The sequence below is a fragment of the Lycium ferocissimum genome, chromosome 12 (assembly GCF_029784015.1).
Source record: "Lycium ferocissimum isolate CSIRO_LF1 chromosome 12, AGI_CSIRO_Lferr_CH_V1, whole genome shotgun sequence".
Classification (NCBI taxonomy): Eukaryota; Viridiplantae; Streptophyta; class Magnoliopsida; order Solanales; family Solanaceae; genus Lycium; species Lycium ferocissimum.
In genome coordinates, this window is record NC_081353.1 from 26,011,973 (window position 1) to 26,084,061 (window position 72,089).

The 72,089-nt window shown below is 32.0% G+C and overlaps 4 protein-coding genes and 1 long non-coding RNA gene across 5 annotated transcripts; 3 read left to right on the plus strand and 2 right to left on the minus strand.

Annotated features, from left to right (window-relative positions):
* Positions 1 to 7,347: 7,347 nt before the first annotated feature.
* Positions 7,348 to 9,918, plus strand: LOC132040369 (blue copper protein-like). The gene is made up of 3 exons (XM_059431000.1): positions 7,348 to 7,641; positions 8,469 to 8,948; positions 9,414 to 9,918. The coding sequence occupies exons 1-3, from the start codon at positions 7,455 to 7,457 to the stop codon at positions 9,797 to 9,799; spliced, it is 1,053 nt and encodes a 350-aa protein (XP_059286983.1). The 5' UTR covers positions 7,348 to 7,454; the 3' UTR covers positions 9,800 to 9,918.
* A 4,670-nt stretch (positions 9,919 to 14,588) lies between these two features.
* LOC132039752 (blue copper protein-like) lies at positions 14,589 to 17,396 on the plus strand. Its single transcript, XM_059430273.1, has 3 exons — positions 14,589 to 14,878; positions 15,805 to 16,266; positions 16,759 to 17,396. The coding sequence occupies exons 1-3, from the start codon at positions 14,698 to 14,700 to the stop codon at positions 17,139 to 17,141; spliced, it is 1,026 nt and encodes a 341-aa protein (XP_059286256.1). The 5' UTR covers positions 14,589 to 14,697; the 3' UTR covers positions 17,142 to 17,396.
* A 13,958-nt stretch (positions 17,397 to 31,354) lies between these two features.
* Positions 31,355 to 35,520, plus strand: LOC132040225 (umecyanin-like). The gene is made up of 2 exons (XM_059430854.1): positions 31,355 to 31,719; positions 35,078 to 35,520. The coding sequence occupies exons 1-2, from the start codon at positions 31,545 to 31,547 to the stop codon at positions 35,350 to 35,352; spliced, it is 450 nt and encodes a 149-aa protein (XP_059286837.1). The 5' UTR covers positions 31,355 to 31,544; the 3' UTR covers positions 35,353 to 35,520.
* On the minus strand, positions 31,563 to 31,947 carry LOC132040226 (uncharacterized). The gene is made up of 2 exons (XR_009410636.1): positions 31,839 to 31,947; positions 31,563 to 31,753 (listed from the first exon to the last, which is right to left on the minus strand). It is a non-coding gene; the product is annotated as an uncharacterized LOC132040226 (long non-coding RNA).
* A 14,027-nt stretch (positions 35,521 to 49,547) lies between the features above and the next one.
* LOC132039988 (uncharacterized) lies at positions 49,548 to 52,268 on the minus strand. The gene is made up of 4 exons (XM_059430583.1): positions 51,889 to 52,268; positions 51,687 to 51,801; positions 51,483 to 51,594; positions 49,548 to 51,135 (listed from the first exon to the last, which is right to left on the minus strand). Exons 1-4 carry the CDS (start codon positions 51,987 to 51,989, stop codon positions 50,123 to 50,125), a joined length of 1,341 nt encoding a protein of 446 aa, XP_059286566.1. The 5' UTR covers positions 51,990 to 52,268; the 3' UTR covers positions 49,548 to 50,122.
* Between the last annotated feature and the right edge of the window lie 19,821 nt (positions 52,269 to 72,089).

A 72,089-nucleotide genomic window follows, 5' to 3' on the forward strand; every position in this document is an offset into this window, starting at 1 on the left:
TATTCCTTTCAAGCTCAGTAGTGAGATTCATTTTGATTTTGTTAAGTTCACTTTCAAGCTCAAGCTGAATCTTACTAGCTTCTCCCTTTCCTCTAGAAGGTGTATCCATCTATTTTTTAATTTGACTTTTTAAAAAAAAAGCTTTCTCTAGACACTTCTTCAACCAAATTTATGATAGTGTCTACCATGCTATCCCTCTCTTGTTTTACATCCTTTTCTTTATGAGACCATGATAAGCATCAATTAACACATTTGCTAATGACATTAATTCTTTATGAGAGTAATTTTTAAGTTTTTCTAAACATGAAGAAAATTTATCTCAGCTTGTTCATTGTCATCATCAGCATCAAATTTAGCCACAAGTGCAAAGATCGACTCATATTCTGATGGTCCATCATCAACAGCCATCATAGATGCATCTCCTTAATCATATTTATCTTCAGATTCACTGGAAGTGTCTCCCCTGGCAGCCAAAGCTTGCTTTACCAAGTTGTCAGCTGCATCTCTTATTTTTAATTTTTTGTAAGGAACCTGATTCCTTTTTGCTGCTTTTTCAAAGTTGTTCTTCTAATAGTCCTGCTTGTGGGGAGGACATTCTTTGATGAAATGCCCAAGTTTCCACATTTGTGACAGCAGCCATTACCTTTGGGGTTCTTGCTAGAGCTTCCCTTTTTTGGGAACCTACCATTTTTTCGGACCATCTTTTGGAATCTTCGAGGTGAGGTGAGGTAAGCCATGTCAAACTCATCATCACTAGAGTCACTTTTAGCAGCATCTTTAAGAACCTGGTTCTTTTCTCTCTTTCGCTCCCTCCTTTCCAGATCTTGTTTTTTTAGCTCATAGGTTTTAAGGTTTCCAATGAGCTCATCAATGGTCAATATATGCAAGTCCTTGACTTCAGAGATAGCATTAACTTTTCTTTCCCAAGAACTAGGTAGTACACTGAGTATTTTACGCACCAAATTATTGGTTGGAATGATTTCCCCAAGGGAATGAAGTTTATTGATTATAGAGGTGAACCTGGTATGCATGTCCTGAATGGACTCACCATCCTTCATCTTAAAGAGTACATACTTTGTGGTAAGCATGTCTATGTTGGACTGTTTCACTTGACTCGTTCCCTGCGAGCGGTTTGAAGAGCTTCCCATATCTCCTTTGCAGCTTCACATGATGAGATACGATTGTACTCATCTATTCCAATACCACAGACATGAATTTTCTTTCCTTTGAAATTTTTTTCCACAACCTTTCGGTCAGCCTCATTATAATCCGTCCTTGTTTTTGGAGCTATTACAAAGCCAGCCTAATCAGTCTTCATAGGAACATAAGGACCATCACAAATGATGTCCCACAGCTCAGAGTCCTCAGCCATGATAAAGTCATGCATTCTTGCCTTCCACCACCCATAATACTTTCCATTGAATCTTGGTGGTCTTGTGATATTTGATCGTCCTTCCTCTAGGTTTGGTAGAAAGCGGCCATGAGAGATTCATTAACTTTCTAGGTATTAACCTTTTAGAAAAAACCTGCTCTGATACCAATTGATAGAATATATGAGCCCATCAAACAATATAGAGAACCAAGTTCTTAATATGTCCCCTTAAGTCAGACAGAAAGTAAATAACACAAGATATTTACGTGGAAACCTCCATGCATGCTCAAGGGAGTAAAACCACGACCCACTGTAGTAGGATTTTGCTCAAACTTCACTATAAACAAGCAAACTTCATATTACAAACTATTGCAACCTAGGAATTAAACTCTTAATCCCTCCCCCTTACAATAACTCTATTGCAAGACCTTTACAATAACTCTATTGCAAAGACACTCCTTGACTAACTCTAGCCAAGTGAACAACTCAAAATAGTTGAGAAAACGTCCAACTATGACACTTCTTGAAAGCAGTGTAGGAATACAAGATAAAGAACAAAAGACAAAGACTCAACAAATCTCGAGACTTAAGACATCTTCCGTGATTGGGAACTGGTCTTTCTGTTTGTTGTAGCTTTGTTCTTGAGAGCACTTTGAGAGACGGTGGCTTGCACTTTAGATATGAAATGTTTTCAGATTTGCAAGTTAGGTTTTCACTTGTAATATGTTGTTCATATAGGTGGAGCAAGTTGGTTGATATGAAAGTGACATTTCATTCTGTTTTGGCCACTAGCAAACTGCAAATTTCGCACTTGCTATGCTACCGTGCCGGACAGTCGCCGATGTCGCTTTACAATTGGGAAATAGTCGACCTTAAACGCCTAGAACCTGATCCCATCTGGTTCCTCTAAAAACACATCTGGTTTTTCGAATTAGTTTGTCAAATCATCAAAACACAGAAAAGCATAACTTATCATTTATCTTATTCAACTTTTAATGTGAGATTTTTTTGCAAATCCAATCAAAAAAGGGCTAGAAAGACTATGAGCAAGACTTCAAGGTAGTCACTATTAGGTAATTTATTGGTGTCTTCAGTATTAGTATAATGGGTTAATGTTAATCGACATAAAATTCGATTTGCCGTATACATTTTCTCCGAGCCTAATATTGATATATAGTTGGGATATAAATACGTGTTTGTGCTGATTTTTTTTTCTTTTGTTGTAAAATTAATTAATGTTGCTGCTGACAAATGTTTTAATTTAGACCAATACGTGCTAGATGCAGGGCAAGGGTCGTTAAGCTAGTGAAGTCGCTGATAACAGGGATACTTCATTAGCACTATGCAGGTAACCCAACCTAACATCTTCCAGTTATAAAATAGTATATAAAACAATAAAAAAACAAAATTATAAATAATTACTGTATTGTTTTTGTTAAAATTCACTTTCACTTTTAGCCTTTTGTAATTTAGTTATAACTAACGGATACAACTACTCCAACTTCCTCTCAGGGAAATATAATATACTTGGAACTCAACAAACATGAAAACGTCAATTGACTGTGTCAACTTCATAATTCATTTGAAAAGCTAATTTTGGTAAAAGGTAGAAAGATTAGGTCAATGATCAGTAGCTATCAAGTGTTCGTTCTAAGTTTTAATTCAGTGTGTACGAAATATGATTTTATGATGAAAAGAAAGATCATTTGATTAGCGAATCGAGTATCCACATATAGATATTCAAATTACAGCGATAAATAGAGACAAAACGTCTAATTTTTTTTTAAAACTTTAGACCTTTGGCTCTAAAAACCTATATTAGACTTAGGTATTTTCAATCGATAGGGGTCGCTTTAATGGATAAAGTGCTCTTTACGAGAGAGTTTGGTTCTGAAAACCCAAATTAATTGGGATCTCTTATTAAAGACGGATATATTTAATAACTATCCGGCAATCACCCTTTGAAGGTATCTAATGATTTATTGTTTGTGTATTTGGTAAATTTGGACATGCAAGTTTAACAAGCATCATTAGAATCTAGAAGTGTGCATTTGATATAATGCTCATTTTATGTGCTCCCGTTTGGCCACGAGAATTATTCACTTTTTTTTTCGGAGTTTTCTTTCACTTTATTTGAAAATCAGTGTTTGGTCATAAAAATTTTAAATACAACCTAAAGTTGTATCTGGAATTTGGAAAATACTTAAAACTTTGTTTAACTTTTTTTCATTTTCAGTACACCCAAACAATCAAATATCCTTTGTAAAAAGTATAACCAAACACAACTCCATCTTTAATTCCAACTTTAAAAATTCCAAATAAAGTGGAAAATATTTGATTTCAATGACCGAACGCCTACTAATACTCTGTTTCTATCTCTACCTCTATCTATCTTTATATGTACATTAAAGTAAGATATATGTGGTACATTAGGATCAGGGGTGGATCACAATGGTGACGAGTTCACCTGAATTTAATAATTTATAATATATTAAAAATCATTAAACTTATATTATTTTATGACATTAAATATTTTTAAAAGACAAAGTCAAAAAGTGAAAACTAAACACTATTTCTATTCCACTTCTTTTCGCTTTCCGACCTGAGGAGTAATATAAGTTTTAAGAAAATAATAATATATCAAGCCACCCAATTGGACAAACATGCTCCAATAGATGCTTCCGTTTATTTACCACAAAAACAATTAATTGACACGATCCAAAAGAAAAAAAAAATAACAAACAAAAGACCCAAAAACTAGTACTCCTTCCGTCCCAATTTTAGTAGGCGTTTGGCCATGAAAATCAAATATTTTTCACTTTATTTGGAATTTTGAAGTTAGAGTTGTGTTTGGTTATAGTTTTTGTGATGAATATTTAGTTGTTTGAATGTACTGAAAGTAAAAAAAAGTGAAAACATGTTTTTAGGAGTTTTTCAAATTGCAAATACAACTTCAAGTTGTATTTGGAATTTTCATGGCCGAACATTGATTTTCAAATAAAGTGAAAACATTTTCCGGAAAAAGTGAAAAATTCCTTTTTGGTTTGTCCCAAAATAAGTGTCTCTTTCTATATTTAGTAAGTTTTGCAATTTCAAATTTCTACATGACAAGTTTAAGGCCATAAGATTACTAGTCAATAATTGGTGCGGAAAATTCCAAAGCGAGGTGGGTGAGCTTTCCATGGCGGCACGGCGGCAGCCCAAAAAAGCTACAGTCAACTTCTCGATGATCCATCTCCAGAACATTTCACATTTAACGGGTCAACTTCTTGACCTAAAAAACATATAAAATACTCACCTATGTTTCATGTGGTATCCTCTAATTGGTTAAAAGCTGGTCAAAGTCAAATATCAAAAGAAAGTGTTTTGCTCGAAATCGAAATTGTAATCTAGTCTTTTAAAAACTTTACAATACTTAAATGTAATAAAGTTATTCATAATTCATGTACCAAAAAAGAAATACATAATTCAACAGAAATCAACTAATCAAACTGAACCGACGATGAATATACTTAAATGTAAGGTTACAATTGTCTCACGCAGTGGCGAACCTAGGATTTTCATTAGATAGATTCGAAATATAAAATAGTAAACACATAAAATATGTGAATTAAACACATATACAAACAAAAATAATTGACCTACTTTATGGAGTGTTAATTGACTCTTCTTGGATAAGAGTAGCTCCCGATTGGATCTCATGAGATATTCAATATCACTTCCAGTGGCGAATTCAGAGTAGGCGATTGGCCATGAAAACTAAATATTTTTTACTTTATTTGAAATTTTGAAATTGGAGTTGAAGATGGAGTTGTGTTTGGTTATAGTTTTTGCAAAGAATATTTGGTTATTTGAATATATTGAAAGTAAAAAAAATGAAAACAAGGTTTTTGTTGTTTTTCAAATTCCAAATACAACTTGTATTTGGAATTTGCATGTGTAAATGTTGATTTCCAAATAAAGTGAAATAATTTTCCGAAAAAAAAGTGAAAAATTCTCATGGCCAAACGAGTAGTTAATAGATTCAGTTAAATCAAATATTTAAATATGGATATGTGAAAAATCACTAAAATTTCAAAATATTAAATTTTAACCCATAACATCAGAAGTATAATGAATTCAAATTATTAGAACCTAAAAGTTAAACCCGTCAAATATAAATTCTAATCCTTATAAACCTCAAGTTAATATAATAGCATGTTTGACCAAGCTTCTAAAATCAGCTTATTTTAAAAAGTGCTTTCAAAAAAGTACTTTAGGTGAAAAACAGTTTGTGTTTGGCCAATTAATTTAAAAAACACTTTTGATTAAACAAAAAAGTGCTTCTAAGTATATTTTCTCAAAAGTGTTTCTCAAAAAAGTGCTTTTGGCAAAAGTTTTTTTTTTTTAAGCTTCTGGAAAACTGTTTCTGCTGCTCCCTAAAAGCACTTATTTTCTCCCAAAAGCTTGGCCAAACACCTCACTTTTTAAAAATAAACACTTATTGCAAAAAATAAGTATTTTGGGGAAAAATAAGCTTGGCCAAACAGGCGTTAAAATAGGTTGAACTGTTTTCTATACTTAATTATTATTCTCTTCATTTAGAGCCTGTTTGGAAAGCCACCAGGTAATTGGAATTGGTGTAATTACTACCCTAGTAATTACATGGATTGCAATTACCACGACTTTGTATTTGTCACAATGTAATTACGGTGTAATTACAATCGTGTTGTTTGGTTGCACAAGTGTAATTACAGTTTAATTTTAAACTAAAATTTAATTATAAAAAATTTAAAATTAATATTTAAAAAATATGTGCCTTTATAAATGATATTAAATTAGTTAATAATACATTGTTTCTTGAAAATATGTTAATTAATAATCATATATTTGTAACTAATATTGTAAAAAATAATTGATATATAATTTCAAATTAATAATATTTTAATTTTAATTGATTATAAAAATTAAAAGCATACCTTTTTTGTGAGAACATCATGGGATTGGATGTTTGAAAAAAGAATATTTATAATATAATGCCATACCACTATTCAAATGTTTGACAATAATTCTATCAACTGTAAGTGAAAAATAAACAACATGTAATGTGAAATAACAAGTCAATAGTACTAAAGCAAATATTTTTAAAATCGAAAATATAACCTAAATTCAAAATCCGAAATAATATTTTTAACATAATATTCTTATGTCAAATTTTAACATTACATAAGTAAGTTTCAACGTAACATAAGTAAATACTCCTATAATTCAAAAGAAAGGGAAAATATAAGTCAATAACCTCATTCACAACGAAATTTACTTTAATAACGTACTTTTTATATGTCAATTTTGCTAATGACTCATTCTTTCCAATATTAAGAGATGTAGTTTCAAAAATTAGAATATTAACATGGTTATGCTAAATGAATAAAATAAAAAAATAAAAAAAATACGAGCAATTGCATGGAACCACAAGCAGTCAAGGTTGGGCATGAGAAGAAAGGAAATGAAATATAAATTCTATAAAAAGAAAAATATATTTTTAAAAATACAAATGATTAAAAAGTAAAAATAAAAAAGAAATTAAATAATAGAAATAAAAATAAATTAGAAAAGAAAAGAAATTAAAATAAAATAAAAAATAAATTAAATAATAGAAATAAAAATAAATTAAAAAGGTAAGATGTTAAAATAAAATTTAAAAAAAAAAAAAATTAAAAAGTAAAAATAGGTGTAATTACATCCAATGCTCGGCGCCCCCCCCCCCCCCCCCCGGCGAGAATTGGAGAGTTAATCTATTACACCCAATTTCCAATTATTATTCTCACTCAATTCCAATGACCTGGGTGGCTTTCCAAACAGGCCCTTAATCAATTTAATCCTAAGTAGGAACGAGTCACCTTCCCTACACAATCTAAAAAGGAAAGGGAAAAAGAAAAAAACCACAACCTCTCCTCCTATACTGTGCCTCTATAAATAGAGACCACATTGCCACCCCAATACCTCAAACTCTTAACTCTCTCCTCTTTCTCTATCAAAAAACACACAACGCTTTAAAAAAACAGGGGCGACTTCGATCACAAAGAACATACATTGTGCAAAAATGGCAAGAAAGTTGAGTACTTTAGTTGCTTTTGCAGCAATAATATTTGCTTTATTACAACATGTTTCAATGGCACAACGAACTCATATTGTTGGTGATGCTTTGGCTTGGACTGTTCCTAGTGGTGGCGCCGCCGCTTACTCCGCCTGGGCTTCCCGGAAAACCTTCGCCGTCGGCGACATTCTTGGTTAGTCACAGTATAAAGATTTTATATACTATTAACGAATTTTAACATGTGATATCAGACTAGATAGTATTTTCTACCGGATGTATTTAAGTTAATAATTACTCTATGATTGTCAAAACAAATAATTAGTATCCAATAAGTGATCTAATCATGTAGAGATTTTTTGCAACAGTGCATAAAACTTAAATGCAATTAATATTTGGAGAATCTGAGTGGTTATGGTTGACTAAACTTTCTCGTTGTTAGTGAGGTTTCGGTTCTCCATCTTGAAATTCCCTCCCATTCTTGTTCCACTTCACAATTGTATAATATTTTTTAAAAAATTTAATATTTCCACTTTGTGTAACTTTTTGTTAATTATGTTTAGTTTACTCTAATAAAGTGTTAATGGGCAATGGGTGTGGTACACCTTTTGCATTTTTATCACCTTCATCCCTTCCCACTTGTATTGCTTTTGTCAATTAGTATATATTTTGTCATCTCTAGTGGCAAATACGTAAAAAGTAATGGCAGCTATTCTGCAGTACATTCCATTCAACTTTTATTTATACAGTTAAATAATCTTAAAAAGAATATTTATCTACACCATGATTGAATTCTTTACTACAAAAGAATAATATGTACAAGTAATATATTAGTCCGCACTCACCACCTAAAGATGATTAGCCGGATAATGTCGAACTAGAGGCAAATTCACGGTTTTGAGTCAGTGATTTTAAAATAAATACATATTTTGTTTATATATTAGTTTCTTTTTCTCAAAATCGTTATTTTCGAGGTTTTAATTAATAAATTTATTTGGACTCTTTTTTTGTTTCTTTATGCAGTATTTAACTTTACAACCGGATTGCATAGTGTGGCTGAGGTGTCAAAGGCAGCTTTTGATTCATGCAATACCTCAAGCCCAATTTCAATATCCACTAATGGGCCAACAAACATTACTTTGAGAACTGCTGGATCACATTACTTCCTTTGTACCATCCCAAGCCATTGTGCATTGGGCCAGAAATTGGCTATCAATGTCTCCGCAGCCTCTGGTTCCGTCTCTCCCGCTCCTCAGCCAGCTGCCTCTAGGCCCATCACTCCTCCTACCGCCACCCCGGTGATGGCTCCTTCGGTGAGCCCATCGACAGCTCCCGCCCCATCTGTGTCTGTCACTCCGGCAACAGCACCTGCACCTGCACCTGCTAGTGTAGCCCAAACTTACATTGTTGGGGATAACATGGGCTGGAATGTACCTACTAGTGGCCCAGTTTCTTATCAAAGATGGGCTAATGGCAAATCCTTCAAGGTTGGAGATACTCTTGGTAAGCACTAAAATTTGACCCCATTTTTTTTTAAGATTATCAATTATTACTGACATTTATCATAGAAATTGCATTAATTTCCTTATAAATAACCCGGTTATGTATTATTATTTCTTACGCACTCACTTCATTGACCTTAAACTCTTTTCATATGGCATTGTTATTAGTGTTTTAGAAATCAAGTAGTTTTTCTTTAACTAGTTATTATTTAGTTTTACAAATAGTTTTAGAAATGAAAAATCACCCCAAAAATTTGATGCTCTTAGCCACCTACATTAAATCCTACTACCTCTTTGAGATGGCAAGAGTGCTTAAAACACTACTGAAAAAACACGAATTACAGAGGTCCATCGAAAATTGGCTCGTCCGAAGCTTTTCTTGCAATAAACTCATGATCTATGATTGCTCTATTTATAAACATCTAACATTTTTAATCTTTCTTGTATTTTTTTTTTCTCAATGCAGTTTTCAATTTTGTCAATGGGGCACACAATGTTGCCACAGTTAGAAAGGCAGCTTATGACTCATGCAACACAACTTCTCTAATAAACACAATTAGCACTGGTCCAGCCAGAATCACACTCACAAATTCTGGTGAACATTACTACATTTGCACATTCCCTAGACATTGCTCATTGGGTCAAAAGCTAGCCATCAATGTCACTGGCACCGACGCGGCGGCCCCCGCCCCCACGCCTTCCACCGCCACCACTCCATCCAGCTCCACCGTCCCCTTAGGAGATTCTCCGGTCACTTCGCCACCACCACCAAGTGCCTCAGCTCCATCTTTGGTTCTTGCAGCTTTGCCAGTCACTTTCTTGTCACTTGTCTTTGCTAGGTTGTTCAATTAGAGAGTGTTATAGTGTCGATTTTATGTAATTTAGTTGGCCAGTGTAATTTTATTTATTTATTATCATCAATACAAATTAAAGTAATCAACTTACACGCACTTTAAATATTTCACTGAATATTTGTTTGAGAAGTCACTTAGCACTTTTTGTTTTATTGGAATTTAAATATTGGTCTCATGATTTTTTATTATTTTATTCATCGTTAAGCGGCACATTTAGTACCACGTGTCCATCTTTTCCTAGTCATTTTACATCAGAATTAAAATGAAAATATGCTAACTAATTAAGGTATTAAGCTCTAAAATTATCTAAATATTCAAAGACTAAAACTAATTAAGACAAAAACAATAGGCTCTTCAACCCTACCCCCATATTAAGTAGGCGTTTGGCCATCTAAAACTAATTAAGACAAAAAAATAGGCAATTACCCCACAATCATTTACCAATTTCATTAACCCTAAATTTTATTTATGTCTACCAACCTTTTATTTTGTAAAAAAAAAGACCTTAGCAGATCAATTGATGTTGTATTTTTAGAAAGGTAAAATTTTGTAATGAGATTTTGCTATGAACTTCCATGACTTGCTCATTTGGAAAAAATAAATGTTTTGATCATTTGTGGGGTTTTATGTATATAAGAGAATATACTAAAATATCAAAATAAAGTTTAAACTATTTTTATTAATTAATGATTAGAAACATACAAGAAGGGAAAATTCACATAAAGACTATTTTTATTAATCAATAAGACAAACAAGAAAGGAAAACTCACTACATTATGAATTTTCTTATATTTATGATATTATGATTGTTGTGCCTTATCTAGAACTTCTAATTTAAATTGTAAAAAATGACACGTGAAGTTACTTAAAATGGCTCATAATGTGCCTATATTGTGCCTTAAATTGGTGAGAAAATTCACTACAATTTAACCAAATTACTTCACAAATGAACTTCACATGTTGTTGCATAATTGTAGTTAGGAACTAAATTGGACCAAATATGCCGTTAGAGTATACGTTTAGGTCCAATATACCCTTATTAGTCTTATGTTACATTTTATGTGAAATAGGGACATTTTTTTTGTCAAATTAAGTAACGACATGGGCATTATTGAATCAAATAATTAACAAAGAGAAATATGGTAAATTTCGTATACTTTAAGGGCATTTTTGACCCTTTTCTGTAGTTTCTTTATCTTATTCAACTTTTAATTTGAGATTTTTTTGGCGAATCCATAAAGAAAAAGGCTAAAAAGACAGTATGAGCAAGACAGCCAGATTGTCACTACTAGGTAATCTATTGGTGTCTTTAGTATTATGTTAATGCTTTACATGATCGACATAAGACTCGACTTACTATATATATTTTCTTTTAGCACAATATTGATATATTTTCTCTTAGCACAATATTGATAGTTGTGCAATAAAAAAAAATGTTCGTGCTGGTTTCTTCCCTTGGTTGTAAAATTAATTAATGTTGCTGCTGACAAATGTTTTAATTTAGACCAATAAAAACTTATCAAATTTGGTCTCCGCTATTTTTTATACATGCAGGACATAAACCTCCGGGTTGTTAAACCATTCTTAAACTTCTCTCTCTCTCTCTCTCTCTCTCTCTCTCCCCGCTGAGTAAAAAAAAAAAAAAAAAAAAAAAAAAAGATTTTGCTACTTCATTAGCACTGTTAAAAAGACAAACCCTCTAACCTAACCTCTTCCATTACAAAAATATTTTTAATTTTTAAAAAATGAGAAAAATATAATTATTTTTTATATTATTAAAAATAAATTAGTCCGTCTATTAATTTTTATAAAATTCACTTTCACTATTTTTTTGTCATTTAGTTAAATCAACTAAATATGGAACAAAGAATATCTGGTCTAAATGGTAAATACTTTAACAAATATAACGTCAATTGACTTCCTACCTTTCATTCTTTAAAAAAAAAAAAAAAAGAAAGATTAGGTCAATGATCATTTTTCAAGTTTTTTTTTCAAATCAACGTGTACCAAATATGATTTATGAATAGATACTTGATTAGTGTATCAAGTATCTACATAGATATTCAAAAAGTGATTAAAGAATGTCTAACTTTTAGTTTTTTTGAAGCGGTTTAGAGAGAGAGAGACGTTTGATAATTTTCCGTTTAACATTACTCTCCCTACAAAAGAGGTTTATATATATAAAAAATATACTGACCAAATTTGATAAGTTTTTGAATAGTTATATTTTCTCTTAGGCATGAGATTTTAGCATATATTAGTGATTGTAGGCCCCATGGCCTTTTCTCGATAGTTGTGCTATAAAAAAAATGTTTGTGCTGGTTTTCTTTTTTCCTTTTTCTTCCTTTGGTTGTAAAATTAATTAATGTTGCAGCTGCCAAATGTTTTAATTTAGACCAATACGTGCTAGATGCAGGACAAGGGTTGTTAAGCTAGTGAAGTTGCTGATAACAGAGCTACTTCATTAGCACTGTGCAGGTAAACCCTCTAACCTAACCTCTTCCATTACAAAAATATTTTTAATCTATTTAAAACAATGAAAAATAAATAAATTAAAAATAGTTACTCTATTATTTTTGCTAAAATTCACTTTCACTATTAGCCCTTTTGTCATTTAGTTAGAACTAAAGGATACAACTACTCCTACTTAATACTTAACAAATATAACGTCAATTGACTGTTACCTTCATAACTCATAAAAAAAGTTAATTTTGGTAAAAGGTGGAAAGATTAGGTCAATGATCATTAGTTATCAAGTATTGGTTCTAGTTCTCAAATCAACGTGTACCAAATATGATTTATGAATAGATACTTGATTAGTGTATCAAGTATCTACATAGATATTCAAATTATAGTGACAAATAGAGCGTCTAAATTTTATCTATATTTTTTACTGATAGGTTTATTAATGAGGGATAAAGTTCTTTTTACAATAGATTTTTTAATTCTCAACTATCGATTCGAAAACCTCTAATCAACCATGGAATATCTAACTATTCTGCCACATCTTTGAAGAACAAATGTCTAATAATTGAGCTATTGTTTGTGTATTTGGTATATACAACATGTAAGTTTAACAAGCATCATTACAATATGGAAGTGTGCATTTATTATAAGAATTTAAATTACGTACAATGTTGGTATAAGAATTTTCTTACCATTATTTAAACTTATCAGACTCAATTTCTATTTCTCTCTATCCCTCTCTTTGTTTATACATTAAAAAAATGATATATATGCTATGTTAGGATATGCATTTACTGTATTTAAATCATAAATCCAATATCGACCTACCACAATCAAAGTATCAAACCTTCCAATTTAGCGATATTAGTAGAATTTTTTTATTAGCCCAATAAGTATGGATTTAATTCTCATTCACCACTTCAAGTAAAATTTACAAATAGCTACTTTTTAGTCCCTATAATTGGAAACAACAACTTTTTAGTTTTTAGTTCTTATAATAGAAAAAATAACTATTGTTGTAGAGCTTCAAATTTCATAGGTGAAACTCTAAGATATTGTCACGTAGCTTCATCAGTAAAATTTGAAATTCCATGACAATGGTTATTACTCAAACACAGGATCGAAAAGTGATTGGTAAATGGTATTCTCGCTCCACATTCTTTCCCTTCGGATCCCACAATGTAATATAAATTTTAAGAAAATAATAGGACAAACTTAGTCCAATAGATGTTTCGATTTATTTATCACCAAAACAGCTTAATTGACACGATACAAGAAATATATATTTTAAAAAAGAAAAAAAGATCCAAAAACTAGTAAAAAGAAAGGCTAATCAATAATTGTTGCAAAAAGGTCCAAAAGGGTGGGTGAGCTTCCACAGTGTAACGCGGCACGGCGGCGGCCAAAAAAAGTTAAAGTCGCCTTCTCCATACTCTATTTCCAGAACACACGCACATTTTCACATTTAACGGGTCAACTTCTTGACCTAAAAACTTTTATAATACTAACCTATGTTTCATGTGGTATCTTCTAATTGGTTAAAAGTTGATCAAAGTCAAATGTTAAGAAAGTAATTTGGTAGAAATCGAAATTGAAATCTAGTGTTACAACTTTACAATTGTAATCGAAATTGTCATCCTCTTGTAAAATAGTAGAGTCAGAATTATCATTAAGGAGATTCAAAATATGAAAACATAATTACACGAAGAAGCTAAGAAGATTCAACATATAGAATACATATATAAAGAAAAATTAACCTATCTATATTGTATAATTTTCTACAAATGGGTGTTAATTGACTATTTGACTCTCCCTGAATGGAAAGCTTGCAACTAAAAAGGGTGAATTTCTGACAAAATTATCTAACAAATTAACTTGTCAACAACGTTTCGAACAATTTTTCCATCAGAAATCCCACATTTTTTATAGCGTTTCATGAAAGTGTCCAGCAAAAGTTTACATATATTTTTAGTAGTAGCTCTTGGCTCATGAGATATTCAATATCACCTCTATTGGCGGATTTAATATATAATTAATAGGTTCAGCTATATCTAGTATAACATAGATAAATAATATATACATGAAAAATTATTAAAAGTGCAAAAAAATCAATAGTAAAACCCTAAAAATTAAATTCTAATCCATATTAATTTCAAACTAGTATAAGGCGGCTGTACGTGTTTTCTATGTACCTATTATTATTCTCATCTAATCAATTTAATCCTAAGTTGGAACAGGTCACCATTACCCAATCCAAAGAAGGAAAAGAGAACAACTCTCTCTCCCCTATATTGTTTCTCTATAAATAGAAACCACATTGCCACCCCAATACCTCAAGCTCTTAACTCTCTCCGCTTCTTCTATCAAAAAGAACACAAAGCTCAAGAAACAGGGGCGACTTTGATATCAAAGAACATATACTGTGCAAAAATGGCAAGAAAGTTGAGTACTTTGGTTGCTCTTGCAACAATACTTGCTTTATTACATGTTTCAATTGCACAACGAACTTATATTGTTGGTGATGCTTTGGCTTGGACCGTTCCTAGTGGTGGCGCTGCCACTTATTCAGCCTGGGCTGCCGGGAAGACCTTCGCCGTCGGCGACATTCTTGGTTAGTAAATTATCACAACTTAGGCCTGATTTTAAGTTATATACACTGACAGTATAAATATTTTTAATATTATTAGCTTGCAATACCACGTTAGTTACTAATTTCACGAGATGTATTTAGGTTACCAATTACTTCATGCTTATAGAATTTTTAATGTAATGAGCTTAAATTATATACATCATCAGTAAAAGGAATTTTAATATTTGTGATGAAATAAATTTTATATTATTAGGTCACTTTTATTTGTTGTAGCATGTAACCTGTTTTATTTTTAAGATTACAAATCTCATGTTTTAAGGAGATTTACCTGTGTAATACTAATATTTACACTAACGATATATATTAACTTAAACTCATACGTAATTATCTAATAAGTGACCTGATTTTGTAGATATAGTTTTACTCTATCATTGTAAATAACTTAAACTTAATTAATATTACCACTTTGTGTTACTTTCTCTTAATTGTGTTTAGTTTAATCTAATATATAAAGTGTTAATGGGTAATGGGTGATACACCTTTTGCTTTTTTATCACCTAGATTCCTTCCCACTTGTATTGCTTTTTATCAATTAGTAGTATATGGCAGATACATACAAAATTATGGCAGATAAATATTCCGCAGGCACGCTACATTCCATTCAACTTTTATTTATATAGTCAAATATTTTTAAAAAGAATATTTATCTACACCATGATTGAATTCTTTACTACAAAAGAATATTATGTAATGTAATATACTAAGCCACTCACCACCTAAAAATCATTAATCAGCCGATAATGAAATTCACGATTTAGAGTCAGTGAATTTACAATAGTTACAAATTCTATTATGTGTATATATTATTTCTTTTTTCAAAATCGTTACTTTTTGCGGTTTTAACTAATAAATTTATTTGGACTCTTTTTTTTTTATTTTTTATGCAGTATTTAATTTTAGAACCGGATCACATAGTGTGGCTGAGGTGTCAAAGGCAGCTTTTGATTCATGCAATACCTCAAGCCCAATTTCAATATCCACTAATGGGCCAACAAACATTACTTTGAGGACTGCTGGATCACATTACTACCTTTGCACTTTTCCAAACCATTGTACATTGGGCCAGAAATTGGCTATCAATGTCTCCGCCGCCTCCGGTTCCGCCTCTCCCGCTCCTCAGCCATCTGCCGCCAGTCCCACTGCCACCCCGGTGACGGCTCCTTCAGTGAGCCCATCAATGGCTCCAGCCCCATCGGTGTCGGCCGCTCCGGCAACAGCACCTTCACCTGCTAGTGCAGCCCAAACTTACATTGTTGGAGATAAAATGGGCTGGAATGTGCCTACTAGTGGCCCAGTTTCTTATCAAAGATGGGCTAATGGCAAATCCTTCAAGGTTGGAGATACACTTGGTAAGCACTAAAACTTAACTTTTGTCTTTTTAGGATTTTTATCAGGTTATCAATTACTAACATTTAACATAAAATTTGCATAAATTTATCTCATGAATGACTTGATTGCGTATATATTTTTTACGCACTCAATTCGTTGACCTTAAACCCTTTTCATACGACATTATTATTAGTGTTATTTCAGAAATCAATAGTTTTTCTTTAACTAGAGTTTCTATATAATTTATGAAGATATAAATTTCATTTTAAAATTTGAGAAATCGAAATGAAAATTCACCTCTAAAATTGGATCATACTTCCCTTTTGAGATACCAAGGTTGCTTAAAATACTATTAAAAACACACAAATTTCCAACATCAATTTCCAAAGCAAGTCCATCAGAAATTGACTTGTCGAAGCTTTTCTTAAAATAATCTCATGATCTATGACTTCTCTATTTTATAATTGTCGATCTAAACATTTTAATCTTTCTTATTTTTTTTATCAATGCAGTTTTCAATTTTGCCAATGGGGCACACAATGTTGCCACAGTTAGCAAGGCAGCTTATGACTCATGCAACACAACTTCTCCAATAAAAACAATTAGCACTAGTCCAGCCAGAATCACACTCACAAATTCTGGTGAACATTACTACATATGTACATTCCCTCGCCATTGCTCATTAGGTCAAAAATTAGCCATCAATGTTACCGGTACCGGCACGCCCGTGGCTCCCACGCCTTCCATCGCCACCACTCCATCCGGCTCCACCGTCCCATCGGGCGATTCTCCGGTCACTTCGCCACCACCACCAAGTGCCTCAGCTCCATCTTTGATTCTTTCAGCTTTGCCAGTCACTTTCTTGTCACTTGCCTTTGCTAGGTTGTTAAATTAGAGAGTACTATAGTGTTGATCTTATGTAATTTTTCTATTGGTTCTTCTCTCTTTCTTTCTTTCTTTTTTTTGGTTATCTTTAATTATATACGGATTTGACATTATTGTTGTTTTGTACTAATAAAGCTGAATTTTTTGGATTTCAGCTAGATTTTTTTGTTTTTGGTGTTGGTTTATTGTAATGACATTTCAATATTCTTCCAGCTTGTTAATTTGAAAATTTGTGACAAAATATGATTTGTTATTTATCTGCTTGTGTGTGTTTGTCATGCATGAGGTCAATATTAATTAGGAATAGTTTTGTTTGATCATGTTGTCTTAGTTAATTACATGCATCCCTAATTATTTATCCTCGTTACCAAAATGGAATCCAGATTGTTTTCTTCTTTCATTTTTTAATTATAGATAATATACGTGACAACGTTCGTATGTCTGGAAATTAAATATTTTAAGATACAAAAGTTTGAAACACACGTAAATTAACGATGGACAACTTATGTCAACAACAATAAAAATCCATCCATAATCTTTTATAACGGTGGTTTACCGACTAATTATCAAAAAGATCTATTAGCTACGAGATATTTATCGTCAGATTAGTGTCTTAGCGACGAATTTCATAATTTTATTCATGTTTTTTTCTTGTATGAAAAATCTTGTGTCAATCGAACTATTGAATATTTCGACGCATCATCCTTGAGTCTTTTTTGTTTAGGCTAAAATATTAATACAATCACACCTCTTTATAATAATCATTCTCTATAACAACATTTCACTATACAATAAAATTTTCTTTGAAATCGACTTTCATGTTATGTTATATTATATGCTCTATGTAATAGCATTTTATTATAACAACCAAAACATATCTAGACAAATAAGGCCGTTATAGAGAAATCCGACTGTATACTACTAAAGAAATTTAAGTTTAAGATGCTAAGGTTTTAGGACCTTACATTTGCAAACTTAACTAGTCGTGATTAGCTCAATTATTTGGAGGTAGGTAAACAACTAAGTCAGTCTATTTAATTCTTAATGTCAGAGTTTGTTACATATTGTCGGATTTTTTTTTTTTTTTTTTTTTTTTTTTTGAAATATTGGCAAAAGAAGTTCAAAACGTGTTTGTTTAAATTTTGCGGAAAGTCCACTCGAGACCCTTTTTTTTTTTTTTTTTTTTTTTTTTTTTGAAAAACTACGATAATTCAAACATGATTTGTTTCTAGACATTTTCTCTTCTTTCAAAAAGTTCTCCAGAAGGCTGATCCGTTCAAAAAATATCTTCTTTTAAAGAATCTTGTACACATGACAATTGATTTTAAATTACACTCCATGTTATTTTATATGACACGTACTATTTGAGGAGTTAACTAATCTTTCTTTTACTATGATATTGTTTAAAATTTCCTGTGTTAACCCCTTTCAGGCCCTTCTTTTTCTTCTTTTCTTTTTTTTACCTAAAGGAGGGTTGATTTTTTCTCAAAAGTTACAAAATCACATTTCAGAATTTGACACATGTGCCTCAGACTTACCAAATAATTAGAATCCCTGGAAACATAAATAAAAGAAGAAAAATGAGAGACCAAAAAATTGACAAAGTGACACCAAATCTTGAATATATTAATTTTCATGAGACTGTAGTCTAATTTTTGCTTAGCTGAGTTGATAAGGTCTTTGTTGGATACTTAAATAAAATTAAAGTGCCTAACACGTCAATGAGAGGGACCATTTAATAGATTAATTAGTCTTAATTTGAAATAGTGATTAAACACATTCCAAATAAAAGTTGAAGAAATAATTACGTCATCAGGTCAAGGTCAATCACAATTTCTTGTCATTATGCCTTATGCTTGTGTAATGTAAATTGTGGTCATGGTACTTGGTTCAAATTAAAGACTAGACCAATTAAGTTTTATTCTTATAACTTCACTTAAATCAAACTAAAAATAAACAGAGTTGCTTGGAATTGTAAATTTAACAGCAGTAATAATATGAGATTTTACGAATATATATCGCAAGGTTTTGATATCAAGTCCTTCCTAGATGAAAATTCTGCATTTTTTTAAATGTAAAATTTCTACCATAAAATAGTTGGAAAAGGCCAATGAAGCCTGTATTAAACTCTAGGAATCTCAAGACCTTAGGCTCAATTTTTTCAACAATAAGGTGGCTATCCAATTAATCTTCTTATAGAGTCATTGGTAATCCTTATGTGTTTGAATTACCTTTTAACGATTAAACTATTCTCAACGACTCTTAACTTAACAAGAACTTTTTTGTGACAACTTTTCTTTAATCGTCATACAAAGTCTAATATTTGTAATGTAACTTGAAATGCCTCTCTGCCTCTCTACTTACATATACAGGTCAAGGACGGAGACGCCAAAAATATGAAAACGTTGACGATCGTAAAATTCTTATGAAGAAGGTCGGTGATTAAATAATTATGAACTTGTGACTAATATTTTGTTTCAAATATTATCCTATTTTATATGTTTGCTAATGGAATTTATGTTTTTTTTTTTTTTTATGGAGGGATATATTTGTCTTGATTGATCCAAGGTGTTTGATATTAATCCAATCAAATATCGATATTGTCCTGTAAATTATAAAAGGTATTACTGCCCATTAGTGTTCTTGCAACACTACTTTGAAAACTTTAACCGTGTTTTTTTTCACTTTCCCTTTTTACTCTTCTTTTGAGCTGATGGTTTATCGGAAACATCCTCTCTACTCCAAAAACATAAGAGTTGGAGTAAAACTGTACTTGCAACCTACTCTTCCCATATTCCATTTATGAAACTACATTGAATATGTTCTTGTTGGTGTATTACTGTCAATTAGTATATTTAAATAATTTTTTCCATCATTGAAAAGGCACCATAATATTGTTGTCCCATTAACAAGAGTTATAATTTTATACTGATTGTTATAATATTGACAAATTGACCCCCTAAAAGCACTAAAAAGAATTCAAATAAAAACAAATGAGTTAAAATAAAGTACTCAAGTTGCATTTCTTTAATTCCATTAGGAACAAACCAAATAAAGTTTAAATATTTTTGTTTATTTTAGGCTGATTGTTAAAATACTGAGAAATTGACACCCTAAAAGCACTAAAAAGAATTCAAATAAAAACAAATGAGTTAAAATAAAGTACTCAAGATGCATTTCTTTAATTCCGTTAGGAAGAAACCAAATAAAGTTTAAATTGGTTTGATAATTTTGTTTATTTTAGGCCGCGTAAATGATGTTTTGGTCCAACTTGACATAATTAAGAAGCAGCCTAACTAGTCTCTTTCTCCTGTTTATACATTTTATTTATTTGTTGTAACCCATGACTAAATATGCAGTAGTCTTAGTAAGATGGAGGATTATTAAAGCTCCATATCAAAGAATGGGGACTATTTTGAGTAAAAATTCAAATATAAAAGACTATTTTGAGCGTGGGAAATTGGAATTAAAGAGTTGCAAAAAAAGGAAAGAAGCATTATTTTTAAACGAACTAAGAAAAAAAGTAGGACAAACAAATTGAAACAAAGGGATTAGATTTTTTTTTTATTTTTTTTTTATAAAAAAAATCAACTGTGCTTGCGGACCATAACTCAAGGTACAAATATTACAAGTAAACGAATTGGGTAGACAATATCAGAAGTTTGGAAATGAGCGCTTACCTTGAAAGTGTGCTCAAAGGTGTTAGCATCACTGGGCTGGAGAATAGTGAGATTAAGATGGGTAATTTGCACGATTTCCCTTATTCGGGGATGGTCTTTAATTTTTCCATCTCAAATTGATGGTCTTTAATTTTTGCCCTTCGTCTAAAATACTTAGAGATTTTGGATTCGAATTCTGGCTCAGTCAAAAAAAAAAATCACAAGGCAGAATTTCATAAAGAAAATTAGGTTTATTCGCAAGGCAAATTCCAGCAGAGTGAAAAAAAAGTTCTACCTTGCAAAATTTCGCAAGGCAAATTCTGCCTTACCTTGCGATTTTTTTTTTTTTTTTTTTTTCTTGAGTGAGGGTTCGAACCCGTCGACCTCGGGCATTTTTCGGCCACTTTTTTAAGCGAAGGGAAAAAATTAAAGACCAACAATTTGAGGGGCAAAAAGCAAAGACCAACGCCTTTGAAGGGCAATCCGTGCAAAAAAAAAATGGATTAAGAAGGGTAGCAATAACTTTATATTTTGAAATTTGCTTATTTACTCAAAGCAATAAATAATTAAGAGTTTTTTTTAATTATGGATAGTTTAATCAAAATACTTAAGTTAGAACCGAAGAAGTATAAAATATTGATAGCTTAAAATATTAATTTGTTGATTCAGCTTCTTGGAAGGAGGAGGATTTTGTACCTTCGCCCAAATAATAGCTTCAGCTTCTTGGAAGAGCACAAGTATCGTAAATAACTGTGAGTATTTGTCTAGAATGAGCTACATTAACGAGTCTTTCTTTTCTTTTGCTACATTAACGAGTCTTTCTTTTCTTTTCTTTTTATATATTGTTTTTTGGTAAACTTTGCAAAATGTATATAAAATTGTCCACCAACGAGTCTTTCTTTTCTTTTCTTTTTATATATTGTTTTTTGGTAAACTTTGCAAAAGGTATATAAAATTGTCCACCACAATGACGGAAAAATGCTATATGTTCGTCAAACTCAATTTTTACTATAAGAGTTGTTGTAAATGTACAAGCAAAATTTGACTTATAGGGCAAATGTCACGATAGGGCGAGTTGTGCATTCACAATACGCTTTTCACCAAAATCAAGCACGTAGTGTTTTATATGCTAAAGCGATTATTGAATTGATAACAAAAAAATTGAAGTTCAAACCTTTTTCTTCAAAATTTTATTTCACGTAATTTTTTCGTTTGAAATCCAGATTCTACGTGTGTCATGATCTAATTTCAGATTGAGTCGCGATCGGCAGTCAATGCCTTAATTTGATCGAGTGAACCAACTAATCTTTCATTTCTATCTTAACATGTAAGTCAAATCTTGATATAATAAAATCGTTCTTTTTGAATTCTGAAAATCTTAGTATGAAATAATTTCACATGATTACATTTCAAAATCAAATATATGATAAAAATCATAGTAATCATCTGAACTAATTTACGATTTTGATTTATCTATGAAGCTTAGAGTACGAGAAAATTGCCCAAGACGTAGATTCCTCGGCTAACGGCTGAAAATAAATGCAGGGCAAAAGACTAAATGCAAGGAAATTCATTAACTCTATGGCATTAAATGGAGCTCATCAAAATCAGTAAACACCGGTATAGATAAATATTTATAGTGTTAGAGGATGGAGAGGTAATGTCACTTATGAAACTCGTTTTTCCTACTTTCATTAACAGAATTATTTCTCTCATTTTTAAGGAACTTATTTTTCTAAAATAAATATTTTTCAGACATGTGTACTAACTAAACATGCCAAAAACAAGAAATTTGCTACATGCCAAACACACTCTTAGCCTTAATACAAACCCACGTAACACAAAACTCTCTATATAAAAAGTATAGGAAAAGAACACAAATGTCCACTATACACAAATAATTACCATTTCATGCCCCTTTTACTTTCATACCAAAAAACTATTTACCCTTTCTACATACTGTAGCTTTTGTAGGTAATTGTCTCTTTTTTTCTTTTCTTTTTTATTTTTCTACTTCTTATCTTCTTTTCTTTCTTTTCTTTTTTCTCTTTTTTTTTTTCAAAATTATTTTCTCCTTTTATTGTTCTTTTTTTTCTTTTTCAAATCATACTATTTTTTATTTTCTTTTTCACCATAATTTGATTCCATATTTAATTCGAGCTCCTTTCTCTTCTTTTTTTTTTTCTATTTTTTTTTAATTTCATTTGTTTTATCTCCATAATCTAATTTCATTAACCATTTTTCCTATGTTTTATTTATTCTTCTTTTTTAATTTCTGGTAATTTTCATTTACTTTTTATCCTTTTCTAATTTCATTTTTTTTCAAATTTTTTTCTTTATTTTTTATTTTTTTCATAATCTAATTCTACACACCTTTTGGCTTCTTTATTTTGCCTTTTTTATATCAATAAAAAGGATAATTGATATGTTTTTTTTTCTTCTATATCTCAAAAAATAATTTTTTCTAGCATATGGTATATGAAATCGTGTGATTGAAGTATACAGCTGCAGTATACTATGATACTCACATTGAATATATCATATACTGACAAGGTATCATACATGACTGACGATTCTTAGTTTTCTCTGATACCAACCTGGTATATATCATAGACTAAAAAGAGTATCATAGATGGCAAATTCAATCCTTAAAAAAAAACATCGCTCCCTCCGTGATGCTCACATGGTATATGTCATATACTAATAGGGTCCCTAAATGATTGGTTCATTTCTTCGAAAGAAAACACTCCTCAGTCCTCTAGGATACCCACATAGTATATATAGGGTATCATAGAGGACTACTTCAATTCGTCAAGAAAAACACATCTCAATCCTCTATGATACCCACATGGTATATCATATACTGTAGGTATCATAGAAGACTGGTTTATTCTTTATAAAAAAAAAAATACTAGAGTCCTCAATGATACTCACATGATATATAACATATACTGACAGAGTATCATAAATGACTTGTGCATTCCTTCTCAGTCCTCAATGATACTCACATGGTATATATCATATATTGACAAAGTATCATAGAGGACTAATTCGTTCCTTCAAGAAAAACACAACTTATTTCTTAAAAACTAAAAATAATAATTCTCAAAACTCTATGATGCCACATGGTATATTTTATATATTGATACGGTATCATAAAAGACTGATTCATTCCTTGCAAAAGCTTCCCAGTCTTTTATGATATCAACATGGTATATATCATATATTGACAGGGTATCATGAAGGACTGGACCATTCTTTCAAAACAAACACTCTTCGGTCTTCTATGATACCAACATGGTATATTATATATTGATAGAGTATCATAAAGGACAAGTTTATTCCATCAAAAGATTAAAAATACACAAATAGAGTTTAAGCATAATTTTTATATTTTTATATCATTTTAGCAAGTTGTACTTGTGAAACAAATAGAAAATATAAAATCATATGTTATATATAAAGTTGTTTCTATTCCTAAAAAAATATAAAATATGTTTTCTATTAATTTATATTTTAATAAATAAGTTAGTGACCATAGTATTTTTCTTAATTGCATTTTTTTAATCTAATTATTTAATTTATCTATATTCTTATTAGTCTAAAAATAATAAGCTAATATTTTGTCTTTAAAGAAAAATTAGAAAAAACAAAAAAAGGGACAGAGATAAAATAAGAAAAATGACAAAAGATTAAAAGCTAAAGGATAAAGACTAAAAATTAGGTATGTGGGAATTAGAAAAGGAGGTATATCTCGGGTAATTTGTTTCGGCCGAATAGGTATTGGTGTAACTAGTTTTAATGGGGGCAACAATAGATAATTAATTTAGATTTTATGAGTATTTTGTGTTGTTTTCACTAAAAGCATGGCACTCCTCGCTCCTTACAGAGAGCAAGAGCATTTTTAAGGCAAATAAAATGAAGCCCTTTTCATAGATTAGTGACTAAGATTTTCTCCCTCCGGATAAAAAAAAAGAGTCCACTTAGCCATTTGCACACCCCTTAAGAAGCTATTCACTCCAAGAAAAAAATATATAAATTGACTAAACTACTCCTAATTAAATAGGCATTGAGATATGATCACATAACACTTAATAGGGGCAAATCTGGAAAGATAAAATTAATTGTTTCTTGATTTAATAAGTGAACACTTTTTTTTACCAAAAAAAAAAAAAGTGAACACTTTTTTTGATCCGGAGGGAGTATTAATTTGTTTGGGAATTCCTTTTAGCTTGATCATGACTAAGATCAAGTACATTCACTGCATTCAAATTTTATCAAAGAATACGTTCCCTTTTCATCTATGTTCATTGTGATTGAACTTTTACTACTATATAGAAGCGTCGTCAGCCACCTTAAATAAATAAAAAAATAAAAAATAAAAAATAATAAGGTGAGCCCCTTACTAAAAACACCAAGCAATATAAAAAATTACTACTATATAGAAGCATGGGTTACCCATGCTTCGTCACGTACCTTAAAAAAAAAAAAAAAAAAAAAATATATATATATATATATATATATATATATATATATATATATATATATATATATATATATATACCAAGAATAAAAAAATAAAAAAAAATAAAAAATAAAAAGGGAAAAAAGTGGACCCCACCATCTCTAAACTCACGTAAAAAAAAAAAAAGATGGACCCCATATTAAAAAAATCAAGCAATATCAAAAAAAAAAAAAAAAAAGTGAACCCCATATTAAAAAAATCATACCTCCATTAAGTCAATAATAGTGGATTCATTGCCACATGCGTATCAACCCAATAGTGGGGGAAGTGAAATTATTGTACATAAAAAAACATGGATCCCATATTATTGCTTTTCTTCAAAAGGTTAAGTAGCCATACCATACAATTTTCTTTCTTTTCTTATATTAGCCTGAAATCTAATCTAGATATTTAACTGTTGTATTTGCTATTCCGCGGTTTCAATTATTTTTTATGTTTACTAAAATAAATATAATTAAATTATTTATATTTTAAAATAAGATAGAATTTAATTACTTTTTTATTTTTATTCTTACTCTAATAAATGTGAAAAGAGATTAATGTCGTAAAAGAAAAAAATAATATTAAATGGAGATTAAATAATGAATAAGGTAAATTAGTCAAATTATAATTCTAATTGAGTTTCCTTAAAAAAACCGTGCAAAAGATAACATGACAAGTAAAATGAGCTAAACCAAGAATATTTATCAAAAATTAAAAAATAGTAGTTCTTCGTTTAAATAGAAAATCAAATTTCTACTTTGTTTTGTTTTAAACATGTAAAATTAATTTAATAATTTGAATTAGAATTATCCAAATCAAAATTTGATAAAAAATAATAATTATTGTTTAGGTCCAATTTATATACATTAATAATAGAATATTTTACACCTTTAATTAATCGAATTAAAATTCAAAGTATCAACTGATGCTTAAATATTGCTATTGTTTTATCTCAAAGAGAGGAAAATAGTTTCCTTTTAAACAAGTCTTCTCTTTTAAAAAGTATTAATAAATTTTTGCAAACTTTGTATTCGTAGCAAACACTAATATAATAAAGTTTTGGATACGGAGCACAAACTACAATGTTATATTAATCGTGTTTTGAACATAGTGTGTATATATATATGTGTGTGTGTGTGTGTGTGCATAAAAACAATGCAAATTTATGTATGTTTATTAGCAATATAAAATATATATATTATCACTACCCAAACACAACTACATACACATAGATACACTATAATCTAAAGTGTGGGCCCGTGCGCAGCAAGATCATACGCCGTCTAGTTCATTCCTATTAGTTGATAATCGGGTAATTTTTATCTCTCAAATATAAATACAATAATCTTCTCCTCTTGCTTATTCTTTTTTTCATTTAACCTTTGTCTCCATTGATCATTAATTTGCAAAGTTACAATTTGAGTTTGATATCTCAAACTTTACATGATTTTATTTTATGTTTTCAAATTTTAATTTATAGTCTGTTTGGCCAAGCTGCTCGGAGCCTACATAATTTGTCTAATAAGTAATAAAAAATATACTTTCAAAATAAATTTATCAAACACAAATTATTTCTCTTTAAATTATTAATTTTTGAAAAGCTATTTTGAAACAAGTCTTTTCAAAATGAAAATGAATAATTTTAAGAAACTTGGACAAAAATGCCCAAAATCTAATATAAGTAGTGATTTGAGTTTTTTCATAGTAGTAGAATTTTTAATCTCACAATCTCCTCTCGCACTACCATGCATTAATTGTTAACAACTTTTGCACTCTCCACTCATAAAACTTGAACAGCCGTCACTCTCTCACGACCCACACTGCCATACAGAAAAATCGGCACACAAAAACCAGAGCCCTCTCTATATAGATATAATCATCACCATGAGTAGATTGCCAAATTTTAATTTTCAGCATCACTTAATCGTTGTTCGGAATTTTTTATATGAATCTTATTAATTAAGATTAAACTTGATTAAGCATATCTACACAAAAATATGTTTTAAGGAGTATGGGTTTAAAAACAGGTAAATGGTGGGTTTGTCTTTTTCTTTTTATTTTTGTAAAGCAAAATATGATATCTTAACTGTTGTAAATAATAATTCAAAGTTGTAGTAAATCAAAATTTGTTAGGATTTGGTATTTTAATTCATGTCTAGTTAGAATTTATAGTCAAATTAGTATAGGAACAGGTTTTTCTATTTTGAGTTAAAATAGGTTTCATACTATTATAAATAGGGATGCTGCTAGCTATTTTCATAATAAGGAAGAAGAAGAGAGATTTTTAGTTTGTGAATAAAATATTTTCTTTCAAATTGGTATCAGAACTTGGCAGAGAATCAAATAGTTTTTTTTTTTTTTTTTTTTTTGTAAACTTGTATATTATTAGAGATTTTTTTTTTTTAAATTGTTTTTATTACATAGGGGATAGGGGAATGAGAAATGGGGAGGGGATTATAATGTGGGGATTCGAACCCTCACCAACAAGGTAAAAGTTCAGGTAGTCAACCAACTGAGCTACTAGATCCCTACTAGAATCAAATAGCTTTCACTGCCGGCGGGCGGCTATAACCCATGTGTGTCGCCCGTCTAGCCAAAGATTATGTTGGCAAACGCCGAGCCACTAATATAGGCATGAAAAATAATCATGCTGAGAATGCCTGAAAAAACTATTGCAGGTCTCAAGAGGTGCAAACAAATTTGCACAAGCGGAAGGAACGATCTTCTAAAAAAAAAAAATTTTTTTTTAGAGAAGTGGGTTAAATGAAAAAAAAAAAAGAGTGTTGGTGACAAAGTGCATCAATGAAAGTTGGAGGGAAGGTTGAAAAGAAGTGCTTCGACAATTGAATGTTGATGAAAAGTGCATCAACTATGGGAAGTTGGAGAGAAGTGCTCCAACATAACCAAGAAAATAAATAATGGTTATTAGAGAGAAGTGCTCCAACAATTGAAGGTTGAAGAGAAAGTGCTTCAATAGTTGAAAGTTGATGAGAAAGTGCATCAATAAATTGGAATGTTGGAGAGAAAGTGTTCCAACGATTGTGAATGTTGAAGAAAAAGTGCTTCAACAATTGATTGATGGTTGGTGACAAGTGCATCAACGAGGTTGCTGCTTACGTGCTTCAACAAAATTTTAAGATGGTGACAAGTGGAAAAAAATTGGATATATAATTTTGAATTACGGGAGAATGTTGTAAATAATAATTCAAATTAAGTTGTAGAAAATCAAAATTGGTTAGGATTTGATATTTTAATTCATATCTTGTTAGGAATTAGAATTTATAGTCAAATTAATATAGAAATAGATTTTCATGTCTTGAATTAAAGTAGGTTTCATACTATATTATAAATGCGGATGCTGCTAGCTATTTTCATAATAAGGAAGAATAAGAGCAATTTTAGTTTATTAGTATATGAATAAAATATTTTCCTTCATTAGATTTATTAACACAATGAGTTTTGTGGTTGTGGCTTCCGAACTCCAATGTTTGATGTGTTGTGTATATATAGTAATAGTCACCGCCTTCAATGATGACACCTGAAGTATTTCGTCTTTTCAAGCTAGCTGAAGTATTCTGTTAGTTTGGGATGGAATTAGTTATCAACTATGCACTAGTGTTGGTAGGATGGAGGGCTATTTGTGCTTCCACCTCCAAGTTTTATAATTAAGTGGATGTGGAAATTTAAAGTTTTGAACGCACAAAATAAAATTACAAATGAAATTGTGTTAATATTTTAAAAGAAAATTGTAAATAAAATTTTGCAGGAGCTTCATATTCCAGTTGTTCTTATATTGGCGGTACCCAAATCTAAAGGTAGAATTCCCTTGCACTCTATCCCCAAACTTAAAAGTTCTTACTCGGAAATTTCCGTTACCAGACACCCACTGCTAAAAAAAAATTATGTTTGCTTCTAAGTAGAAACATATAAAGGCAAAAAGGTCGACCAGGTGGGGTCGGAGTTTCAAATTAAATTTTATTTATTAGATTAAAAAAAAAAAAAAAAAGGAGTTATTCACCAGAAAGTTTGTATTTTCCGGTTTTGTGACTCTTGTGTTAGTATAGTCAAAGTTTAGTGACTTTGAAAGATCTAACACTAGTGATAGTTACATAACCATATGTGAAATTTACCCTCCCATCTTTCGTCGCGTTCTTGTTTGTTTTGTAACGTGTGTTATCTTTGCCACTTTTAGGTAAAATTGTTCCGTTCTTTTAGTATTAGTATACGTATCCGTGTGATGCGCGGATAATATAAAAAATATTATGCGAATTTTTTTTTAAAAAACAGACACAAAGCCGTATGGACTTCAAGTTCAAGTTAAAAAAAAAAAAAAATCAAGTTCATACCAAAAGTACAACAAAATTAATCACAATCTTTAGTACTCCATACAAAGTGAATAACTTGATTTTATCACTCATAAGAAAAGCAAATAATGTGTAGAACATCAACAACAAAATACTTTCTTCATATGGGTTTTGGGTTTGAGCGGAAGCTTCTCCTACGACTTTGTCAAAAGCTGCTAATTTCTACTACTAAAAAATTAAGTTAAATTAAAGAAAATCTTGAGTTGAATTAGAGCAAATTTTATAAAAAAGGAAAAGGAAAACTGAAAAGGTTGCCAAAATACCATGATTTATTCAATTCAATACTTTTTTTTCCTTCATAAATTCTTCTCTAAAACGGAAAACCAATTAAAATCATAGAGACTCGTCATCATATTCCTATTTAATTATACCGTTTGCTAACGTTCATTTTTTATAATTATTTTTGTGTTTTTCTTTGCTTGATCATGAATCGTTATTATAAATTTACATATCTTTTAGTTTTTAAAATTTTTACCTGATTTAGAGATAAAATTATTAGAAGGTGGTAACACATAGTATACATTTTACTATTGTTTAGTATTTTGCACCATTCTGCGCCAACTATATATATATATATATATATATATATATATATATATATATATATATATATATATATATGGCTAGTTAAGGCAATCATGTAGCCCCAATCCGTCACCACCCTTACTTTTGGTGACAAATCCAAAATTTTAAGTTGATGGATTTAATCTTAGCAAAACAATTGTTAATTGTCTTAATATCAGCAGCAGGAAATTTAAATTATGTTAAATTTAAAATATTTAAGTGATAGATTAAGATGAAGATATATTAATCAAATATGATTAATAGTAAGGGTTATATGAAAGTTACGAAATCATGATATACTCAATAGCTTGGTAAAATTAAAACGGGCAATTTGCAGGATTGGCCTTCGCTGGGGGTGGTCTTTAATTTTTGTCCCTCAAATTGGTGGTCTTTAATTTTTGTCCTTCGCTAAAAATTCATTGGTTTTGGGTTCGAACCCCCGCTCCGTCAAAATTTTTTTAAAAAAAATCGCAAGATAGAGTTTGGACTCGCAAGGCAGAATTTTGGCCTGAAGGTAAAACTCTGCCTTGCAAAAATTCCTTCTTTTTTCTGTTGAGCTGGGGTTCGAACCCAGAACCTCGGGGTATTAGGCGAAAGTCAAAAATTAAAGACTACCAATTTGAAGGACAAAAATTAAAGACCACCCCAAATGAAGGACAATCCGTGCAAAAAAAAGAAAAGAATTGAAACATCGAGTACTGTAGATAAATTTTTGGGCCATTTGCACTTTTGTCCTTATATGTGTTGTGCTTGTCTTTGATTTTTTACCTCATAACAAACCATGTTTTCGCAGGCATAAGTTTATATTTTCGCATCATAATATCTCGCAAGTTATGCCCGCACCTTAATGAACTTATACCTCGCTAGACATAAGTCAATTTTGAAGGCCAAAAATTAAAGACCATTGAAGGACAAACCGTGCAATTAAATGTTTTCCGATTAAATTTTTTTCAAAACTCACAAACTTCAAAAGCGTAACTCCGTTCGGGCTCTATTAAGACATCACTAAAACTTACACAAATAACCAAATTATACAACTATTAAAGATCGAAGTCCTAATCTCCTAGACAATGCATGGTCCATAGTAGAGGTCCCATTCATATATCCTTTAGCCATCAACTAGCTCTAAGTTGAACTTGCATTTTTGTTTCCCTTTTCCAGCCATTGATATTTGGATAGTATTTCCTAATCTTATCTCTTCACTATAAGGAAACCCCAACTATAGTCTATGTTTTACCTACGAAATTAGAAAGAAAAAAAGAAGAAAAAAAAAAGCAGGGACGACCTGAAGAACATAAACACAAGTGAAGTTTGAGATTATGGAAAAAATGTTGGAATTTGTTAGTTTTATTTTGGTTTTAGTGTGCGTTATAAGTTGTGGTGCTGCAGAAACACATAATGTTGGTGGTGATTTTGGATGGAATATTCCTGGTGGAAAAGCTGGTTACCAGAAGTGGGCTGCTAATCAAACATTCAAATCTGGAGATAATTTAGGTAAGTATAATTAAGAAAGCCTCTCTGTATCCCACTAATTTCTCCTAAATTTCTCCAATTTCAATCGGTTTCTGACAACTTCCCTTTTATATCTCTAATTAACTACTCATTAATTTCACATGCCTGGGTCATTCGCACAAATGCAATAAGGGGTGGTCTTTAATTTTTACCCCTCAAATTGCTGGTTTTTAATTTTTGTCCTTCAGCACTTTAAGTGGCCGAAAATACTCATAATGATGAGGATGATGATGCAGAGGTTCGATATTTAGTTCTTTTTTTTTTTTTCAAGCGAGTATAAAAAAAAAAAAAAAAAAAAGTCGCAATTGTTCTTCAGAATTTCGATTTTTAAGTATATTCGCAACGGATTAGTAAAATTTTTGATCATTTTTTTCGGGGGATTGTGGTGTGTATGTGGCAGCCTTTGTCAAGTTAAGCCATCCCAACCGAATTCGGCTAAGATACAGCCCTTTTACGCGATGCGAGTCCCAACAATGCATCAATGAACGAGTAAAAAAAAAATATATACATCATAAGACAAGTTATTGTGTTTTTGATTTTCATGTTGAACAAAGTTTCTATATAAAAGTTATGCCTTAAGGCATATTGTTGTTTTCTTTCAAGTATGTTATTTTTCAATGTATATATATAAGTTATGCATTAATGCATAACTTATACATAAAATATATCTGTATATTTACAATAAGTCCGTACAGTGCATAATTTAGAACTACAGAAGTTATGCCTTATAAGGCCTAACTTGGAACTACAGCATGACTAAGTTAAGGCCTAACTTTCGCGAAATCTTACCTTGCAAAATTATTTTCTTTTAGCGGATAAAAGTTTGTCCATTAAAAGGGTTCGAACTCGAGCCTCGGGGATATTTTCGATTACTTTTTTTTGTTTTAGACGAAAGAATTATCAAAATTTAAAGACCAGTAATTTGAGGGGCAAAAATTAAAGACCAGTACGTTTGAAGGACAATCCGCGCAAAAAAATGTAATTATGTCTAGGTCTTTGATTTTTGTCTCTCATAGCAAATAACTTTTTTCGTCGGATATAAGTTTTTATTTTCGCATCATAATATCCTACAAGTTATGTTCCTCGCCCTTAAAAAAACTTATGCCCCACTAAACATAGGTACAATTGCTAAAGGACAAAAATTAAAGACCAACCCATTTGAAGGGCAAATCGTTCTTCTCTTAGTAAAGGGAGTATTCGGCATTAATTTACTAGTGAATATATAAATTTTGATGGTGGTGTTCCGGTTAATTTACATGCATCTTGATTATTTCATTGGATATTTGCTTGTACTTAAGAATGTTAAATAGGCGTTCTAAAGGTTTTAAGACCAACCCATTTATGGTGGTTTTCGGTTAATTTGCGTATTCAAAAGATATTTTGAATATAATTTAATATAGGGATGAGCGTGTCATAATGACACGTTCCAAAATTACTTGGGCTAAAATGGATTAAATAATGAGTTATAACCCGATCCGTTCAACTTTTACTAACTTTAATTTCTTTGTTTGTTTTACTATAATTTATTTTTTAAGTACCTAATAAAAGTTTTTTTTCTTTATTATGACTATGCATAACATATCAAAAAAAATGTATTCTTTAAAATATTATGGCAAGATTTTTCATTGGTAAATTGGGGCTAGCTATAGCCATATTTTAGATAGGTTGAGTTGGGCTGATCAAAATGAGTTGAATTGGGGGATCAAAACAGGTTGCGTTAATATATGGGCGAGCCATAGCCTAATTACTTTAGATTGATCATGATTTCATGGTCTAATTTTATCATCCTTAGTTGTATTTCACCGATACAAATACTACCTAATTATGTCCATCAAAACTAAAACAAATAAGATGAAATCACATAATCTTTTTTCTCGTGTTGAAATTTGAATCTTCATCACATATGATTTTTCTCCCACTTTATTACTCCTTTTAAGCACAAATATTGGGTAGCCATGGTAGAGTAATTTATAAGGTTATTGAGTTCTTGGTTCGATGGTGATCGGTGTCACCTAGCTAGAGTGCATGGCTGAGACAGATCTAGAGTGAAATATATGAGCCTACGGAAACTGAATAAATTTTGCCCAAATATTGTATATATTTTAAGAAATCTAATAAACAAGTATAAATATTTGACAGGAACTCAATTATTATTTTATTTTAACTTAAAGTTATTATACACGAACTCATAAACTTTAAATATTGAATCCGCAACTTTAAATATTGAATCCGCAACTAGTGTAGGGTATAGTCTATAACGTTGTAACTCCATTATGGCTTGTATCTTAAGGACCAAAAGCATACTATAACTAGAAACATGTGATACTCCTTAATTAGTAGCTATTGGCCGAATACCTAACCTAACAATTAAATCAATTCGCAGAAGTTATCTCCTATAACCGATTATAGTTTAAATATATGCAACTAATCAAGGCATATGCGGTCAATCAAATGACTTGAATTCATTTGGTTCGATTATATGAATTCTTAGATCATTTTTTATTATTCAAATTAGAAGTAGGCATAGCTGATCATTTCGCCATCCTTCTTCCTGCACTCTATATTCGTAATCTTTTAAAGAATTTGGGGTAAACCTACCAATATACGATTTTTTTCTAATTCACCTCAATATACGTAGTGAATACGAAAAGAATTTAAGTAATATCTTGTCGGTGTAAATGATCAGGTTATCTAAATAATATCTATGTGTAAGCCTTCTTAAAATATTGAATTTGTAATCTTGAAATAGGACAAGTTACCTGCTATAATAAGTAAAGGTGAACTAATTGTACAACAATTCCATACACTGATCGTGCATATATATTGCTTAAATTGTTGGGGTTTTAAGGTGTGAACGGGAAATAAGAAATGACACTTTTTTGGATTCCACTTCTCCATCTCACCCTTTCATCGTCTATAAATTCAGAGGCCCGAAACATCAAAATTCTACATATTTTCTTTTTAATAAAATCAAGTCTTTGTGTGGTTTTTGACTGTCTTTAAGTCCGTAAAGTTATTGGCATTGAAGGTACCACCACTCCAATAACATGTATATTTGTTCTGTCCTGAGAGGAAGTAATCTAATACCTCGAGTACAGTGAGAGGATTAAATTTCTTAAAGACACTCAATGAATTTTGTATCAGATATTAAAACACAATTTCTGTTTTAGCTTCTGTTTTACTATTTTGAACGCTGGATAAACTCATGTGAAAATTGTATTCATCAAGCAACCTATGCTAATAGCAAATGCTCCATTGTCTCAATTAACACCCAATGTATGTAAATTGAACTGATTTTCTTTTTCTATTCTTTTTTAACTCCTCCCAACAATTTGTCCAGTATTCACGTGGACTGGAGAGCACACAGTGGCTAATGTGAGCAAAGAAGATTTTGAAAAATGCACAACTAGAAATGATGCTCAAAGCAACAGCCCAGTAAGCATTTCTATCAGTGGCACTGGCCCTCACTACTTCATTTGCACCATAGGAAAACACTGCAGCTTCGGCCAGAAACTCAACATTACCGCTGAAATGTCGGCCGCCGCCTCAGCCATAGCCATCAATGCCTTATTGTCTGCATTTTTTGTGATCTTGTCTATTGCCATCACCATGTGATATTGCTCATAAGATTTGTTGAATGTTGTTGTTGCTCTAATTGTGATTAATGTGTTTGATCTTTGTTTTTGTTGTACCAAATAATAGTAACAAGTTGTAGTGAATGACGAACTTTATTGGATGGATCAATCCATGTATTGTGGCAATGGCAAAACAAATTTGAGGGTGTTTAAGAGTGTTCGAGATTTAATATAAGGATTATAACACTACAAGAAATCCAACAAAGGCTATAACTAAAAATAACCCTAATTTTTATTTTATTTAACAAAATTTGGCTAGTGTGCAGTGTATTGTGTATAATCACTATATAATCTATGTATAATACGTGTATCATTAAATACTTGTTATACAACGTGTATACAAATATGATAACTATAAACTATTACGGCTAGGCGGGTGAAATTTATTTTTATCCAATTAGCTAAAAGTGTTAAGATCTTTTTGTATGTGTATATATATATATATATATGTATATATCCCTCACTACCTCATATGTACCATCGGCAAACACTGCAGCCTCGGCCAGATACTCAACATTACCGCCGGAATGTCGGCCGTTGCCTCAGCCATAGCCACCAATGCCTTATTGTCTGCATTTTTTTTGTGTGATCTTGTCTATTGTCATCACTTTCATGTGAAATGAAGTCTCTACGTAATGATTCTCAAAAGATTTGTTGAATGTTGCTGTATTGCTCTTGTGATTATAATGTTAATTTTGATTTCATTGTGCCAAATCAATAACAATTTGTAGTGAAGTCTTTTGCCTTATTGGAGATTCTGATGTCAGTACAAAATACAAACACTACTAAAAAATCTCTATTTTCCTACTGATTTTTCATTGAAAAATGTTCAGTAGCTATTTCTCACTGAATGTTGATGTGAAAAATCTAAATTGTAGTGTTTTCACATAGAAAAATTATGAAATTTCTCATCGTTTCAATGGGAACCTGCTTCTCACCATGCGTTTTCCCTGTGAGCTGGTTTGATGGAAATGAGATGGAAAAATCATATTTTATAAAGACAAATTTCTCACTGAATGTTAGTGGGAAAAACCTTTGTTTGTAGTAGTGAGAAAAGTTCTAGTATTTTTTACATTTTCATTTTTATCCATATATCTGTAACGACCCGCTTGGTCGTTATGCGTAACTTCACCATTCTACCCTTGCTAGTACCTTCCCGAGGTTAGGAATGAGCGTATCTAAATAAATTGGGGTCAGTTTTATGTTGTGTTTTGTGACTTATAAGTGACTCTGTGATGTGTTTTAACTTGGTTGTTTGTTGGCTTGTGTTCATAAGGCCTTAGAATGATTTTTAGAGTATAAAAAGTGGTAAATTTTTGTGGTCACTGCTTAAAATCCACCACTGCAGCGGAATGATTTCCGCTGCCATGGTATCGCTACAGTGAGGAGGGGTCCCGGAAAGCGAAGGGCGGCTTCTTCGAGGGCCCGCTGCAGCAAGAGGTTGTCTCGCTGCAGAGAAGCAGGGACCGCTGCAGCGGTCCTCATTAAGTCAAAAACTCGTTTTAAATACCTTATTTCAACCCCAATCCTCACATAATCCCAAAAACAGTTCCCAAGAGGACAGAGGCTACTTTCTAAGGCTAGGGCACTATTCTCCATCAAAGGTAAGCCTTAATCACCAACTTTCTTCGCGTTACGCTCTTATTCGATTCTTGTTTTAATCAAAGGACCTTTAGTGGGAATTAAAGGGTAGAACACAAATACCAAGGAAACCCTAGAATATTAATGGATGTGTTTAATGTTATTTAATGTTGTTTAATTATCTAAAAGTAGAGATTATCGTTTCATAGCATGAGAACTTGATATTCAATGATGGAAATTGGTTGTTGAGACCTAGGGTTCTCATAAAAATGGAATCTTTGGCCTAAAAACTATGTAAGGAGGGTTGAATCGATTAGAAAACCCATTAACTGGTTCAATATGATAATTGGGACTATAATTAGGATGATTATGGTCCTAAGGATTAATTAACCAACTGAAAAAGGTAGAAGTAATTGGGTCTTCTTCCCCAAATTGTTATTCTTGTTTGAATTGAAGGTTTATCACTTACTTAGCATTGTATTGCTAGACTTTGACTGTTCTAAGGCGTTTCGGAAATAGAAGGCTCGTGTGGAGTAGTTTGTGGCTCCTGTTCTGCATTCGAGGTAGGTTACGATTTACTTTAGTTAGACTTTGATTAGTGAAACGTATATATTGCGTAGAATTGACGGGAGAAAGCATGACTAGGTCTTCGGACAAGATGTATGGTTGGATATTATCTCGGTCGGTATGACTTCTGATTATGTGGGCTTGTTGCCGTTATTTACACATTTTGAAGGTGTAGTTATATTCATACTGTGGTGATTCAGGATGGAGTTCTATTAGGATGGTTGTTGTTGATGGTGGCTTGTTGCCCCATTATTGTGATTAGACTTGTTACCTGAATTGTTGTGCTGTGATATGCGCTGTACTCCAGTCTCTCTTATTGTGACAAATATCATCGCAGAAAGGAAGGATAATGAGTTTAGACCTGAATCGTGATATATACTTATGGTAGTACTTAGATGGAAACTTGACGTATGACTTACTGTTGATAATGATATTGTGCATGGCATATATTCTCATTGCATACGTATATTGATATTGAGTTATAACTTGGTGCTAATGAGGATATACGATAAAATGGAACACCTTGGTCAAACAAGACTTAGTTGTGAGGTGTACTCGTTATATGTGGAAGTAAAGGGAGACATGGACTCTTTGTGTTGACTGAGATGGTTTGTATGATTCATTCCATGGTTGAGCTGACTTATCTAAAGCCCTGGTATGGCTTATAGCATTGTGACTTACACTTTCCTTGCATTTGATTTCACTGATTGATCATGCTTATTGTTGAGTTGATTTATATAAGTCTTGATATGACTTATAGCGTTGTGACTTCCATAGTAGATTCATTGGCATTGATTACATCGATTTAAGCATTTTGCATTCATTCACTCATACATGATGGAAATGGTTCGGAAACGATTCATGAAAGACTTGTGGCATGATGTCTTGTGTTTGACATTGATATTGCTAATTGTTCATAGTCCATACATACTAATGAACTGGATTATGCTGAGACATACATTGTGATGGATAATACTGATAATAATTGAAGATGGAACATATACATCTACGTAAGGCACATTTGATAGGAGGTGACGATGTGGCCTTGGTGTGAACTCGTGGTCCGAGGTTCGTTCTAAAACGAGTGGTACATGGACACCATGGGTCCCTTGCAGGTCATGACTATTTGGGGAAAACATTACCATTTAGCATGTGTGTACAGGTTTGGAGTATTTGGCAACTGCATTGCATTGCACATCATTACATTTTATTCTGCATCATCACATGGCTTCTTATTTCTGATTTGGTATGTTTTGTTGTACCTTTGTTGTAGCATGGATCAGATTATGGACTGGGCTAGAATTGTGGACTACTGACTCTGCCTAGTTCTAGGACTTAGATTTGTTGATTATAGACTTGAGATTATTGAGACTTGTCAGACTTATGGTTTACAAGCTTCACCTTAGGTTGTGATTCAGTTATGTGATATGTTGTGACCTTGATTTGGGTATTATGTGCGTATCTGCTTATCTTGATTGATTTTATGCTTATATGCGTGAGCTGATGTTAGTCGGCCTATGATGCTTACTCAGTACGTGTTGTTTGTACTGATGCTACTTTTGCTGCACCCTTTTTGAGTGCAGATTGTTCCGAGAAGATTTCATCCGACCACGTCTCTAGCTTGAAGCTAGTTTGCTTGGTCGATACGAGGTGAGCCATTCATGCCATCTTGCTTTGAAGATCTTTCTTTCCGGATGTCTACTTTCATTCCAAACATTATTTATTATTGTATTTGACAGATATTTCATTCTTTAGGTATTATTGGTTAGAGTCCTTGTACGATGATTTTCAGATTTTGGGAATTTAATAGTTAGACTTCCGCACTTATATTACTTATCATTTATGACTTGGTTAGACTATTTATTTATTCACTTATTTATGGATTGTTAGAGTATAAATGATTAAAGAAGTTGAAATTGGCTAGTGATTAATGGGTTAATGGGTAAGGGTTCGCCTACTAGTGATATTTAGGTGCCCGCACGATCGGTAATTAGGGTCGTGACAGTTGGTATCAGAGATAACTTAAATGAAGAACATAGTCAATGACGGTTCATAAAATCGATTTCAACTTTTTTGGAGCTGAAGCTTTGTTTCAAGTCCAGTAAGCAGTAAACGTCACTCTCACCTTTGCGGGCTCTCACTATAATTCCTTGGCAACACCGACAAACACCGTAGCCTCGGAATGTCACCATCAGATTGTCGGCCGCCACCACAGTTCAAAACTCAATGGATAATTAATGAGACCACCCATTTATCGTTCTTCATTTAAATATCAGATTTTATTTGTGGCAAACTTCAAGCAACCATTAGACCGAAGCCCTGGAAGGGTGATTAATATGTTAATCTGTCATTTCATTGCACCACATATTACCAACACTTTTTAGTGAATGGGAAACTTCATTCAATAGTCCAATGCAGGATTAAAGGTAAATACGAGAGAGCTTGGTAAGTAAATTGCGAGTTTTACTTATTACATACTCTGTCTATCCAAATTTATGTGACACTCTTTATTTTCTAGTCAATCTAAAAAAGAAAGATATATTTCTATATTTAGGAATAATTGAACTTTAAATATTTTATTTTAGCTTTAATGCGATGATTTTTAATCACATAAGTTTTTATGACTTGCTATAGATCATAAATTTGAAAAATCTTCCTTTTTTAAAAAAAAAAAAAAAATTTCGTGTCCAATCAGATATTCTATTTTAAACTGGAACGAAAGAGTAATACTTAATAGGCCAAACTCATCGACAAACACCTGTGGTCGTCCACTTCTTTCACTTGAGCACCTAAAGTGGCCCTTGTTCCATTTAGACACTTGGTGGCCATTTCTATTCCACTTAGACACTTTTGCACCGTTATAGGAGCAAAACCAATACCATCGTCTCCTACGTGGATTAAGTGGCCAATTAAATTGTGCAAAGCCATTTAAATTGTGCCAACTCAATTAAATCAGTACAACTCATTTTAATTGTAAGTTCACTAATTTATAAATTAAATGGAGTTTGACCATTAAAAATTGAGGCTTTTGGTCAAGTTGGATGCGCAATGAGGTGGCGCCCTTTGGTGTTGGTTTCTCCGATAACGGTACAAAAAGTGTCTAAGTGGAATAGGAATGACCCACCCGGTGTTTAAAACGAAGTCGCTTTGTGCTTCCAAAATGAAAGTGAAGTAGCGAAGGTGTACCTGTCGATGGGTTTGGCCTACTTAATATGACAATAACTCAATAAGTTGATTCGTTAGTTACTCGATTTCAGTAAGGATTTGTTTGAAGTTCCCCATGAAGTGTGACAAAAGTACAGCTTGGTGAGTCATATTCAGATCACTTTATCACCTTATAACCGCATATGTTTCCTCAATTCCACTAGTGACAAGCCCGGGATCAACACGAACTTAGTTATATTACTATGGGTATACCGTGCGCGCGCGGCCCAACACTTTAGATTATGCGATCGTACGTGTATATAGTTGTACTTTTGAATGGTGATAATATATATATATATATATATATATATATATATATATATATATATATATATATATATATATATATATATATATATATGTTCAAAGTACGATTAATATAATATTGTAGTTTGTCATCCGTATCTAAAACTTTATTATATTAATGGTTGCTACGAATACAAAATCGGCAAATTTATTAATATTTTTTAAAAGAAAGACTTGTTTAAAAAGAAACTATTTTCCTCTCTTTGAGATAAAGCAATGTGAATATTTAAGTATCGTTGATACTTTTAATTTTAATTCGATTAATTTAAAAGTGTAAAATACTTATTATTTTTTATCAAATTTTGATTTGGATAATTGTAATTTACATTATTAAATTAATTTTACATGTTTAAAACAAAACAAAGTAGAAATTGATTTTCTATTTGAACGAAGAAATACTATTTTTTAATTTTTGGTAAATATTCTCGGTTTAGTTCATTTTACTTGTCATGTTGTTTTTTGCATGGTTTTTTAAGAAAACGTCGATTAGAATTATAATTTGACTAATTTACGTTATTCATTATTTGATTTCCATTTGATAGATATTTTTCTACGACATTAATCTCTTTTCACATTTATTGGAGTAAGAATAAAAATAAAAAAGTAATTAAATTTTATCTTATTTTAAAATATAAATATTTTAAGTATATTTATTTTAGTAAACATAACAAATAAATGACATGGCGGAATAGCAAATACAACAGTTTAATAGCTAGATTAGATCTCAGGCTAATATAAAAAAGAAAGAAAATTGTATGGTTTGATTACCTAACCTTTTGAAGAAAAGCAATTTCATTTACTAATTAATGGATTGATACGCACGTGGCAATGAATCCATCATTATTGACTCAATGAGTCTTTGAAAATTACATGAATATTGTTTGATTTTTTAATATGGGGTGCATTTTTTTTTTGACATTATTAATTTGCACTATTTTTATGCATATATATATATATATATATATATATATATATATATCAAAACACGATTAATATAACATTGTAGTTTGCACTCCATATCTAAAACTTTATTATATTAGTGTTTACGATCATACAAATCTTGCACTTTTTTTGACATTATTTTTTTTTAATATGGAGTTCACTTTTTTTTTTTTTTATATTGCTTGATTTTGTTAATATAGGGTCATATATATACATATATTATGTTCAAAACACGATTAATATAACATTGTAGTTTGTGCTTTCGTATCTAAAACTTTATTATATTAGTGTTTGCTACGAATAAAAAGTCTGCACTTCTTTTTTTAATATTATATATTTTTTTTTAATATGGGGTTCAATTTTTGAGATACTTTAAAAATTACATGAATATTGTTTGATTTTTTTAATACGGGTGCACTTTTTTTGGACATTATTAATTTGCACTATTTTTTAATATTAGTTGTTGTTTAATATATATAGGGGCCCACAATTTTTTTAATTAAATAGTGCATTTTTTTGACATTATTAATTTGCACTTTTTTTTTATATTATTAATATGCACCGGCTTTTTTTTACGCGCGCGCGCACACACACACACACACACACACACACACATATATATATATATATATATATATATATTGAGATACTATGTTTAAAACATGATTAATATAATATTATAGTTTGTGCTCCGTATTTAAAATTTTATTATATTAGTGTTTCTATGAATCTTTAAAGTAAATAAATCCATCATTATTGACAATGAGATACTTTAAAAATTACATGAATATTGTTTAATTTTTAATACTAATGCACTTTTTTTGGACATTATTAATTTGCACTATTTTTTAATATTAGTTGTTGTTTAATATATATAGGGCCCACAATTTTTTTAATTAAATTGGAACGGATATATATATATATATATATATATATATATATATATATATTAGAATTATGGGGCCCACAATTTTTTTAAATATTAGTTGTTGTTTTTAATAATATATATGGGTGGGGCCCATAATTTTTTGTTGGGATATTAAATTGGAAACGGACGATATATATATTAGAATTATGGGGCCCACATTTTTTTTAAATATTAGTTGTTGTTTTTAATAATATATATGGGTGGGGCCCATAATTTTTTGTTGGGATATTAAATTGGAAACGGACGACCAGAAAGTGAGCCCCAACCGGCTCTTCTTAATAGTAGAAATTTTATTATATATTATTGATAAATATGCAGATGTTGTTTCCAACCTTTTCCAAATTTAAATTTTTTTCCCGCTAAAATTGTATGTTATTTGATAGCCATATCTTTGTTTAGAAATTTATTTCTTATGTTTAGTTGTGCCAAAATTACAGTAATTTTCCTTTCATATTTAAATATGTTAATTATATATAATGAGCGTGCTATTAAATGTATAGTAATTAGTAAAGATGTGGATTATATCTAAAGTTAACATTTTTAAACTTGTATATATTTAAAGAATCTGTGATAGAACCGTATCTTATATTGGACACTTAAAAGATGAAATCATAAAATTAACTACAAAAAAAGAGTATATTTCAAGTACATGAAGCACATGCATCCTTCTTTCTATAATATTTTGACATGCCTTTATATATTGCTTTTAATTTCCTTTTTTTTCCGCGGATTGCCCTTCATTTGGGGTGGTCTTTAATTTTTGCCCTTCAAATTGGTAATCTTTAATTTATAACCCTCGCCTAACACCCCGAGGTTGTGAATTCGAATCCCAGCTCAAGTAAAAAAAAAAAAATCGCTACGCAGAATTTCGTAAGGCAGATTTTGCAAAATTCTGCCTAAAGGATAAAATTTAAAGACCACCATTTTGAAGGGTAAAAATTAAAGACCACCCCCAGCGAAGGGTAATCCTGCAAATTGCCCTTTAATTTCTTGTTCTTATCTCTAGTACTATCTAATTGTTTCTTTTACTACGTTATCCTATTACGTTGTTGTTATTACTGCTTATTGTTAGTGTTTATTATTCCTAATAATGCTCTTTCATCTCTTCTTGAGTTGGGGATCTATCAGAAATAGCCTCTCTATCCGTCAAAAGGAAGGGGTAAGGTCTAGAGGAAGATATGTCCGTGCGCAGCACGAGCCCAACATATGATTTTTTTTTTCCTCAGATGGTACTTATATTTTTTTCCCCAATTTATACGACATTATAATATTTGCTTTCATTTCATAAGCCTATTTGGCCAACCTTTTAAAATCACCATATTTTGAAAAGTGTTTTTCCAGAAGTGCTTGTCAAAAAAATATTTTTGATGAGAAGCAGTTTGTGTTTAGCCAATTAATTTAAAAAGCGCTTTGAGCAATAATTAGTGTTTGACCAAATTTGTAAAAAGTGTTTGTAAGTATATTTTCTCAAAAGTTCTTTTAAAGTGCTTTTAGGGAAAAACTTCATTTTTTTAGCTTCTAAAAAGCACTTCCGAAAGCACCTATTTTCTTTCAAAAGTTTGGTCAAACACCTTACTTTTTCAAAATAAGTACTTTTTGAAAAAAATAAGCACTTGTGACCTCTCAAAAGACTTGACCAAATAGAGTAATAGTGTGACTGCAAATGAAATTAAAAAAGAAATAATGAAGTTTGTGCAATAAAGTTTAAATAAATTATAATATCTGTGCCAATAACTAAATTACATTGTTTTCATCAGATTTTAAAATGTATCCTAAACAAACTAATGGAGCAGCCTCTTTGTATAGAAGTGTTAAACCTTTTTTATTTGTAAAGATGCAGATGGGACCCACAGATATAAAGGAAAACAAAAGACATCACAAACCTAAAACTAGAAAGACATAGGGGCCCACACGTTTAGAGGCGGTGCTCTCCAGGTACAGCTAACATCATCAGTTTCTTGAGGGTATTTAAAGATGCCCAAAGTTGAAAATATTTACCACTTTATACAAGGATAGCTAATTGAATAAATTGAAGTTTCAAGGGCAAACCAGTAAATTCGTACGAACGGGAAGCTCCTCTATTCCCATTTATTATAAGAGTAAAATAAGTAAAAGTAAATGCCAAGTAAATATAGGCCCCTAACTACCTATTTTTCTTTTTGAAACAAAAAGCTATGATGAAATGAAATACTACGTCGATATGACTTGAGAAATGACTCGCAACCCATTTAAGATTTTCATGTCTGTTGGTAAAAACTTACCCACAGGCCACAGGTTTACACCAAATCAGTACGTGCATGAGTGCATGTCATGTATTGGAAGTAGAGTTCTTTTACTTAATCATAATTAATTAACATGTACTTTACTTCATTAAATCATTCAAACATGATAAGTAGTATTGATTTAGTATAAAACATACAGAGTGGGTAAATTTTTGTCGGATATGTTCTCTAATCTTTTACTCCTACTAGTTATGTGAGGCCGTCTTTCCCGCCAAACTGAATATAAAAGTAGATATTTTAACTAAAGAAATATAATTTGTGTTAGTATAAGTGTACAACAACAACAACAACAACAATATACCCATTATAGTCCCACAAGTGGGTAGTTATATGAAAGCAAAATTTTCACTCCACTCCTTTAATATTTTAACTTCCATTTTGATGAAATTATTTAATTCAAATCAAATTTGGAACCAGAATTTGACATTATAACTTATATATCCTAATTTTCTGAAGTTATTTAGTTCTAAATAAATAATCTATACATAATTAATGAACTTTTAAGACAAATACATAATTTAACTTGTGCGACGGATGGAGTCTCCTCTCTTAATCGGGGGATTAGGGGTTCGAACATGGATATGGAAAAAAATCTTTGGAGGAAGCGCTCCCCCCCCGAATAGGCGCGATGCGGTGCGAATTATCTGAATTAATTGGGCTCAAATGCGGATATCGAGCACCAATCAGAAAATCAAAGAACGTGAAAAATGAGGTAGGAGGTTCGATAGCTTTTGAAAAGTAGACTTTAAAAAAAAAAAATTGACTTAAATAAATAAGATTAGGACCTAAAAGTAATTAATTAAAAAGTTTTAAAAAAATTTGAAAATTATTGTGAGGACTACAAAAGTCCCCAGGTTCGATAGCTTTTGAAAAGTAGACTTTAAAAACAAAAAACAAAAAAAATTGACTTAAATAAATAAAATTAGGACATAAAAGTAATTAATTAAAAAGTTTTTAAAAAATTGGGAAATTATTGTGAGGACTACAAAAGTCCTCACATTTGCTCTTATATAATATAGTAATGAAGGTCTTAATTTATGTATTTTCTGTCAAATAATATATAGTCAGTTCAACTAGGAACCAAAAATATATGTCTGCATTAAATTCAAACTCATTTAGGTCCAATATTAAGCAATTCGTCTTTGAGGTATATAAGGGATATTCAAAATAGAACTTAACTAGACATAATCTAAGCTTAGGTAAGAACCCTGTATTTAAGTGGAACACGTTATTCATCGAGTTTCAAATTGTGCGTCACTGACTTTAAGATTTCTCGACTATGTAAAAAAAATCTAAGCTTACCTAAGAATGTCAAATAAGGGTGTTTGGTATGGAGAAAAATATTTTTTATACATTTTTATCCAATTTTCCCGTTTTGGTCGGTCAAACATTTTTAGAAAAAAATTTCTTTAAAAAAATAAATTCCTTAAAAATGAAAAAAAAGAAAAAAAAACGACTTCTTAGAAGGAAACCAAATTCTAATAATGACATTTAACACTGACTATCTCTAATCTCCTCCCAGCCCCACACTGTTTTAATAGATTATAGTATATAAGTACTTTTGAAAAATATTTTCTACTTACTTACCAATACCAAAAAATAAAAAGAAACCCGCTTATTTTTCAGGAAAACATTTTCCATGAAACCAAACACACCCTAAGTCTCAACTTCAATAATGCAATCCAACATGTCTGTCCAAAAAAAGGTGCAATCTAGCAGCACTTCTGCATTGAAGGACAGACTACTACACATCTACAATTAGGGAAACAATTCATGTCTTCTTTCCCCACAGAAAGCAATAGTACATGCATTTAAAGATAATCAAGAAGCTAAAACCAGAGGCAAATATTTAACCCGTGGTCAAAAGAAAGCACACTGCAATGTGAAAACAAAACCATAAAAAGTAGTACTCCCTATATGGCTAGATTTGTTTCAATTTATTTATGTTACTTTTTTTTTTAGTCCGTTTAAAAAAGAATGTTCTTTTTTTTTTTTGGCAACTCTTTAATTCTAACTTACTACATGGCATGTTTAAGACCACAACAGTTAGAGACATTTTGGTACATTCTACATATTTTAAATTTAAGACCACAAGATTAAAAGATCTTCTTTACTTTTTTGAACTCTGCGTAAGTCAAAACCGGACAAATAAATTGAAACGGAGGGATTAGTATACAGTTTGCTGATGTACAAACTTACCACATTTCACCAAAAAAGCCAAAATTTCTTGGATTTATTTGCCAGTTCTGATGTTGTACAAACTTTACCACTTTTTTCATATTCAGTAAAAGAGGCCTAAAAAAAGGCCTTTTCTCTCATCAAAGCAGGTCCAAGGAACAGTTACCAAAAGCTTCAGTTTTTCTGTTCAGCAAAAAGGTATTCTAGGAATATAGACAGTACTATATCTTTGGCAATCATCACAATTCACAGGTTTATTTGCTAAATTCAGGATCTCTTGACTTGAAAATGACAGAACATTCATTTAGATTCAGGATATTTATTATGAGTTGCATATCATAAGAAATCTTAAAAGGCATCTAATCATGGTTAGCAGATGATTTAATCAAGATGCCAAAATCTTCCAAAAGTGCATAGTAATTTTGATTTGTTTGGAAGCTTGACTATTAACAGATCTCCAAAACTTTATAGGATGATGATAATAAATGGGCATTGACCTAACTCAACCACAAAAACCAGCTCATGGGGTGGGACGACGACAACAACAACAACAACAACCCAGTAAAATCCCATCAGATGGGGTCTGGGGAGGGTAGAGTGTACGCAGACCTTACCTCTATCTTGTGACAGGTAAAGAGGCTGTTCACAATAGACCCCCGGCTCAAGGAGAGAGAAAAAAAAGAGATGAAAAGCATCAGTAATAATAAACAGAAATAATAAGTAGTAATAACAACCAAATAATAAGATACCAAAGTAAAAGAATTGTCCAAAATCATATAGGAAGACAAATAATCCATACATCAACCAACGTGGAACAACTTAACAATATTGGCGCTTTAAGCAATATACTACACGATACAGGATTGCTATTATAGATTACTGTTTATAGAAAGGTAACAGGTGATTGCTGTTATAGATTACTTACCAAAAAGAGACACTTCAGTCAAAAGAAATGCATTTACCACTCATTTCTTCTATTTTGTCTAGTCAAGTTTACACTCTCCACAAAAATCTTTACCTTTCCCACAGTAATATTTCTCCAAGGTTGTGAACAGTATTAGATGAAACACCTTATGGACAGCTTCTATCTTGACGACTCAAGATAGAGTAAAAGAAAAGTAATGATTAAGAAAAAGATAAGAGTAAATGAAATGTTTCCATGATCACACGAGATATATAATCTAAGACTACCTAAGAAACTTTTTTTTTTTTTGATAACCTTATGAACACGGCTCGTTAAATTTAAGGCTTTTTGTCTACAACAGCATTCAAACTCGTTATGCGAAATTGCACATTACGCGCATCACTCTTACAACTAGACTAAGCCCGGGGGCATAAGACTACCCAAGAATTTCCTATCAAGTTTCCACTTAAATAGAACAATCCAGCATGAATTCCTTAAATGTAAGGCAAATATCCATATCAAGCATTTGAAGAACTTTTTCTTATAACCGTGATGTTTAGGCCAGCTTGCATGCACCTCAACTAATTCCATGAGGTACCTGCTACCTCCCACTAGCACAGGTACCGTAATTCTGTCCACCAATGTTTAGACAGAGAATTTGAGAAACATTTTACCTTTTCTTTCCTTTTCTCTACCAGTAAGATTCAATTCTGGAAACATTTTACCTTCTCTTTCTCCACAGAAGTTGGAGTACATTTAAGAGAAATCAAGAGGCTCACGACAAATTAAGCCCAACATTCTTCGAATAAAGCAGCAGAGGCCCTTTCTGTATGGAGTGCATATCCAAGGAATAGCTACCAAAAGCTTGATTTTCCTGCTCAACAAAGTTGCCTTCTAGTCCGCCCTTCAATGCAGAAGTGCATATCCAGTGATCGATTAATGAAATGAAAAACTTGCCTGGGGTCAAGAGCTCCACAGCACTGGATATACAACAAGTGCAGGCAAAGTTTTGCCAATGCAGTCCAGATCTCTTTCCACATGTTTAATGCAAAGACAAGGCAAAATGAAGAACAAAAGTTCAATTCTTAGGACAGATAGGCACCACTACTATGAAGATAGTATAAAGTAGCTTTTCTAGAAAAAAAAAAAAAAAACATGTGACTCCTCATGATTAACATGGCATGATAGTTAGCAATGCATTTACAATATCCAGGGAATAAAGAGCTATTCAACAGGAAATGTGATCGCTTCAATATGAACAGACTTGATGAAAAAGAAGCAGATTCACAAACTACTTCAATGGGCATTTAGGTTATGGAAACACCAAGATGGTGCTTTGGCATAGTTTCTGATACACATCATCATCCACCAACCTACTGTTTTGACAATTTCCTATTCCGCTTCACTCACGATGATACTTTTGTAGAAAAAAAAATTGACATAAAGAGAATAAATAAGTAAAATTCATATGACAGTAACAGTGGCCAATAAGTTCAAAGCATGATACACAAATCACAATGTTTAGCATAAACTGTTTAATTATACAACAAGCTTCATTTACATATTCAACTAACCGAACAAATGTTTGAAGCTTACAGGGACAGTTAGTATACCAACAAACCACATCTGAGAATATTGTATATTGAGCCATTCATCCCAGCTCATTGCTGTCAAGTTAACTTGCTGCATTTTTTGTTAGTTCTAAATTCCTCATTTACACATCATATTTAAGTGCCGTTTTTAACAATGAAAAAGATCATATTCAAGCAAAAATTGGAGGATAAAATGCAAAGGAGGCATCCTAAATTTCTCTTCTCTCAAAATTTTATCATAAAACAAATTGGACCTGCCTACAGACTTACAAACCTCGCCTTTTCATTTGACCAGGAAAGCGGTTCAAAGTTCGTTCATCTTGCCACAAAAATTGCCCAAGTTCCATATCGTTATGGAACGGCATCTTACGTTTCCTAAGTAGTGTTTCCGCATTCTGACCTTCACCCTCTAAATTTGCCCGATCTGTTTGCAACCCAGATGGACTTGCAGACTCCGCAAGAAAGAAAGGATACTCTTTGTCTTGTCTTTCCTGAAAACCGTCACTTGGCCTAACGGGCATCTTATGCTTCCTAAATAGTGTTTCTGCATTGTGACCATAATTCTCCAAATTTCCATGAGCTCTGTGCAACCCTGATGGACTATTGGCAGACTCCATAGGAAAGAAAGTAAACTCTTTCCCTGTACTGTTCATAAGCTTGAACTGGTCTCTTTCATGAGAATTGTCACTTGGCCTAAAATCACCAGTGCAACTAGCTTGACCCAACCTTAAGGACAAATCACAATCCAATTCAGGCACCCTCCTAGTGTTGTCCCTATAATCTGCTTGACATGATTTTTCTTGAATGTCATCTCTCCTGCAAGGAAACAAGCTTGGGAAGCGGCTGATTTCAGCAGGCTCAATGACGGATGGATATATAGGTTTCCCAACAATTACATTATGTTGAGGTCCTTGGGGGACCAGCGGAGAAACTTCAGGCTGAAGATCAGTACCATAAAACAGGGGATATACTGAACCGACATCCAATGAACTACTACTTTCCGGAATAATAACAGCTTTAGCGCTTGAAGAAGCACCCATATTGTTGATGCTAGGCATTGAAGGCCTGTCAAACTCTGAAGCTAATCTTGGTGAATTGACATTTGAAGGTCTCAGGAACAGTGGTTGGTTTGCAGAGTTTAGCTCATTGGTATTTCTACTAAAAACTTTAGGAGGTACACAATGAGGTTCTTGAGTTCTTGGGCTGAGGTAACTCCTCGGATTAGTGTTCCGCTGGCTTCTAGATGCTCTCTCCGGTATACAGCCCAAATTAAGAGCAGCTGAGCACCAAAGTTTCATGTTAAACAAAAGCATACATAATCAGTCTAAAATCTAACACTCCCTCAGTCCCAATTTATGTGACACTCTTTCATTTTTACTCAGTCCCAAAAAGAATGACACCCTTCTATATTTAGTATCAATTCAACTTTAAAATGCACATTTTCCCCTTAATGAGATAATTTATAGTCATACGAGTATCTATGGCTTATTCTAGACTACAAGTTTCAAAAGTCTTCCTTTCTTTCTGAGACACTGCGGCCTTTCAAACACCTTCACATAAATTGGGATGGAAGGAGTATACAAAAATGAGTAGCAAGGTAAAAGAAAGTAATTAACTTTAGTGTACCTTCAACACAAGGAGGCAAGAGCTGTCCAGTCTCTGACTCATCTCTTCTAATAATTGTATCAATGGCATCATTTACCCTATCCCAAAGTGTTTCAGGATCCATATATTCAGCCTAATTACAACAAAAATAAAACAACATACAATCAAAATTCTTGAAATTCAAGATACCTAAGTTATAAACCCTTTAAAGAAAAGCAAACAAACCTCAGAATTAGCTTTGGAGTACATAATTTCCTCAGCTTTTAACACCACAACAGGAAGCTTTTGTTGCCATTCTTTGTTCTTCTTTGTAACAACACTATGTCTTTCTCTCACAACCCTGATCAAACAATTAGTAAACAACTTAGAATAATGAAAATAAAAAACACCATACTAACCAAAGTATAATTAATTACCACAAAGTTACCTGAAAATTTGTTGTATAATAGAACCTCTAATTGGTTGATGTCTATCACTATGCCAAGCTCTTCTAACACACTCATATGGTCTTGGTCCTGGTCTAGGCATATTTTTACTCTTTATCCACACAAAACAAAAAATCAAGAAAGATGACAACTTGGGGCAAAATGTAAGATAAAAATGATAACTTGAGAGAGAAAAAAAAATTGTTTTACATGGGTACTTTGGGCTATGAAGTGAAAATCAAGAATTAGCTCCCCTTTACCCACACAAAAAAAAAAAAAAAAAAAAAAAAAGAATTTGAGCAAAATGCAAGAAAGATGACAACTTTAGAGAGAAAAGGCAAATTTTTCTACATGGGTATTTTGGGCTATGAAGTGAAAGTCAAGAATTTAAGCAAAATGCAAGAAAGATGACAACTTGAGAGAGAAAAAAGAAATTTTTCTACATGGGTATTTTGGGGCTATGAAGTGAAAATTCAAGAATTAGCTTTCTTTTTAGATTTAGGTATTTGTTTAGGCTATTTCTCTTTCAACTTCTTCCCCAACTCTCCCTACTCTTTCAAGTTTTTTCCTACTTTTTGGGGGAGAGAATGGGGGAGAGATGCTTGTTTTTGTAATTTACTTTTTTGGTTGGGGTTTGGGTGTAATTATATAGTGGGTTTCCTAAGTTCCCAGTAGTAGAGTCACACAAGTAATAATATGAAAAATATGACTGCCATGGTTAAACTCGAAGGGTGGTTTGGTACGTAGATAAAATTATTTCAGGATTATAATTTTGGAACTAATTTATTTTATCTCTTGAGATTAATTTATCTCATCTAGGAGATCGGATAAAATAATCTCAGAATTAATGGGATAAGATGGGATATCCCATCTTTGACTTTGGGATGCACTTTATACTTTGTTTGGTATAAGGTATAAATTTATCCCAATTTATACCTTCTACCAAACATGGTACAAAATTAATCTCACAGTTAGTGCTGGGATATCCCAGCTAATACCGTGTACCAAACGACCCCTAACTATATGTAGTTCAGTTGGCAAACAAGTTATGTTGGGATTATAATGACAGAATTATTATAGGAGAATTAAACTAATAGTATTTAGCGAAAATATTTTTATTGATAGATATTAGAATTAGGACTCGTTTGGCCGTGAGAATTTTTTACTTTATTTCGAAAAATTATTTCGCTTTATTTGGAAATCAACATTTGGCTATGAAAATTCCAAATACAACTTGAAGTTATATTTGGAATTTGAACGAGTTGTATTTGGAATTTGAAAAACACAAAAAACTTTATTTTCATTTTTTTCACTTTCACTACACTCAACCAATTAAATATTTTTTGCAAAAACTATAACCAAACACAACTTCATCTTCAACTCCAACTTCAAAATTCCAAATAAAGTGAAAAATATTGGGTTTCCATGGCCAAACGCCTCCTTAATAGTCTCATATTTTTTTGTTCTTAATTTTCTATTACTACGTGTTGTTTCTTCTACTTTAATTTTCTTTGTTTTTGCTTTACTTGAGCCGAGGGTCTATCAGAAACAGCCTCTTGTCAAAGTAGAAGTCATACAATCTACCCTCTCCAATGGGCCCTTTTAATTACATTGTAACAAATCATTCAAAAAAGTATTTTAAATATGCACAAGTTGAAGCAGACACTAGTATTATTTAAGGAAAAAAGTAATGTAAATGACTTATTAGCTATAGAGAGAATGAAATGTGATGGCGTGCCCCCTCGAAATTGCGCAAAAGAGCCCCCACAAACCTCTCCCAAAATGCCAAACCCCCACCCTCACAACTGTCTGTACAATATGGCTCATTTTTGGCTGCAATTTTGGGACCACGACTTGGAACTAACTTAATGGGGTTTTGCCCAACTTTCCTACTCCCATATTTTATTTTTTCTGGTTTTCTATTTAGTGTTTAAAGTTCACGATGAGATACGACTAATCTGAATTCGCTCCTTATGAGAATATTGTAATCCGAATTTGCTCCTTATGAGAATATTTTAAAAAACAACAACAAAAGTAACAATACGCTGACCATACCCCTACTTTGAGGTAGAGAAGTTGTTTTCGAAAGATCCTCGGCTCAAGTGCAGCAAATCAAAGTAGTTGTGAAAGGTAAATATGACAGTGAAGAAAACATGAAAATTAATAAGAAAGAAAGCACATAGCATTCTGAGAAACAACATTAACAACAACAAAATACTGTGATAACAATCAAGAACAATAAACAACAGATGGTAACAGTTATCAAAGGCAAGAAACTACATGAATACAACTAATATTATGATAGACACAGTGCTCCAGATTATCACCAAATCTAGTCTCGCACACTACCTACTAACTTTCTACCCTAATCTGCGACTCTCATACCCTCCTATTTAAGGTCATGTCTTCAGTAAGTTGAATCTTTATGAGAATATTTTATATCGTCTAAATTGAACATGATACCTCTAATTAAAGATGAGAGGATCCTATTTTTTCCACCAATACCTTGATGGTTCCTACTCCTCATGTATTTTATCTAATTTCTCATTCAGTGTTCAATATTGGCAATTTGGCATTGAGATATCGACTAATTCATAAACGCTTCATATGAGGCTCATTAAAGGAAAAACGCTCCCTATCAGAAATTTGAATTCGCTCCGCATAAAGTCCATTAAAGGAAAAACGTTCCTATCAGGATTTTTTACATTGAAATCTCGACCAATTCAAATTCACTCCGCGTAAGACCCATTGTAGGGAAAGCGCTCCTTATCAATATTTTTTAAATACCTAGAACTCAAATCCGAAATCTTTAATTAAAAGCGAAGAGATCCTATTTAATCCACTACGACACTTGAGGGTTCGTGCTCCTCTTACTCCTCATGTTATTGCTCTTTGTTGCGGGGATTTAGAAAAAAATAATACGGTAGCTATCAACAGAGTTTAACATATTCAATTTGGGGAGACAAATTATTTAAGGACAATGTGTCGTGTTCTTCTATCTTTTGCAAGGATGGGGTTTCTTGGTTTTGCCAATGTATCTTTTTCCTTTTTTCTTCTTTCTTCTTTCTTTCCTCTTTGTTAGACATTGGGCCAACCCCTCTTTGGGGAAATGATCTAGCTGTTTGTTTCCATAAATTTATGTAACAAGTGAAATGTCTTTCACATCAACATAATCCCCACATAAATATTCAAAGACGGAGACAGAATTTTCTGTTTATGAATTTTGGATCATAATTTCTTTTATTACTGGATTTTGAGTATATTATTCATATATATCAAATGAATTTTTAACATAAATACAAATTTTTGAGCTGAAGTTATAGGTTCTGTAGAATCCGTTGTCAAGCCTTAAAGGTGTGGCTCCACCCCTGTAAACACTACTGGCATAAACATGAGTAAGGACGTATTTAAAATTTTAGATCAATGGTATAGAGTGACGATATAGTATTATTTTTTTGTAAAAACGCATGTATCAAGTATTAACATTAAATCAATAGATAGATGCATGTGATTGTAAATTTATATTATTTAATTATGATTAATTAATTCATATTTTCACTTCATTAAATTACTTGATGATATAGTAAATTGGAGTACTTTTATGCAAATACCTAATACGAATAAGTAGCTACTTTCATTCGTTTTGTGACAATAGGTGTGAAGTTAGTATAAGTGCATATGTTGCTTAAAACTTGCAATTGTGTATAGCTCGATCGAGCTATAGTACGTCTACTACAAAGGTGAATCAGATAATAACATTTTACTTTAGAATATGTTTTAAATATGAATACATGTTCTCATGATTAAGTATAAGTTAATGTTCACATTAGGATTCATACATGTTCCCATGGTTAAGTATAAGTTAATGTTCACATTAGGATTCACAAACAAACGTGTTTTACATTTGTCACAACCAAAACAAGAAAAGGGAAGATACAACATAATTGTTTACTTCAATACTCCTTCAAAAATAATAGCATTACAATTTTCTTAATCATGGGGTTGTCACGTAGGATACTATATAATTTTTCACGAAACAAATTTCATATATAGGTATAGGCGGATAATTTTTTTTTTTTTTTTTACTCCAGTTGGTAACCATGGAAGGTCCGAAAAAAAAAATATATATATATATATATATATATATATATAATAAAGTCCTTTAGCATTTCTATGCAACGGATCAATATCATAAGAACTGCTCCATAGTGGACCCAAAAATTGAGGGGGATGAATTACAATATACATGTCAATTTCATGGAAAAATAAACAATAAATAGACCCTTGTTATGTTGCAATCAAAGTCTCAAAGGGGAAAAAAAGGGGGCATGTTGCATGTTTTTAGGGTATGGGAATCTCTTAGTTTTTCCCAGGATTAAGCCCTTGAAAAAACCTAAAAGATTTTTTCGAACCATGGTCCACCTTTTTTTATTTTTCTGACAATTCAATTTGATTTCTATTTAGATCTATTAGAATGATTCACATTTATTGTGGATTACCTAATTTTCCATTTAAGTTAAAGTTTTAATGTTCTGATAATGTACTAGAATGAGAAAATCTCATTCTGTTTATAGAAAAATTATTGAGATTCATAAGTTGATGGTTTCTAATTTAGAATTTCTTGTGTTAACGGTATCACATGGTGGAACCATGGAGGATCCACTTTGAGATTTGGACACATTATTATAAAGTAACAAATAGCATTTTAGTCCTTCTTGTATGTCCAAAAATACAAACTTTATCCTTCATATTGTGTTTTGTTTTGTTTTGTTTGATACATTCACAAGGTAATTTGATGATTTTTGGGGTAATTAAGAGATAAATCTCTCTCTTTTAAGTTTAGATCCTAAATTGAAGCTCAAGTTTGCAATTCACTTTAAGAGTAAACTATCAAACAGATTGGGCTTAATGTAATTTTACAAAACCATTTTTCTAACATTTAACGTCAATCACTCTAACTTAGTGGGCGTTTGGCCATAAAAATTATTCACTTTTTTCCGAATTTTTTTTTCACTTTTTTTACTTTTAGCGTTTGGCCATAAAAATTATTCACTTTTTTTCCGGAGTTGTGATTCTAATACTAAAAACAAGAAAAACTTATTTTTCAAAAAAAATTTCACTTTTTTCACTTTTTTTACACTACATTTCACCAAAAACTACAATTTCAAAAACTAACTTAAACACAACTCCAACTTCAAAAATTCCAAAAAAAGTGAAAAAGTTTTTGGTATTTATGACCAAACGGGCCCTTAGTATTTTTGAAGAAATTAACTTGGATGGTCGATGTTTGGAGCGCTTATTGATTTTTAGGCCTGTTTGGAATGTAATTGAGAAATAGCCACTTTTTAAGACGAAAATGAAATTTGGACAAAAACATGCATGGCTTAAACACGGGAAAACTTGAGTATTGTAAAAACCAAACCCCTCATTTTGAGTATTTGCACTTTGTTTCAGGTTTTGAGACATCCTATAGGTTTATATGATGTTTTGGGACTTGTTGGTATGTTTGAATTGGGATCCGGGGTATTTCAGCGCATTTGTAGCCAACTTGATATTGCAGATTTTTGAGGTGATTTCACCTATACAAATATTGGGTAAGTTTTCTAAACGCCTAAATGAATTTATATCTTTGTCTCATGGATTATTACCTAAAACATGGAATTAAAGTGGTGTAATTGAAATTTTTAACTTTGGTTTAGATTCATGTAATTTGAGGATTTGAATATCTAAACAGACTCATATTGAAAAACTAAGGATAGATTGGATTTGCAAAGTTATGGGTAGCCCGACGATGTAATTTATTTCGAGGTTTGACCATATGGGTTTGGGGTAGACTATTGGACTGAATTTGACTTAACCTAAAAATATGGAATTGGGTCCAATAAACTTGTTAATCTCATTGAGTATTCTTTTGTATAGATCGATCTCGTCTGGTGGATTCGAAGCGAGGAAATGTAGTTAGCTGAGGTTAAAGCTAGTTCGGGCCGAGGTAAGTTAAAGTTTTGACCTCAGTGAGGAAATAACTTTCAAATTGACTTATTTAACATATATGCATAGATGGGGCATCGTATATGTGAGGTGATGAATCTATACATCAAGATTATAAATACTGTACGGTTATAGAATGTTGATATATATGTCTTGCTATGCGTTTCTTAGGCATCTCGCATTTGTCAATTTAACAATATAGCTTATATATATATGTTAAATTACATGATTTAGCCGTTTAGTGAGACATTGTACATATGTTTGTTCACTTGCATATGCAAGTAACAGCAGTAACAACCTACCTACTGGGATTTACAGTGGGTATGTTATTGTTGTTTTTACTTGCATATGTGATTCACAATTATATAGTATAGTTTAAGCTGATGAGTCCGACGTAATCCACAATTTGGGTGTCAGCGGTTATAATTCAGGTTGATATGTCTTTTGAGCTGACGAGTATGATGTAATTCATAACTTGGGTGTCAACGGTTATAGAATCATGAACTCGAAATATTGCAAGTGGATATGTATATGTCTCCCATGATTCACTGTGTCACCCAATTACCACGAGTAGTGTGTGCGCAGGATTGGCTAGTGCTGGTGTTGAGAAAAATTGAAGTCTTTATCATGCATACATAAAATTAGACTCATGATCACACATTTCACATAAATGAGATCCATGTACGTCTTATTATGGTGTATTTGTGCATGTCTAATTATGTTGTTTATGTGCTTTATTTATGTCCTTATTCAGTGGCGGAGCCAGAATTTTTATTAAGGGGTGTCAAAATATAAAAAAGTAAATCCACGAAGAAGTCAAGAGGTGTCAATATGTAATATATATACATAAAAAATATTTTTACCTAACTACACAGTGCAATTTTCCGACGAAGGGGTGTCGGTTGACACCCCTTAAGCACATGTGGCTCTGCCACTGTCCTTATTATATACTTATTGCAGAAATTTACTAAAGTCAGTATTTTAAGTGTAACTCTCACTACTACTTTATCAGGATGGTCGATGATATTTACTGAGCACGTTTTGATGTACTCATAATGTACTCATAATGCACATATTGACCTCGGTACTAGCAGAGTCCAAGAGAGAGCATAGGAGTTGACTTGCCTTAGTGACTTACGGTGGTGAGCTGCTCAGAGCCTCAGATTACTTCGCAACATCTTTGGGTCGTTTTCTATCTTTTTTATTACTGTTTATTACTTCAGGCATTGAAAGAGTTCTATTATTCCTTTGGATGCTCATAACTAGTTTTACTGATTCTAGGAGGTTGTATTGGTTATTTTTGAATAATACAAAATTCAGATTTATGTCTTTATGATATTTACTTGTTAGACTTATTTATGTCTTATAACTATTTTGGTTGAGGATTTCTTGATATTGGGTTCGTCTAACCGGTTTGGATTAGGTGTTATCGTGACTTAAGTAAACTGGATCGTGGAAAGCAAAAGGTATAAGGTCTGCGTACAATCTATACCCTCCCCAAAGACCCCAACTAACGGGATTATATTGGGTATGTTATTGTTGTTGTTGTCGGAAAGCATAAGGTGATCGAGTTTATTAAATCTTTACCCTTACTATATTTCCTATTAAATCTAACAGTCATATTTTACTAAATATTAGATGGCGGTATGAATAATCTTAGAGGTGAGTGGTCTTGAACTTTTGATTTTGTTTGTACCATGGGCAAAAAACTTCAAATATAACAAGTTTTGACTTTTGTCCGTGAAAGTTTGTCCATGAAGCAAGTAGGATTCAAAAGTTCATAACCACTTATTTTCAAGGCCATTTTGTGTAATTGCATTTTTAGCCAAGGTTTGAAAATTATGTAGATTTTAGTCAGTCACTTAAGAAAAGCAGTCTCTTCTCTTCTTCTTATTTTAGCTTCTTCTGACCGCTTCTACTACATCTCTTAATTTTTTTTCACTAAACAGAACACTTTCAACCAAATAACTAATTCGTTTTCACCGGTAATTTGAAAATTAAAATAACTCTATCTATATATACCTTCAGCGATGAAAGTTTCTATTCTCTCTCTTATGGCTAAGACCCCAATCTCCTTTGAACTTCCCTTCCAATCACAACGAAAGTTTGGAGATTGTTGATCTTAATTAATTTGCAAAATAGAGATACACAAACCTAAAATTTGATATACAAGCTTGAAATATGAACTATCCAGTTCGAACTTCAAGACATAATTGAACTGAAAAATTAAATAGCAGGACACGATGTCACTGAAGCTTAAACTGAGATAATCGAATTTAAGTATGCTAAAGCTGAAAATCCTTAAATTTGAATTGAACAACTAAAGTTAAGGAAATAATATCCTAAAATAATACATAGAAAAATAGAACTCAACGACACATAATCCTGAAGTTTTGAAGTGAAAAGAGAAATTAAACTTAACAACACAACATATTGAAGATTTTAATTGAAAAATTGAACTTCCAGACACAGTGTCCTAAAGTTTTGAACTAAGAAATTTAACTTCAGGCCATTCATACATCCTGAAGTTTTGAACTAAAAAAACGAAACTTGGGATACAACGTCCTAAAATTCGTAAAAAAGAAGAAGAAGCGCATTCCCCCTCCCGCCTCACACACACACACACCAAAAAAAACCTTTCTTTTCAAAGCTTTGGCTAAATACTATATAATTTGTAAGTTTTGGACAAAACTTATATTAGCGATCCTAGAAATAGTTACCCGATGATTTTGCTATCAAAATAATCAAAGTTCAATCATATATATGGCATAACTTCAGTCATTTTTGCATGAAATTTATGCATTTCTATATGAAGTTCAGGCATATATATATGGAAGTACTTCAGTCATTTTGGCATGAATTTCACACATTTTTATATGAACTTCAAGCATATATATGACAGTACTCCAATCCATTTTTGCATGAAGCTCAGGCACATATATATAACTAAACTTCGGGCATATAATGTAGAACTTCAAACATTTCTGCATGAAGTACAGGTGAACAAATTTTTGTCCAGAAATAGCAATTTGTTCTTCAAATTTAAAATCCAACACACGATTCAACACTTAAATCTATTCCAAATGAGCTTAAATATAAAACATACTTTCAAATATCATAAAGAACACATGTCATTTATTAACTTGTCAAAACAAGAACAAATTAACAAGCCCATTTTGTAACAATGGTGATGCCTATATTTTCATTTTTTTCAATGACACCCACTTGATTTAAACTCACTCTTCATATTCGAAATTCAAGATCCACTTCTTCAAGAGAATTATACTTCAATTGCTATAACTTTAAAAATATGTTTGCAGTACAATAACTAAAGAAGAGGAGGAGGAGGAGGAGAAGCAGTTGTGTTTGAAATTACCTATGCTAGGTGTCAATTAAACTTTTGAAAAAGAAAAAAAAATACAGGTTAAATAGGCGCAATCAAATAGGGTGTCTCGTGAGAGTTTTATAAAATAAATAATCTTGATTACTTTATACTCCCTCCATCCCATATTAATTGTCCAATTTATTAAAAATATTCGTCTTAGAATACTTGTTCATTTATAAAATCAAGATAGAATTAATTAAAGTTTTCCTATTTTGACCTTAACATTAATTATTTTTTAAAGTAATTAATATTGATTAGAGTACAATTTATTTGAGAGAGATAAGGGTGATGTTGTAAAAATACACTTTTATTTATGATTTCTTAAAGGGCGTGTAAATGAGAAAGTGGACAAGTAATATGGAACGGAGGGAGTAACAAACCATTTTTGTAAAGGGAAAATTACAGCTCATTCGTGAAATAGTTCAGGAGTATGTGGGACATTTTCCACGCAAGCTTTACTCGTTAGGTTGTTCGCTTCTCATCCCAAAAATTATTTATAGAACCAAAAAAATAGTTTCACTTTTTAAGTTAGAAACGTTACTTCGATCTTATTAGTTACCACCCCACCAACAACTAAAAATAGCAGAAACTTAAAATAGAAAGTGCTTCAAACATCGTTGGCTACTGTTTTTTTTTTTTTTTTTTTTTTTAAATAACAATACAACTACATGCTACAGTAGATTCAAAAGTCTCAAATTGCTCAGACTTAAAAGAACTCTTGCTCTACCTATCATCCTACTCCTTATTCGGGAGATCATAGAAAGATAAGAATATATTATATGTCATGTAAATCCCAGACATTTTATTTCTTGATTTATGTTAGGTCACTGCAACTTTTATAAAATGTTATTTCCGGTATATGAATAATAACTATTATATCATTACTCCTACTCCTAGATAGTTAAATCAACTTTGATTTTTTTCATCTAAACGTTATACGAATTTTGATTCATCTTATATTTTCTATATCGATCTATTTTAAATTTATTAGAAAGTAAAACCTCGTGGGCTAATTACACCCCGCGCATAAGAAAAAAAAAATCTCCACATTTCAAAACATTAATTATCAATTATTCAAGCTAATATAATTTCAGGAGAGAAACAACAAAGGTTTGTGGTGCAGTGGCTTATGCTACTCCATCCTTAACCAAGAGGTCTTGAGTTCGAGCCCCTTTGGTTACGAAGTCACCATTGTTAGGAAGTGCTTTGTCCCTCAATGTGGGACTACCCGGCACAAATTCGAATTTAATCGGACTCTAATATGGATACCGAACACCGGATGGGAAACCAAAATTTCTTTTGCACAACAATTTTGTGCCCCAACAGTACAATATATTTTTGTTTCCCAACAATTTACCCATCTCGTTTTCCCCAACCTTGGTGCCATTTGGACATGCAATTTAGGTCTTAAATTTGAAATTTGTGATTTATTTATGACAATTTGAACAAAACTTCAATTTCAACTCCCAAATTAATCTAAAAGGTAAAATTTCAATTCTAAGGGCCGTTTGGACATGATATCAAATCATGATTTGAAACATGTTGATTTGAAGTTGACAACTTGAAATTTTCTTTGAAAATGCAATTTAGATTTATTAAGTTGTAGTTTTTCTCATCAACATAAAACACCACAATTTTGAAAACTATCAGAACTTCCCCAATTCTTGTACAATCTTACCAAATAAGCAAATCATAACTCATAAACAAGGTATTGGAATATCCTAAATATCCTAAGGTTGCATTAATAGATATAATCACATATCTCTATGTTCCTTTTATAAATAAATATTTGCGATTACATACTATTACAAACATTCAAATACACATAACTTCACAAAGATTCACTAGTCCAAAAAATCAAGAATAATAGTAACTATGCTATAAATATTATTTATTTATTATTGTGATTCTCTATCTTTAGGAGAAAAGTGAGGGTTAGTGACTTGGGCCCAAACTACTTTTCCCTTATAGATATAGGGGTTCTCTTCATTGTATTTTCATTCCCCAAGAGAAATAAGAATTATCCTCTCCTCTCTCTTTCTCTACAAATACTCTTTTTCTAGCTTTATTGTTTTATAACACATTATCATCACGAGACTCTGTCGTCTTCAATAAAGTCACCTTGGATAAATATTATGAAAAGATCGAAGGTAGGTTTTGCTTTAACGCCACCTTAACAGCAGTATCATATATTTATATCTCTATCTTGTGGATAGTTAAAGATGACCATGTAAGTTTATATATATGATTTTATATTCTAGATTTACATGTCCCAGAAAATAAATTTAGTCAAAGTTATGAACTTTAAAACTGGATTTCAATATATGAAATATATGGATGAATGTGATGAAAACTATATATGAATTTTTGGATCTATGCATAACTTGATTCTTTTTATGCACGTTGATGTTTGCACATCATTATTGTGTAAGCACGATGATGATAATTTGTCATGTCACACTTATACAAGAAGGCCGATTCTGAAGGATTACGTTCCTATATGTTAGAAATTTTGAAAAGAACGGTTGACTTGTTCCGCAATAAAATTTTCTAAAAATTATTTACGAATGATATTTGCTTTCAATTCAAGTATCAGCAGGATTCGTACTTCCAAAGGTAATTTTTATTATTTATTTAATACCTTGTTGAAAATAAAAAATTTAAAAAAAATTTAAAAAAAATTGACCACCAAAAGTGGCAATATTTCATATGCATTTGCCCTAAAGTAGCAACATCTTAAAGAGGTTTTAAGCTATCATTATTTGATAGGCTTAAGGCACGTCCAAATATGTTCATTCTTGAAGTGAGTTTATATATATATATATATATATATATATATATATATAGATCTATTCCCAGAAGTGAATGTAATAGTATATAAGTAAAACTTATAAATACAGACGTGCGTTTGATTGTGAAGTTATCATGATTTATCTCCAGAAGAGGTAGAATAATTGTGAAGAAATATTATGTTCTATGTTTTACTCCCGAAATAGTAAACTCAGAAATTTGCTCTCGAAGTTACTCTTGAAGCAGTAAATATTTTGAAACCTACTCTCGAAATAGTAAAACTCCGAAATCTACTACCGAATTAGCAGAACTTTGAAATCTACTACCGAATTAGTAGAACTTTGAAATCTACTATTGGATTAGCAGAACTTTGAAATTTACTCCTCAAGTAGTAAGACCTTGAAATTTACTCTCGAAGTAGTAAACCTTTGAACTTTACTCCCGAAGTAGCAAGACTTTGAACTTCACTCTCAAAAAAGTTCAACTTTGAAATTTACTTCTAAAGTAGTAATATAATGGAATTTTCTCTCCAAAATCTGTTGTGACTTTATAATGCATGTAAAGATTTTTTTTTTTTTTTTTGCAAGATCCGGTTTTAGTTATTTAAAGTGGCAAAATAACGAAGAAAATATTTATATTGAATTTGCTGTAATTTTCTTAATGTCTTGGGATGTACTACTAAGGAATGATTCTATATGTATTTTGGGGGTCTAGAGGTATTGGTATGACTTTTGACACGTAGAAAAAGGTTTCAGAAATATATTAAAGCGGTGTTTTCTTGTGGTTGAGAGAAATAATTAGCAATTGAAAACATGTATAAAGCACATCTAAATGACAAATTTTTATTCCCCGAAGTGAATGAAGAAATACCAGAACACACCTCCTGAAGAGATAAAATAACATAGGATATAAATGTTATTTTGTGGTATGAAAGTCATTGTTGCACATACCTGTCATATGTCAAATCATCTTGGATATTTTTATTATGTATCATTCTAAGGCAAAAGGATACAAACTTTGTAGAATACTTTCTACTTTAACCACAACATATATTATGTTTACTTGTTGATTTTCCAGAAGGAAATAACAATTCATACAAAAATTCTTGAAGAAAGAAATAATCACGTGGTTGCCGCTTTGATACAATATATCGGATGTTAATGAGTATTCTCCCCGAAAGAGATATTTACAATAAAAGTTGATGATAGAAGTATCAAAGACTGTATAACATAATATTTACTTTTTCTCATTTATGAATTTAAGAATGTCTTTATAATATTAATTTGGTTGCAATTTTTTTTTGTCATGACACAAACGATGTCAGGGTTGTTACACCTCGAAAAATTTTCCGTTAACGTACAGTGAATAGGCTAACGAAGGGCACGACGTATGCGATATTTTGACAAGTGAGAAATAACATTTGATGATTCTAAACGAGATTTCAAAGACATTTAAGGTAGGAGGCTAGTCCTTTCTTTCTAAGGCATGAATCCTATGGCATGATTTTTCCTCCTTCTTCATGAGTTCCCTATCTTCTGGAAACTAAGAGTTTATGTTCATGAATATCTATATGAGATAAGAGATACTTTATGAGCACGATAATGATGATGGTGAGCTTAAGTCTAAAGATTCTAGAGTTCATGATATGATGTTCCTATAAAGCTAATGATGCTATCTATAATCCATTGATGCTGTTTATTATGTACACTCACCTTATATACTAATTCCTTCAAGGTGAGGCAGAATGTTTATGAATTCTCCATAATGGAATCGGGGGTTCACGACCTTTTGTCACCCGGATAAAGTATAGTTGTCCTTGAGTTTCTATGCATGCATTATGATGAGTATATGATGATGATGTTACACCGCGCCTATATGGCCGGGCAGACACCGCTAAGGCGGGCAGCGCATACACCATGTCTAGATGGCATGGGCAAACACCATTAGTGGGCGGCATGAGATGGTACCCCGGACGCGGGAGGCCTGGACGCAGGTTAATGACTACCACACCGTACCTATTGTCACATCCCAATCTCATCAGGGCATAATGGGCACCCAGCTCTTACTTAGAGCTGAGCGAACCCTCTGGCATTCACATAATGAAAGTGGGCATATACAAATTTTTCGAAAATATAATAAAGTACTTTCAGTCAAACCATAGAAATTTGCGAACGATACTCAATTAGTCAAAAATCAGTAAGTCGAATCGACATATCGGCCTATACATGGTCGCTTTACTCAACGCACGACATCTCAACATACTAACCACAGACACCGTCCGTAAAGTCTCTAAAGTAAACACTTGAATCATATGAATCGGGACAGGCCCCGACATACCCACACATACACATAGATAACTATAATGACTCGGCATCGCTCCAGAAGAAAAATGGAGTTTGCCAATCCCACTGATAGCCAACCATCCTAGCTGAATACTTTTACCTGCAAAACAATCTGGGACTGTGTGGCATGAACACAGCGCCCCCAGGCAAAGGGACGTCAGTACGAACAATGTACCGAGTATGTAAGGCAGCAGTAATCATAAAGGATGAGATATAAGCTATAATGGAAGAATGAGAAACCACTTGAAATATGCATAGCCCCGAAGGCAATGACTAAAAATGTAAATACATACCATACCTGGCCCATTATGGGACTCGGTGAATAAAGTCGTATACATATATATATACATACCCGGACCCATAATGATACTCATATATATATATATATATATATATATATATATATATATATACGTACCCGGCCCGAGTGAGGGACTCGTATATAATATATAACCGTGCACGAAAACATACCCGGCCGACTCGGTAAAGATATATTAATCATATATATCGAGCAACTAAATGGAATAATGAGCAACCATATGCAAACTAAATCATCATCTCGAGACTCAATAGAATAATTAGAACGAACTAACACTTGAGAATCAAAGACAACGAAGCAAATGAATGCATGTCAAGTACCCTCGAATGTCACTATGGATTATATCAAATAGAACTTCAAGAATCATAGACGCGTATCAGGACATAATGAAATAGCTTCTGGAAATCAAGAACATTAGCCATCCTAGTGTCTCCAAGAATAGAAGCTTCTTTGGAGTTTATACGTTCGTCGTCCGTTTGTCTCATATAGACCATGCCAAAAAAGAAAGAAGGGATAGCCTTAACATACCTTGTCGCTTCTCAAGTTAACCATAACTTAGGTCTTGGGCTTCACCAATCTACAAACAATACCAAATATGCCAATAATCAAATTAGGATACTCTTTCAAACAAATCCTTAATCACTTGGAAATCTAACGATCTTCGGGTAGCATCTTCCTTAAAAACTTAATAATCCTTACTATTCCAATTTAGCCAAAATATCAATCACAATAACAATAACAATATCAACAAATACATATCCTAAATAGAATCAAATCCATTCTTAAATCACCTCCAAAACAGCCTAATATACATTCCTATACCGATGCTTGTATACACTTCTTTATTTTCGTATATACATAGTATAACAACAAACACAACAACAACAACTGCAGCCAATCCCATGATATTCCAGCCCATAAAACAATTCATAACAACCACCAAACAACCCACATGATAACGACAATAATTTATCCGATTTCCGATATAGTATTCGTAATTCTTTCATCTAGCAACGTAGATACGATTCGGATAACTCAAATACATCTAGGAGAGAGGATTTCTTACCTTATATGCCAAGAAATACTCTTCTTCCATCTTACTTTACTTTGAATAAAACCGGATCCACAACACGACAAAACGGTTGACAACGAAATCGAAGTTGTGAATATTGTTCTTGATGAAAATTATACATTTCTTCAATAAATAAACGTCAAATTGCTGCATATGAAATCATATAGTTAACATCCATTTGCACATATGTTGTATTTATATATATTGCTAGTTCAACATAAAAAAAAATAGAGACTTTTGCTTGTTTCTTGAATAAGTACACCATGAACGTTGCTGCATATACAAGGTTGCTGAATACTATAAATCATAAGTTAAATGACAATTTCAAATTGCACTTTAGTTGTAGCCTTCATAGTGTAAAAGTTTAACCTCCACATAAGCCACGTACATAGTACAACCTTATATTATCATCTTTCCAATAATATGGTCCACCATATTTATCCACAATTGAGTATTCCACTTTATCTCCCAAAAATCAACTTATCCAATTATTCACATAATTAATTTTTGATCTCAATTCACTTAAATAACAAATCATTTTTGACACACTTCATAGACTCATTATCATGATCATGTGATATAACTCTAGTCCATAGCCTCTTTATACATAAAAAATATTATTTTAATCACGTACGTCATACTTTTTAAGTCCTAAATAATTTTGGGACTTCATTCCTTGTATACACCGAGCTCTTGATTTTCATCCTTGGATATGATCGAATTCTCTGGGCTCGGGTAAATTTGCTCATGTTGGACGATTAAATTTTCTAGTCCAAAAATACGGGATATTATAGCTTGGACCGTATTCCATTCAAATAAATTTGAACCTCGACGAAACTTATTTTCTTCGATTGGTTTAACTTCAAATCCTTACGATACATGTGTACCATCACTTTAACCACCTATAAGCTTGGGGATAACCTCGTGTCCGTTACTAATATCATTTAACTCGCACACTTTCCAACGCATGAGAACACGGGATGTAACATCCTTCCCCCCTTTAGAACATTCGTCCTCGAATGTTAAACTAGTCCTGCACTCCCAATACTTCCTCAAGTGTTCTTTTATTGAATTATGCCTTTCACATGCCTCTTTCGTTGGTCGATTCTCTTCACTTTATTATAACGCATTCCAAATCTCTAAGTAACCATTCCCGTAATATTTCCCCTTGCTCTTGCCTCTCGAGGTAATAATTCCACGTCTTCTTTACTCTCCTCTTTTTTGGGGTTTCTTTCTTGAACACCGTATTGCGAGCTCTTCTGCTGAAATTTTACTCTCTCTCTGGTGCACTTAGTCATAACTCGACTCTTTCTTCTTGTATAAGTTACTCCCTTAAGATGTATCATCCACTTTGTCTTACCTCTTAACCTTTACATAAGATTTATAATGCGTAGACGTCCCTCGTTGATCTATTTGACTTTACCATCCCTGGAGTGTTTCATGCCTCTAGGTAACTGTAGACCCTTGGTTGCAATCTACGAATAAAACAAAATTTTCCAAGGTGTAACATTATTTTACTTTAATAACCTTACATTGCTCTGCTGTTCCAGTCCATATTCTGGAATCTTTAGCCTCATGTATCACTTCTCGACTTCTTTAAAAGACTTTAACTGTCACTCTACTTTTTAGCTCTTAATCTCAATCTTTAGAGTTGGCTATCAAGTAGCGCTGGAGTTCCCTCATATAATAACTTTACATAGCTGCTCTGTGATCTGACTATCATCAACTGGTATAATTCTGAAAGAATTTTTGATTTGACATATAAATTCACTGTCTTCTAGTAACCAGCTCGTTCTGATCGTCTCGCTTAAACCATTTCACAATTTCCCTTAACCCAACTTGTAACACTTTAGGCATATTATCTCGTGTCGTTTCTTTATCTTTAATTCAAACTCTTCTATTGCCTCTTTACTCAGATTTTGCTCTTAGTTTTCCTGTCACACATTATGTTGCAATCTTTACAAGAATATGCGAAGGTGCTCAAATTAGCCCAAGAAATACCTTAGCGTCGTTTCACTAGTCTTCATGCTTTACCTTGCATTCTCCTCTCGTATCTTACAATCGGTATCGGGATAAATCTTCGGCTCAACCATGGCCATGTCCTATTTGCCCTTAATATTAATTCTATCTCGGTAATTTGGCTTAAACCATCTTTACATATTTCCTTAATGTACCCAAAATATCATAACCGCATTGTTATTACTGAATCCTTACTCTTCTTATCAAGTACTCACTTGGTCTCATTCTTAGCATACAAATATTCGTAGGTTGCATAACTATTCTTGTACAACTTGTATAAAGTATATCCAATCTTAGTCATAGTCTTTCCTTCTCCTAGTTCATTCTGCTTTACATATCTCATCCGTACTAAAACTCGCTCGTAGCCTATCTTGTCATACTCCTTTCCCTTCCTTTATTCACCCTTTGATTTTCTCATATCCTACTATAGGAGATTTTCTATCCCTTCTCCTTTGCTACTTGTAAGTCGCAATATCATTAGCAAACAACTCTATTGCCAACATCTTAGCCTCTAATCCAGTATAGCATTGCTATCCTTTATAATATCTCTTAAGTTACTCGTTACCATTCTCTTGTCGTATTCTTTCTTTTTATAAGCACCCACTTTCTAATGTCATATCATTCAAGATCTTTACAAATAATTTCTCAAAGACTGTCTCAAATACCATCCCGACTTCTATCCATTTATTGCTGGCTTTCGCATCTTACTTACTTGTTTCATCAAGGGTTCTCACTTGAAGTTTAAGCATCCATATCAAATATATTGCAGTGTCAATTGTTTCCATCTCACACTTGTATTTCTCTCACCAGTTTCCCCCCTTAAGGGTGTACTTATACTATTATCTGTTTATATTCTGCTCTATGTCCCTATTTCCAATCTCAAATTCATCTAATCCTTCTTCCAATTCGCTTGATATACTGTACCATATCCATGTCTTTTCCTTGTGATGTATAACTTTGATTATCCACATACGAAACCTTAACAAAATCACGAGGCGCCGAGAGCCTTTCTATATATATAGTACAAAATCTCATCTGATAGTCTGTACTCGAGTAATGCAACCAATGTAGCAACTCATCCAAGGCCACATTCCACTTACTCCAATCAATAATTAATTAGTACTTGTAGTTGTTCCAAATTCTCAATTAGGTAGCACTTATATTCCGATGATAAGTGTCCAAAATTCTCTTGTAACATTATCTTTATCCCAACCTATATCATTTGTTTCTTTTAATAAATTTACAATACATCATTTGTTCCTCAAGCCTACAGTCTTTGTCCTTTAAGGATTCCATTGTTTTCGAGGTGACGTCGTATACACACAGTACTCATTTATTTATGCCTTATGCTCTATTACCCTTGTTTTGTACCCAATACGGACTTCTAACTTACTCAAAATCATATCAAGTTCATCTTAATGATAGTCTTATCTTATCACCTTGTCGTCGTACTACACCTTTAAGTTCGTAGCTATATATTTCCCTTTTATTTTATACTCGTACTCAATTAATTACGTCTATCTTGGGTGCTTCCTTTAGAATTCCCTTATCATTTCTCCAGTCTATGTCCATCTTTTATTCTGTGCACGAGGAATCTTATGCTACCTCTGTATCCTTTGGAAAACATTATTTCTGCATAACCCCTTTCTCATTTTCAAAATGTATTCCGTTCATCCCTGTTTGTTCTTATCATACCAATCATTTTCTAGCACTCATTCTACCTCGTTGCTCATCTTTCTATAGTTTGGTCTTTCACAGTTCCGTCACTTATATTACTCGTGTTCTCGGCTATACATGTCATAACCTATTACTGCACTGTTATCTCGCTTTCTTCTTATTTCCTTCTTTCAATTAACTCCTTCTTTTCTTGTGCTCGCTATCATTTCCGTTATCACATAATCTTTATTCTGAACTTTCCCTATAGAAGAACTTTATAAGTCTTTCTTATTCGTTCTATAGCTCGCCTTTATACTTTAGTCACATAGATCACGTCATATCTTTTAGTCACTTCCTCACTAGGCTTTACTCATTTTCATAACAATCCTTATTATATTCACATTATATCCTGTTCGTAATCAATCCTATAGTGTAACACTTCTTAACCTTTTACCCTTTCTGGTCAATCTTATCCTTAATACCTCACAAGTTGTCTTATCAATACATTCATATTCGTCACAATTTTTCTTCCTCTGTACTCTTGTCTCAATCATACTATTACTTCTTCTAACTATAAACTCGTCGTAATTTATCCCTGCTTGTCAATTCAATTGATACCTCAATATAACACT

Coding starts and splice junctions, on each gene's coding strand:
- LOC132040369 (XM_059431000.1), top strand. CDS start 7,455: ATGGCAAGAAAGTTGAGTACTTTAGTTGCTTTTGCAGCAATAATATTT. Junction 7,642..8,468: donor CGCCGTCGGCGACATTCTTG/GTTAGTCACAGT, acceptor TTCTTTATGCAG/TATTTAACTTTACAACCGGA. Junction 8,949..9,413: donor CAAGGTTGGAGATACTCTTG/GTAAGCACTAAA, acceptor TTCTCAATGCAG/TTTTCAATTTTGTCAATGGG.
- LOC132039752 (XM_059430273.1), top strand. CDS start 14,698: ATGGCAAGAAAGTTGAGTACTTTGGTTGCTCTTGCAACAATACTTGCT. Junction 14,879..15,804: donor CGCCGTCGGCGACATTCTTG/GTTAGTAAATTA, acceptor TTTTTTATGCAG/TATTTAATTTTAGAACCGGA. Junction 16,267..16,758: donor CAAGGTTGGAGATACACTTG/GTAAGCACTAAA, acceptor TTATCAATGCAG/TTTTCAATTTTGCCAATGGG.
- LOC132040225 (XM_059430854.1), top strand. CDS start 31,545: ATGGAAAAAATGTTGGAATTTGTTAGTTTTATTTTGGTTTTAGTGTGC. Junction 31,720..35,077: donor CAAATCTGGAGATAATTTAG/GTAAGTATAATT, acceptor CAATTTGTCCAG/TATTCACGTGGACTGGAGAG.
- LOC132039988 (XM_059430583.1), bottom strand. CDS start 51,989: ATGCCTAGACCAGGACCAAGACCATATGAGTGTGTTAGAAGAGCTTGG. Junction 51,802..51,888: donor ATTATACAACAAATTTTCAG/GTAACTTTGTGG, acceptor TTGTTTGATCAG/GGTTGTGAGAGAAAGACATA. Junction 51,595..51,686: donor ACTCCAAAGCTAATTCTGAG/GTTTGTTTGCTT, acceptor TGTTGTAATTAG/GCTGAATATATGGATCCTGA.